Source organism: Primulina eburnea, chromosome 14 (genome assembly GCF_022965805.1).
Source record: "Primulina eburnea isolate SZY01 chromosome 14, ASM2296580v1, whole genome shotgun sequence".
NCBI classification, from domain to species: Eukaryota; Viridiplantae; Streptophyta; class Magnoliopsida; order Lamiales; family Gesneriaceae; genus Primulina; species Primulina eburnea.
In genome coordinates, this window is record NC_133114.1 from 26453546 (window position 1) to 26508768 (window position 55223).

Sequence of the window (55223 nt, forward strand, 5' to 3'; positions counted from 1 at the left end):
ACAAAACAATCAATTAACAGGTATGTCATATTTTAGCATAAAAATTAAAGATGGAGTGTATTTAACAAAAAATGAGAGTGTAATTAACACTCTACAGAAAAAGATATAATTTAGTAAATTCACATTTCGTATACAACTAGAGTGTGTTATCTACTTTTCAAAATTTTAAAATCACTTATATTTTTAAATTTTTAAGTGATCATATCATTCATATACTAACAATATACATGATTTTTCGAAAAAAATCTTCAAAAATATAACTTCTAAAGTTTTTTATTTTAATAAATCTTTAATTTTATAAAATCAATTATTAACACCACCTAGTCATTATTTAAAGTTATGCTGCAGTAGATTATCCTCAAATAAAGTATCTGAGTTGATAAATGATCAGCCGTTCGATTACCAGTATCAACATTTTCTTGGGCGATAATGTCACACATGGTATGCCTATTGCGATTTACCTGGATAACATGATTTGTAAACTACTGTGTTAGTTCAGATGTCACCCAGTATGCTTCGAAAGATAGCATTTGCGGGTTCTATCGTTATAAAAAAATAAACAAATAAATTTAGTTGGTAGATAAATTTATGTAGTTTGTATTACCAACGTATATGAACACTGAAGTAAAGCATCAATTTTGGGCATACTATGATAAAGTTAAAATTGAATTCATATTGTTTGGTGCGAAGGATAAGACGTTAACTGACTATACATCTTTGTTTCATCCAACATTTGTCTCAAGATCCAAAAATATTAGAGTTGTTGATATGGATACTTTTAATTGTGCTGATGTGTTGTTTAAGATAAACTCTTAAGGAAAACGGAAAAATAGAAGCAATATTCTGCTTAAAGAAAACTAGAAGCAATATTCATATTCTTAGAGAAAATCAGAACACACCTTTAAATAGAAACATCAGTAGACTGAATTAAGAATGAAGAAATATAGAACCAGTAGCAATAGTCGGAAAGATAGTCTTTTACGATAATCTGTCAGACTACTCTAGTGACATCTGTTTTGGTTTGTATTATATATCAGATGATATCTCTATTTATTGTAGTCATTATGTACAATAGTACATGAAACGTCTAATATATATATATATATATATATATATATATATATATATATATATATATATATATATATATATATATATATATATATATATTGCACCATTTAAATAATTCAACCAACTATTTTACCCCAAATCCAAAACGCAGAGCAAAACGTAAAATCGTCAAACAAAAACCTAAAAAGAGTATTTTTCAAAAACAGAATAAACTCTTAAATTCTCTCAAAAAACACTTGAAAGCATGAAAGTCGTAAAATCTTAAAGTACTTGTAAAATCATAATAATGCAGAAAAACTAACAATGATCCTCTGGTTATGTGTACCATCAGCCCAGCCAGTTCAACCATCAAGCCCTCTAATATCATCATAAACACTTTCATCTGCATCATTCATATCTAATGAGTTTAATGACTCAGCAAACCCTAACCATGATATCAAATAATATGTATATATCGAAATGCAACAGTGAAAATTACTTTTAATAAAATAGCTTTTCATGAACATGCATAACTTTTAAATCTTTTTTTCAATCATATAGTTTTCCTTTCATCATATACATATATGATTTCCTTTATTGAATTCAGATCATTAATTGTGACATTACTATCAGTTGTTGGTCGATTGATCAATCTTACGTACTATCATGATACCAGGGGACGGGAACATCAGCGATACTCTAACTTGTCAATTGAACCTTGCTTGACCTTACATGTCACATATCCTTTCATATTTGTGTTCGTATTAGTCACAATCAAATCACCTCCTCCAAAACCTTTTATCATATCCATCACTTATAAAAGTTCATGCATAGATAATATTTTTTTTTAAACCAAACATGCAATACATCTTTTAACTTTATCATTTTTAATCATAAAATCCCATAACCTTTCAAAATAAGCATTTTAACATTTATTATAGTATTCAGGGAACTGCCAGGACGTCTAACATTTTTCAGGTGTAAAATGACCGTTTTACCTCTGAAACCCTAACTCTTCCAATTTATCCTTGTACCTTAAAAGGACGACCCGAATTCATCCAAACTTACCATAACAGCTTAAAATACACCCTTAAACATTTCTTAGATGTAAACTTAAATTCCTTGACTAAATTCGTCATTCGTTTTAAAACTTGAACCGATGTCTCGATTTTAACCCGAATCAACTCGAAACTTAACCAAACTTTAACTATAGCTTATTAACACCTAAATAACCCCTTTTCATCCCAAATCAAGCCATTCAAGACCCATAGAAACCACATAGAACCTGATGGAAATTTCTGCACTCAAAACCTTAAACCCTAGCCCAACAAGCCATAAATTCCTTCGATCCTAAGCCCTAAACTAGTGGACCAGACCCTGACCAACCCTTCTAGGACCTAGACATAATCCCTTAACAAGCTGCTGGACCAGACCTAGCGAACCATTCATGCACAGCCCTTGACCCATACCCTACAAGCCTTGCGCGACCAAGCTTAGCGCCTTCAGCCTTTGTCTTTGCACTAGCCTTCCCTCAACCTATCTAGGATCACGACTAGCCCTCTAGGCTCTAAGGACCTTTGGACATGACCCAAACTTGGCTCACAGCCTGCCACTTCCAAGAACCAAAATCGAAACCCTAGTCCCCCTTAGAACCCAATTTTGTTCAACCCTCTTCTTTTTTTTCCAGCCCTTAGCCATACCTCTATGGACTCTTAAACCTACTGTAAAATGTCCCTTCTAGTAGCCCTACCTTGGCACTTCCTTTGTGGATCAATACCATGAATTTAAAAGCATGAAAACTCAAGTTTTAACATATATACGCCACAAAACCAAAATAAATAAGAGGTGATCAAATTTTTCATGCAACCATGTATAATCACACATAAAATGGTATGAACGATGAGAAAATAAATATTAGGGCGTGTCTTTGCGTGTTTCACGCACGAAAAATAATTCTAGACGCAAAGAACTTTGGCGGAGAGATAAGGGAGCCTTGTTGCATTTTCTTCCTCAAAGTTCATGTAAAAAGCCTTGAAAATAACTGTGTATACGTGTGTGTGTGTACGTGTTCTGATGGAGGAGAAACCCTAGAATTCTATATGTAGGAGGCGTGAGTTTTAGTGTAGGTTTAGGGTTTGGAAGCATCAAGTTTGATATAAATAATCGTGTGGGAGTTTAAGCCCAATAACCTTAGTACAATAGGCTTATTAGACTCATTATAATGTAGGTAAAATATTTTATTTAGGAAATTTTTCGAAAATATTACCCGAGTTCTCAAAAAGTCCTTATTTTCGTTGAAAATCGATTACCGGTTTAAAAAACGACTTGAAACGTAAAAACACCTCAAAAAACATCATTTTTGAAAATTTCATATAAAAATATCATATATTAAATAATTAAAATAATCATCTAATAAAAATATTTTTTCTTTACGGTCTTCGTTCCTCGATCGCATCTTGAATAACCCTTAAAAACACAGTTTTATGCATTCTAATATAAATCATATTTTAAACATGTAAATGTGTCTACCACATTTAATTCATGCAAGTAAAATAATTTTATTAGACATTTTTCATTTCTTCTAGATTTGAATGGAGTTGGATTACATTATCGCTTTTTTGAAAATTACAATACATTATATTTAAAGTCGTTAAATAAACCGTAAAACTCATTTATTGCTCACTATTATTTTGAGTAAAAAAATAACAAGTCTATTCTTGGATTCAGGTACTCATAGCGGGAAAAAAAGTCATTCTCATTCGAACATTGAAGATGATTTATAAAAAAAAAGCCTCATAATGCATTCACGTACAGTAACAATCTGTGAAATTTCAAAATCACTCACACCTTTTAGGTTATCATATTGAAAGTCTACAAAAACCAGCACACACTTTAAAGTTCTATCAGAGTCGGATATTCGTGTCACAAACTTGACCCATGAGACGGTCTCACTGAAGTTATTATATATATATATATAATCTTTAGCTCTAAGTAGGGGTGTCAAAATTAGACACGACCCATCAACCTGACACGATTCAACCCGAAAAAAATCAGGTTTGAGTTTGGGGTTTTCGAGTTCGGATCAGATCGGGTTGGACCCGATAGCTGACCCGAAAACAATGATCGGGTTGGGTTGGGTTTCGGGTCAACCCGAGTTAACCCGAAAAGGCGAAAATTTTAATTTTTTTAAAAAAAATAATTAATAAATAGTGCCTTCATTTTTATGTATTGTATGTCTGAAAAAATATATTTATTGTATATTTATATCATAAATTTTCATAATTTAATATTTATTTTGAACATTTGGTATTTTTAAAATAATTGGTTATTTGATTTAGTAAATTTATTTTATTTTTTTACAATTTGACTTTCAAATTTAAATCATATATATGGGGGAGATTTTTTTATTACGTGTTTAAATTAAAATATTATTATTTTTTAATTTTCTTAAAAAAATTCAAAATCGGGTTGATCAGGTTGATTATGTTGATTCAAATTCAGGTTCGGGTTGAGAATTTTCAAATTGACTTGGGTTGGTCCGGGTTGAGCAAATTTTGAATAATATTATTGTTCAACCCAATCTAATCCACCCAACTCACCCAAATTGACACCTTGTAAGAAGGATTACTCGGAGCGCTTGAGATTCCAAGCACGATCATTACTAAAAGGAAAAGTGCACGGTAATAGGTTAGCAGCTGTGTAGTTTTCTTTTTCTTTCTTTTTTGTTTTAATGCTAACCTAAATAAGAACTTCGAATTTGAAAAATGATATTTTATGTTTGATATAGATTTCAATATATTTAGTAAATTCTTACTCAAACTGCAGTTGGAATTCAGAGACTCATTGGTTTTGAATATAATAGAATTGTTAGAAAATATAGAACAAACTTATTCATATTTGAATTTTCAGCTACCTTAAATCTGATGAATCGATGACTAAGAATATGGTCAAATTAAAAGGGACCGGTGAATACATTTATTAGCCTGTAAATGTTCTTCCTTGGATAATTTTACATACAAAGAGTGACTGCCCCTAATATATCCATCCCACGGTATATATGTAAAAGACAAACCAATAGTCACAAGAAACTGCACAAAAGTTATCCGGATAATTTTGTGATACAGATTTCCGAGTTGAACTTACTCGTTTCACGCATTGCATATTTGTACAATTTTTTAAATTAATTTGATTTATACTCAAGTAAAAGTAATATCATAATTATAAAAATTAGCGTCGAGTCATATTTATTTTGAAATTATTACATATTACAATTTGATTTTATTATATTTACATGAGATATACCATAATTGTGAAAACTTCGAAATAATGAATTAAAAGAAGAAGAAAAAAATCAATTAAATGTTTTAGCTGTGGAGTCTGAACCTACGCCTTCTATTAAACAGATGTCAGTCATATTCACTGACCTAGAAACATATATATATATATATATATATATATATATATATATATATGGGTAATATTGTCACGCCCCGAAACTCGGGATTGACACCGGCGTCGCTCATCAATCACAAAATCGAAAAACGACAAGCCTCGTAGCACAGTATAAACCGAAACCAGTTTATTTCATAAATTCGCCAAAAACAACCACTGTCTTTACAACTGAATAAATTGAATAAATTGCGGAAACGTTTACAAATAAAATAAACCAACTAAAATCCTTAAATCTTGCAGCATAAATCGAATATAATAATTTCACCAGCCCCAAAACTGGTCCGACTCCTCTTCTTCGACCTGTTCCTCTGATTTATCTTCAGTTTTATCTGGGGAGGTGTAAGGGGGGTGAGTATTTTGGGAAATACTCAGCAAGTGGGGGTCGTTCGAGTACACAACAACATGCATATAACAATTCGAAAATATACACACACACACCATGCATACTTTGACTCATATCACATTCGTATACTTGACTTGACACTGAGATTCCTCTACTTTCAATGGTTTACTGACGTCAGTCCCTAATTTTTATTCCTCTAAGGGGGCGAGGCCGAATCGGTTATATCCCCACCGTATGAGGGTCATATCATAGTTGGGATTCCCTCCCATATCCAGTCGGATCCTCACAGTGTCAACATAAACTCATGCAGAAATCATAACCAGAAGGGGTAGAACAGAATTGTACTCGACCGAAATTTAATAAAAACCGAAAATACATGCACCGAAATACATGCACCAAAAATGCAACGATTTAAAACAAGCCCACTTACCTTAAGCTTCTTGAAGAAAAACGTAAAACTCCGGTGGCTGGAATGCGGCAGCGCTTCGCCGTGCTCGAAAAATCCTAAGAAACTAGGTGTGTTTCTCGAAAATTGAGAGAGAGTTATGGTGTGAATTTTCGAGATCCATGCCCTCCTATTTATAGGAGTTGGCTGCTATCCTGATCGTGTACCAAATCGCGTTGATTCTGAATCAAATCTTCATCTAAAATCGTGATCAAATCTACCTTTATTCTTTATCCTAAATTTCGAAATTTATAATTATATCCAAGCTAATTTTCGAAATTAAGCCTTGTCCAGTATGTGAAATTTCAACTTTTGTGTCTAATTCCCAATATTCGGTAGATTTTTGACTTCCTAAAATAATAAAAATTATATTTCTAAAATCCCAGAAATTTGCTTACTTAAATCCAAAATTTAGTGGTATTTTTCTACAACTCAAATTTTGATTATTCTCCTAAAATCCCGGTAGTTAAACTTTTAAATTTTTCCCAAGGCTGCATTTTATCGTGTAGACTTTTCCTTCTATCTACTATTTTCGAAAATCACTTAATATTCTCCCCTATTATTTTCGAAAATCCCTTGACAAATCCTCAAGATTTTTTTTTTTTGTTCCAAGATTAAGTCATCTTCTTGTTTAAATCTTTATCCGGTAAAATTCTATCTATCTCAAATTCTGAAACAAATACACACGATATCATTCTTGAATTCCAAAAATCACAAATCCTGAAAATCTCGAAAATCTTGATACAAAATATTATCATGATAAAAAAAAATCGGGATTTTACATCCCTCCCTCCTTATGGGAAGTTTCGTCCTCGAAACTTGGGTTGGCTTGGTCTGAGAAAAGATACGGGTATTGGTTCCTCATATTTTCTTCTAGCTCCCACGTGGCTTCTCTTTCAGTGTGGTTAGACCATTGCACCTTGACGTATGGAATGACTCGTCGCCTTAGTACTTGGTCCTTGGAATCCACGATTCTAATGGGAACCTCTTCGTACTTCAGCTCTTCTCCCAAGTTACTTTCGACTATGAGTGGTTCTACTTCCAACACGTGGCTTGGATCTGAGATGTATTTCCGTAGCTGGGATACGTGAAAAACATTATGAATTCTAGACATGTTTGGCGGCAGCGCCAATCTGTATGCCAGTGTGCCCACTTTTTCCAGAATCTCAAAGGGTCCCACATAGCGGGGGTTCAGCTTCCCAGCTTTACTGAATCGGACAACTCCTTTAATAGGCGAGACCTTTACGTAGGCCTTATCGCCAACGTTGAACTCCACTGGTCTTCTTTTTAGGTCGGCCCAGCTCTTCTGTCTGTCTTGAGCTGCCTTGAGTTTCTCTCGGACCACTGTAACCTTGTCTACTGTCATCTGTACGAGATCGGGTCCTACTACTGTCTTTTCTCCCACTTCATCCCAATATAAGGGTGACTGACATTTTCTTCCACACAGAGCTTCATATGGAGCCATCCCAATACTGCTGTGATAGCTGTTATTATAAGCAAACTCGATCAATGGTAGATGATTGCTCCAATTGCTACTGAATTCTAGGCCACATGTTCGCAGCATGTCTTCTAGGGTTTGAATTGTTCTCTCGGTTTGGCCATCGGTTTGAGTGTGATAGGCCGTGTTAAGAGTAACTTTCGTTCCCATGGCCCCTTGGAAGCTCTTCCAAAAATGTGAGACAAACCTTGGGTCTCTATCAGATAGGATGCTCACTGGTACTCCATGCAGTCGTACAATATTGTCCATATACAGTGTAGCTAACTTGTCCAGATTGTAGTTCATACGGACGGGTAGGAAGTGTGCAGATTTTGTAAGTCTATCTATAATTACCCATATTCCGTCCTGACCTTGCCTTGACTTTGGTAATCCTACCACAAAGTCCATGGAGATGTGCTCCCATTTCCACTCGGGTATCTCCAAAGGTTGCAATAATCCTCCAGGTCGCTGGTGTTCTGCTTTGACCTGCTGGCATACTTGACATCTGGAGACGAATTCCGCTACATCTCTTTTCATGCCATTCCACCAGAAACTATTCTTGAGGTCCCTGTACATTTTCGTACTGCCTGGGTGGACTGAGAATTTTGACTTGTGCGCCTCGGCCATTATTTCTTGGCGGAGGTTGTCACTGTCAGGCACACACAGTCGTCCCTTCATCCACAAGACTCCCTTGTCGTCAATCTGATGATCCTGAGACTTCCCTTCTCTGACTTGCTCCTTAGTTTAGTCAGTACCGGGTCTCGATCCTGGTTTAACTTAACGGTCTCCTGTAGGCATGGCTGGGCAGAGAGGGACGCTAGAGTTATCTTGCCTAGGCCCTTTCGACTTAGCGCATCAGCCACCTTGTTTGCTTTACCCGGATGGTAACTTATGGTCAAGTCATAGTCTTTCAAGAGCTCGATCCATCGTCTTTGCCTCATATTAAGTTCATTTTGGGTGAACAAGTACTTGAGGCTTTGGTGATCCGTGAAAATTTCACACTTGGCGCCATAGAGGTAGTGTCTCCAAATTTTTTTAAGGCGAAGACAATTACTGCTAACTCAAGATCATGCGTAGGGTAGTTCTTTTCGTGCGATTTCAACTGCCTTGACGCACACGCAATCACTCTTCCCTCTTGCATGAGTACGCATCCCAGACCTTCCTTAGATGTGTCACTGTAGATGGTGAATCCCTTATCTTCAGTAGGTAAGATTAGCACTGGCGTGGATGCGAGCTTTTCTTTTAACGTCTGAAAACTTTTCTCGCAACCTTCGTCCCAGACGAACTTGGTATTCTTCTGAGTGAATTTAGTCAGTGGTATGTCGATTGAGGAAAACCTTCGACAAACTTTCTGTAATAACCTGCCAGTCCAAGAAAGCTCCTGATGTCTATGGCGTTCTGTAGCCGAAACTCACTACTATTGAACTGGAATAAAATTTCCTCTCCATTGACCTATGAAAAGTGAAATATTATTTCTTTGGTCTTCTTTACTTGGTAAGAAAATGAAGATCTCCTCAGTGAACAACGCTAAAAAAATTGTCAAGTAATGGCTTGAACCCCTTTTTCCGAAGGCTGTTTTGGGAAAATCTTCAGCCCTGATCTTCAATTGGTAGTAGTCTTTTCTCAGGCCGAGTTTGGAAAAGTTGTAACTTCTTTAAGTTGATCGAAAAAAATCGTCTATCATTGGAAGAAGATATTTATTCTCGATTGTGATCTTATTGAGTTCTCTATAATCTATACACGATCTCATACTTATATCTTCCTTATTCACAAACAGTACTGGAGTTCCTTATAGAGACGTACTCGGTTGGAATTGCTTCTTTTCTAGCAATTCTTCAAGTTGTTCTTTTGGCTCTTGGAGTTCAGTTGGCATCATTCGGTATGGTGCTATTGAAATTGGTGCAGCACTGAGAACCACATTGATTTGAAATCAACCTCGTGGTCTGAGAATATCTTGAGAATTCTTCCAGAAAAACGTTCTGGAATTCTCGCATCATTAGGGTATCTTCCAGCTTGAGCTCAATTTCTTCCTGCACTTCGTTCACCATTTCTAGGTAACTTCTTTGCCTGATTTTTTATGGCTTTCCAAGTCTCAGAAGCAGAAAAATGTATTTCTGTCCCTTGGCATTGCCATGATACCTGATTTTTTTTCTTGGTTCACGGTTTGGATTTTGAAATTCTTACTCCGGCAATCTGCTATTGCACTGCTCTTAGATTACTAAACCATCCATACGATGACATTGAAATCTACCAAAGTACTTGGAATCAAGTCGGCACGGAATATATGCGAATAAATGATGATTTTATTTTATCTTGAAATTATCACAATTATTATCTCAAAACTTAAAACCCATATAAAATCTTAGAACTTAACTCAATATCAATCTATACCCTATTGATTTAAATCCCAAAAATTATAACTCAATCGTCAGAAAATAAAATCGTATCCAACCTTGAAATTAATCATCAATTAATTCCTTTGTTAAATCTTACTTGCACTAAACCTTACTTTCCTCAAAACCACGAGCTTAGAGAGCTCTAACACAAACTACTTTTATTGAATGTCTTTCTCCTTGAATCTTTCTTAGTACCGAAAAAATTTCAAAACTTATTATGTTGTACCTTCCTCAATATCCAGCAATAATCTCATAACTTTTTTATTCATATAAGATCGTAATCTACGAGTTATCCCAAAATAATATAAATTACTTAAACCTTAAGATATTGTTTCCCAATTCAATTAAACAAGATAACCTAAAATTATACATATTTAAAGTTAACGCTTAACATTCTTAAAAACCCAAATTAACGTTTACACATTTAATTATTGCCCAAAATCAACTTCCATCTTGGAATATCCAAAACTTATTATAACTCTTATCCCAGATTTTCACATACTAGTTTTTTTTTCTTCCCATAAATAATTTATTATCCCAAATCAAATATTTCACCTTACATCAGAAACTTAAATCAACTTATCTCAGATAAATACAATCTCAACAATATCGGTCTATACTAATTGTTTCCTTAGTAAAATTCCATAAAAATCCGATAAGCACTACGAGAAACGCGTTGAACGAGATTTTTCGAGATATTTTTCAAAAATGGAAAGTCTAGAGATTAACATATGATTGAAAGATTACGTCGAGAGGGTTCCAGAACAGTTGACAGAACCGAATTCGGAGTTTCCTACGAAAAAAATCGAAGAAAACATGCTGGCGGGTTGACTCGTTGGCTCGGCCGAGTTGACTCGCCGGGTTGACTCGCCGGAGTACGGTCGGAGTAAAGGCACATGTCGGCGACAGGGTAAGGGTCACGGAACCGGTGATGGCACGGCCAGAATCGGTCGGGAAGTTACCTAATTTCGCCGGAGAAATCGCGCAACTCGCTAACTAAACTCGAATTTGGGTGTTTACGATCGGTTGATCAGATTCCGAAATTGATTGAAGCTAAACATTACCCATGGATTGCGTATCGTTTGGGTAAAATTAATTTAAAATCGGAGTAAGATTGATAGGGTAATTTGATGAAATTATTTTCGGAATTTTAGGGTTTATGCCCAAATTCTTAGATCTGAAATTACGGCTTCCCCCGAATAAAATATCTGAAATTGATTGCGGGCTATTGTTCGTTTCGTCGAGACGATTCCAGAAAAGGTCGCCGATCGAAAAACAACTACGGGACACGGCCGGAATCGGCGAAAAACGCGGCGGCGCGCTAAGGCTCTGTTTGGCCGAAAATTTCCGAAAAATTTTCGAATTTTTTTTTGAAACTCGATTTTTCCCACTCGGATTATGAACCTGGCGGCTCTGATACCACTAAAATGTCACGCCCCGAAACTCGGGATTGACACCGGCGTCGCTCATCAATCACAAAATCGAAAAAACGACAAGCCTCGTAGCACAGTATAAACCGAAACCAGTTTATTTCATAAATTCGCCAAAAACAACCACTGTCTTTACAACTGAATAAATTGAATAAATTGCGGAAGCGTTTACAAATAAAATAAACCAACTAAAATCCTTAAATCTTGCAGCATAAATCGAATATAATAATTTCACCAGCCCCAAAACTGGTCCGACTCCTCTTCTTCGACCTGTTCCTCTGATTTATCTTCAGTTTTATCTGGGGAGGTGTAAGGGGGGTGAGTATTTTGGGAAATACTCAGCAAGTGGGGGCCGTTCGAGTACACAACAACATGCATATAACAATTCGAAAATATACACACACACCATGCATACTTTGACTCATATCACATTCGTATACTTGACTTGACACTGAGATTCCTCTACTTTCAATGATTTACTGACGTCAGTCCCTAATTTTTATTCCTCTAAGGGGGCGAGGCCGAATCGGTTATATCCCCACCGTATGAGGGTCATGTCATAGTTGGGATTCCCTCCCATATCCAGTCGGATCCTCACAGTGTCAACATAAACTCATGCATAAATCATAACCAGAAGGGGTAGAACAGAATTGTACTCGACCGAAATTTAATAAAAACCGAAAATACATGCACCAAAATACATGCACCAAAAATGCAACGATTTAAAACAAGCCCACTTACCTTAAGCTTCTTGAAGAAAAACGTAAAACTCCGGTGGCTGGAATGCGGCAGCGCTTCGCCGTGCTCGAAAAATCCTAAGAAACTAGGTGTGTTTCTCGAAAATTGAGAGAGAGTTATGGTGTGAATTTTCGAGATCCATGCCCTCCTATTTATAGGGGTTGGCTGCTATCCTGATCGTGTACCAAATCGCGTTGATTCTGAATCAAATCTTCATCTAAAATCGTGATCAAATCTACCTTTATTCTTTATCCTAAATTTCGAAATTTATAATTATATCCAAGCTAATTTTCGAAATTAAGCCTTGCCCAGTCTGTGAAATTTCGACTTTTGTGTCTAATTCCCAATATTCGGTAGATTTTTGACTTCCTAAAATAATAAAAATTATATTTCTAAAATCCCACAAATTTGCTTACTTAAATCCAAAATTTAGTGGTATTTTTCTACAACTCAAATTTTGATTATTCTCCTAAAATCCCGGTAGTTAAACTTTTAAATTTTTCCCAAGGCTGCATTTTATCGTGTAGACTTTTCCCTCTATCTACTATTTTCGAAAATCACTTAATATTCTCCCCTATTATTTTCGAAAATCCCTTGACAAATCCTCAAGATTTTTTTTTTTTTGTTCCAAGATTAAGTCATCTTTTTGTTTAAATCTTTATCCGGTAAAATTCTATCTATCTCAAATTCTGAAACAAATACACACGATATCATTCTTGAATTCCAAAAATCACAAATCCTGAAAATCTCAAAAATCTTGATACAAAATATTATCATGATAAAAAAAAATCGGGATTTTACAAATATTGGTTTTCTCTGAAAATGACCTAAAGCAGAACTCGAGGAATAGCCAAACCCCATATGCCAAATTGAGGGAGGCTTTAACTCCATTAATCCAGTTACATGATTATGATATCACTAGCAATTTTAGTAATATTTTAAATTCCAAAAATATCTAGCATTGATATTTTTGTTCGTGAAAAGAGAATTAGCAAAAACTTGTGTGAGACGATCTCACGGATCGTATTTTGTGAGACAGATCTCTTATTCGGGTCATCCATGAAAAAGTATTACTTTTTATGCTAATAGTATTACTTTTTATTGTAAATATGGGTAGAGTTGATATAATTCATTTTAATAAATTCACGTAATAATAATAATATACTAAAATTCTAAAGACTTTGACAAAATACATATAATTTATAATTAAACAAGATTATTTCAATAAATTAGTCATGAAAGGAAAAATAAAATAAAACCTTGTTAAATAATTAGTATAAATAATGGCTTGATATTTTACCTTTCCCATATAATCCTTCGCCCGCACCCACCATGATAAATTCAAACCAATTTTCTTTCCCTTTCACCACATTCTTCCGCCCATGCTAGCTCCTTGAACATCTCGTCAACTCTGATCGATCGGCGGTTATGGCATCGTACAGTACTACCGATCCCGAATCAGCGCACGGAGGAGGATTAATCATCCACCGGAGCTCGTCATTTCAAAGGATGTTGCGGACATGGATGGGTTGCTTGGGTTCCTTCATGCTGAGTATTACAGGAGGCCTGATCTTGGCTTGGTGGGAGTCCAACTACCATTCCGGCAACCACCAGCTGTGGATGGTGCCGTTGGGTTTGATTCTTTTCATCACGCCTCTCATGGTTTGGTCGGCAGTGATTATCACGGAGTTCTGCAACTCGAAGGAGCCCCAGTTAAGCGCCGGCAGAGGCCAACTTGTTAAGCCGGAAAACCCATTGAATCGGTGCCAACATAGTAGCTAGTAATGGATAATACATGTGACGGAATATGTTTACCCTTTTTCGGTGCTTTCTGTATGCATATATACATATATACATCGATTTGCAGATGAGTTTCTGCATGTTGTGATTTTGTTTAATCTGTGAATAAAATCAATTCATCTTTTAAGTGCAGTGTTATGTGCTTGTGATCAGTGCTCACAGGAAATGTTTTCATTGGGCAAGTTGACTATTGGATATTCTTTAATTTTCTAAACATATCTTAATTAATTTGTTCAAAAACAATATTTTATCTTATTTATATTTGGCAAAAATTTATGTGAGATGGTCTCACGGGTCGTATTTGTGAGACGGATCTCTTATTCGGGTCATCCATGAAAAAATATTATTTTTTATGCTAAGAGTATTACTTTTTATTGTGAATATAGGTATGGTTGACCAGTCTCACATATTAGGATCCGTAAGACGGTCTCACATAAGACTTATTCTTTATATTTTAAAGGAATTGTTTATTTATAATTTCTAGATTTCACATGAATTATGCATTTGGTTGCGGTTGGTGGAGAGATTTCGTTTAGATACCACATAAATTGGTTTGAAATTAATGGATTAAATATCTCCATCCAAACACACATTTACAGTGTGATTTAAATTTGTGTGAAAACCAAGAAGGTCGAGGGGGAATATCAAAAGTGATCAAAATTATGCTATTCATAAAAGAGTTCAAATGAAAGGAGTCTAGCCTGTTACTTTATTTATATGAATATTGTCATCGTCCACTCAAACTCATCACATTATATTTGTGTTAAGTGATAAATAATCAATGTATATCCTTTTTAGCATAGGTTCGAATCGATCATCAGGAAAAGAATCCCTAACTTTACGAGCAATCTTTCATAAGTGGTGGTGAATGTCTGCTAATCATAATCATTCATCCATATATTATAATTAAATGAGTGACTAAGATTTATTCATTCTACAACCGTCCTCGATTGTTTTTCCACGTTGTAGGCTATTAGGATCCACTGAAGTAAACGTACTCTTATTATTATCAGACTACCCCACCTAGCTGCTAGCAGGCAGCTGTCGTCATTAACAAAAAAACACAACTTTAAGCTCTTACAATTAACACTAATCTTCATGGAACCGAATCGAAACAAAAAATTTAACTTATTTTCAGTGTCCATATTCGAGGTGGCGCTACATCGCACTGGATGAACGCGGACACCCTTGGATCTTTTGGCGCTACATCGCCCTAAATAACTATGACTAGATCCAAAGACCTCAATGTATTTATGCTATGTGGTCCATAACTTAATATGTGGACCTCATGACCCCAAATGTATTGAAACCGTTGGATCTTGCCGTATGCCAGATCGACTCTACCGATATCATGCATAGTGAAGATGAAATCTAAAAAAAATAAATAATAATACATGTTTTTTGTTCACTCGTACAAATACAGTCTGATGAAGAACGTTCAGAGAAAACAGTACCTGCTGAAAATTCTAATGCTACACCACACCTGTATATCTAGAGGAAAAAATTCTTCATGCTTCCATTCAGAACGAGTGGGAAAGTCAATGCCGTGAAGTGCAGGTACTCTCTCCAAATCTTCTTTCGAGAACAGAGGAAACAGCCAAAACACCTTTCTATTGCCAAAGACCTACATGGATGGGAAAAATATAGCAATATTACTGTGAAAAAGATATCGAGACATGTAAAATTTCCAACATTGGTGCTTTTCTATGTTTCTTGGATGTTCATTTGCACCAAATAACACATATCTAAAAGGTTTATGTGACGATTATCCAGAGCAGAATTTTTTAACCGGTAGCTAACCAATATAGCTGATTTATCTGAAAATCTCATGGTATGCTGAAGAGTACAAATAGGGAAACAAGTCTCGAACATTCCTCACCTTGCTTGAAGAGATGACACATGTTACTAGAATTTCAGAGTGCTTTTTGAGGGGCGATGTTCATATGACTGTGATTAGTAGTTTCGATGGTTGCAAATTAAAAGAAAAATGCCAATATTAAAAATGTAGAGCTAAATTTCATAGAAAAGTTAAGTGACAATATCAGTCCGACCTGTTCGATGTTTTTTCTCCATCCCAAATCATATTTCCACCGTACACCTTTTTGCTTCTCATGAACCTGAAACATCGGATAAAGAGCTGAGAGCAGTCAAATGCAAGTGAGAGCTTAATGCCAATTCAAGAAAAAGAGCAGATGAAACAAAAAATAACACACAAAAAAGTTCAATGACATGGAAGTGTGATTTTAAGTACTTACTGCCAAAATACAACCTAGCAGCTATACGGTGATTGATAGAAGAAGACAATATGAGAATCATACCACATAAAAACCACAAAAGACACATTTTTCCGAAAAGAAAGTGGCATTTCAACTTCAGTAGGCTTAATGGCCAAGCATGAACCCGTGAATCACGAAGAGTTTACTACGACCAGAAGAGGGGGGTGGCTTAACAAATTATGCTCAACTTCAGTAGGCCTATCTGCCAAGCATGAACCCATGAATTATGAAGCGTGGAGTATGACCAGAAGAGGGATGGTAACTTAATAAATTATTAGTGGCCAAATGCACAGGCGATGCATGTGAATTTTTTTAAAATAATTAAATATTTTGATTTAAGTCATCAGTGATATGTGCTTTTTACTCCGTGCACCGTTAATCTACTTTTTTGAAAAAGGTAAGATCAATTGAAACTCGGAAGTTATTTCTAAAATTATAATTCATTTCACTTTAAATTGGAAGTTATTTCCCACCCTATACGTTTTCTCATGTTCAAATGTTTAAATTATCTAGGGTTAAATACTTAAATTAGTAATTTACATTAGTCATACCAAGAGACTGGCCATCCCTCATAGTTCATACCCTTCACCACCCTCCCCTTTCCTCAAACTCAATCTAACCCTGATAATAATATTTTAAGTACCAAGTAATTGCAGAAGAATCCACGATAAATCTTTACCTCAACCGACGTTGTGTTGCTGAGCACCAACGATGCATGCATAATAACGAAACAAAGAAGACTGAGCGCAAAAGCAAGATTCAGAACTGCATCAAGGTACGCTCTGTAAGAAGTAAGAAAGGAATGAGAAAACAGACAGTTGGGGATACTAAGATGGTCTCAATGGAAAGAAAAGTTACCAAAGGCCAAGAAAGTGACAGCCAGTTTCCCAGGTGAGCTCGAATGATGTTTCACTCCTCGAAAGAAATTTATGAAATTGGGAAGCAGCACAAGAGTATTCAGCAATGTCTCCAGAAAAGTGTAAACCTATAAGCCGTTATAGGTCATCAATTTAGAATCGAACATTTTGTTAGAGGATTTGTTTCCAAGTCAATTATGCCAAGGCTTCATAAATGTTGCTTGATCCTCTCTCGAGGAAAATAAGTATATATGAGATCCCTCAATAAATGACACATTTAATTTCCAAAATTAAATTGGGCTATATTTTATTTGTGGACAACAAACTTTTCACAAAACAGAATATAGAGATGAGAGATCTCACCACAAAAAGAAGAAAGAATTTGTAGTTTTGAGCCCCAACACAGTTGACAACCCATAAGCAATGATGATCCATCTTAAGAACACATCGTTGGCCTGCAAAACCGACAGCACCATATTTAAAAGTCGAGATGATAAATAATTTTGTGTACCATCTAAGTGAGAATCCGAGTGGGTAGCATAATTTACCACAATCGGTTACTAGATTCAAAAGCATTGATACTGTGGTGATATTTAAAGTATGACGGTATAAGTTCGTGTCAGGTTAAGTTAATTGTGCTAAAACAATTTTATAAAGGGAAAATAAAATGCCAAATGTTTCATGCTCACTCGCACCTCCAAAATAACAACGAGAAAGGGGAATAGAGGGTAACTCAAAATTTACAAATATATGTCCATCAACAATGATCTTAATAATAGATCATAATTATTGAAATCACCAGACAAAATGAATCCAACAAAAAAACAAATTAGTGATCAACATGATAGAAGATAAAAAAAAAATTGGTCTAGAATGTAACCTACTAGTGAATCTTATTATGGTCCATTTTCTAATATTGGAAAAAAAAACCAGCTTACAAATAGAGCAATGATGGCAGCGTGGTGGCTTGCCATTTTGGCATCGATCACAGTAGCCTATTGGTTTTCTTTCCAACCCCTGCGAAGTATTCGTGGTTGCTGAGTTTGTGATCACCACCGAAATTGAAGATACTACAGAATTGTCGTCCTCAACATTCTGCTGAGGCAACAATTTCCAGTTAGCAGGAACTGAACCAGGATCCTTTAGGAGAACCATAAAATAGCTCCACGACAATAATACAAGCTGCAAAAGTGATCAGCACTTAGAAGAGATTATACAGGTAATCCATCTAAGTAACAATGGGATAAAATTTAATCTTTTTCAATATAGAAGAAGTATAAACATCTTTTTCAAATTATTCCAGTGCTTGCAAAGTCTACTGGCTTTGATAAATTATGATCATGTTTCCACTAAATAAATTTGCAACTTAACATGTTTTGATATCTTTAGAAAAATTTCAAAAGAATTTGCAACAGATGTATGAACACCTGCAAACATTCCATTAAATCACTATGGAACTCGGCGGTCACCGCAAAATCCCACGCGGCCATCCCTGCGACATATAACCACTACAACAACAAATTTTAACCTAAAGAAGGGCTCAACGATTAAGATAAGCACGACAAAGAACATAACCTAAATTTAAAACAAACTGTTGACAAATCTATGGCAACAAACAATTCGCAAATAAAGGGGTAATGAAGTTAAAGTACAATTACCAGAACATGAAATAGAGCGAGCAGCACAACAGATAACAAGGTCATAGCTCCGCCATCGAGGAGGTGCGGGCCAAGGGTAAGCACAACTACGGCGTCGTATGAGACTCCGATTATGCCAAATACTACAATAATCATACAGTATCCCAGAGACTTCAACGGGGAGCACATTCTGAAGAGGTTCAGATCCATTCTGATACCGAATATCCTCGACCCGATCGACGGAAGTACTAAACGGTGTGATCTCCGGATTGTAACCAGGCGTCGCAAGATTTGTGGAGCCAGATTTTGCACCTTTCCTCACTTCGCCGGAGCAAATGATGGGTCTCTGGGAATATATTTCCCGACAAGTTCAGCTTGTATATGATCCAAAAGTGAATGAGCTGATTTTTTCTGGGCTTTAAAGTTAACTAAGATGCTATTTCATGGGCCTAAAAGAAGACCATACAAATTTTTTATATTAGAATATTTTCTAAAAAAATTTACGTCTTTTCCTCTCAACGTTCCGTTAGTATGAATTCATTTTGCATCACTGGAACCTTCAAAGAATGCTTTGAAGACTGCAAAAGACGTTTTCTGGTTTACATGTTAGATATTGTTGTTGTGGAAAATACTTAAACATCAGAATCCATCACGATAAATCATTAAGAATTTGATTGGAAAACTTAAACGGAAGCGTACATGAAGACATATTTTTGAATTCTTTTGAACGTACCTTGATCTTCCAGATTTACGAGCATTGCTTGATAGAAACATTTAGTTTCGTCTTCTAAATTATTTTCTTAATGGAAGAGAATATGAAACGTGATAGAACGTGATCAGAAAACCATGACCCATATATATAGATAATATTTATCATTATTTTTTTATATTTCCGTTTTAACACATCATAAAAACAGAAATTACATTTATGTCTCCACATATTAAAGACCCACAACATACCCAAAATCTTACTTGATTACTTTATTTTGAACTTAACTTAATTGACAACCCACGACGCATAATTATATAAATAAAATTTCACATTTTAAAAAAAAATCTCCAAAAATATTTATGAAAATTGAGGTTGTGTTTGGATTGTTACATTTCAAATATATTTAAATTTATTTTTGTAGTTTTAGAAAAGTAATATTATAGACCTCATATTCACACCTATCATGTTTATATATTGTTTTATATTAATTATGATGTATTTCAATTTCATCAAATAATAGAGATATTTAAAACTCATTTTATTTCGTGTAATTAACGTACAAATAAGTAAGATGTTGATTTAAAATTTATTCATCTATTATTTTATTGTTAATAATAAAAATATAATAGAAATTTATGAATTTAAAATCCATTTCTCAAAATGTAATATGAGAGTAATTGTGAAAATATAAATTTTTTAAGATTTCAAATGTTTAAAACATTATTAAAAATCTCAATTTTGCTTCAAGTTTTTATTAAAAGTTGACGTAAAAAAGCGGAAATATATATATATATATATATATATATATATATATATATATATATATATATATATATATATATATATATATATATATATATATATATATCAATGTTGCATGTTGAGGAAGAAGCCAGTCTTCGAAGCACTTCCACCAAACACTTAGAAGCCCAATTGATAATCGGAGGGGAAGGAATTGGAGTTTGGAGGATTGATTCAATTCAATTGATCGAAACAAATATTTGATCGAGCATGAAGAAAAGTGGAAGCGGGAGCAATATGGTGGATAAGGGTCGGATCTTACCGGCGGACCCGAATCTACCACGGTTCCTCTGCCAGAACTGCCACCAAAACTTATGCTTCGTCGGAGTCGATGCTTACGCCGATAAATTCCTCGCCTCCGGTTTGGTTTCCCCCAAAACTACTCATTTCTTAATTTATTAGAATTTTAGGCACAGAATTCTGTTTACGTATCGGTGGTGTCAAATTATCTATAATAAAATATTGGAACCTATTTCTTTTGTAGGAAAAAAAAATTAAAACTTTGCTGATATAGTTCTCACCGCTAAATTTTGTGAGTTTGATTGAGAATGTGCTACTCTAAGTTATCGGGCATGTTTGCCTATGATACATGTGAAACAGTTTAGAGCATGCTATTGAGGTGATGCTAGCTTTCCCAATTCTTTATTTTTGCTCGAGGACCTCTTGTGGCTGCTTTGCCGTGTCCGCGATATTGGTTAGTTGTTGATTTGGTTGGGTCTGACTTCATAATTTCAACATGGGATTGATATAGTTTTACTGCCACTCAATATGGTTTGTGAACTGTTGAGCCTACAAACTTGTTTTCAGTGATTTAGTGAGGACCATGGTTCGCCGGAACGGTTGCGGTGCTTGGAACGGCAACGATCGTTCCAGTTCCAATGTTATATTGCGGAACGGTTGGATAAAAAAATTAATAAATTCAAAAAATTGGTAAAAAAATGTAAATATAAATTACATCATACTAAAAAATAAAATATATAAAGTTATTACAAATTAATAGATCAATACAAAACTATTTTACAATAATAGCACAATAAGAAAATACACACTAAAAATTATAACATACCAAAGCTAATACCATGAAGAGTGACGCGGAGGAGCGAGATCATTGTTATATTCTTCATCACTATCTCGTAAATTAAATTGATTTCGAACATTTGGATATTGATGTGATTGTCCATAGGGATATTGATTAGATTGAGATGACGAAATATCATTAGAATGGGATGATTGATTTTGTAATAGTGTTTCGTCACGACGATTATAGTATCCGAATCCACGATACGCAGTAGAACTATCAGCTGTACTTGAAGATCTATACTCGGGACCATGACGTCCAACACCACGCCATATAGATGATGAAGATTCATTGTATCTATCACCAATATACTGAGACGACCCATAATCAAATCCACGATGTCTAATTCCATGTGTACCAGATGTTGAAAAATCAAATGATTTATCAAAAGAATCGTGTGTGGAATTATAATTACCCTGATATCCATATCCACCTGATTGATATCCAGTCGGATCATACCCAACATGCTGAGAGTCCCAATTGTAACTCATCGATCCATAATTATCTGTCATTTGAATTTGTCGGTGTCCCCCCAATCCAAGACATCTTATATGTTCTTCGACACCCATGTATGGTTGAGTAGAATCAACTGAATGTTCTTTATCACTAGCACTAGAGAATTCTGATAAACTTTCCAAGAACGACGTTGTTCCTCAATTCCAGGACGGTAACCATGATCAGTATCTTGTGTTGCATAATAATTTTCATCTCCTTTTGCCCATGTCATACCTGCGATATGTTGGTCATCTTGATGACTTTGATCATTTGTTGTATCTTGTGATTTGTGATATTTTCCACGTCCTTATTGATTATTTCCGTCATCTGTATCATCACTATCACCACTCTTATCATTATCTTCACTATCATATCTCGATATAACTTCTTTTACTTTCAACTTTGATGATGCACTAGTATAATGTAACGGATGGAGAATATGGAGATAAAGACATCGGATGGCTAAAGTAACAATGTGTGCATGTGTGCGAACTTCCCACGGATTTTAGCGACGGTTTTACCAAAACCGTCGCTAGTAGCGACGGTTCAAAACAAATCCGTCGCAACTTGCGTTCCGTTCCACCCGTTCCGTTCCGCTTTCCCGTTATGCGGCCGATAAAACGCCACATAACGCCGCTACAATACAATAAACGATTTGGCCTGGAACTTTGGAACGGTGACCACCGTTCCCGTTCCGTTCCGCCCGTTATGCGGCCGTTCCGGCGAACCATGGTGAGGACTACAAGTATAATTTTTTAATGTTCTAGTTTGATTTATGAAAATATAAATGTTCTGTAATCTGTATTAGAAAAGTGTCTCTCTTTGTTCGTTTCATGCAACACCTTCAATTTGTAGGCCGACACATTGTTAAGCTCCGTAGCTTACCTAAAGAGATGGCATGAAAATATTGATAGTTGGTATCGAATCACCATGACTTAATTTTTAGAACAAAATAAGTGCTCAATTTAGTGTTGTCTCGATTAGCTCTGTGATTCTTTTGCATGTGTAATGTTTAGATTCATGTGCAGGGCAAGGTTCTTCAATTCATGGCACTGGTAGTATTATAGGTTCAACTAGGATGGATAATTCTTACATTGTGTTGCCAAAGCATAGGAATCAAACTCCTGGCGTCCCTCCTCGTCCTCGAGGTGGACCTGTGCTTCCTGATGCTAGCCAGTCTGGGAAAGCAATAGATGAGTCATTTGTTCTATTACCTCCACCAGCTGCTTCCCTGTATAAATGTGAACCTGGAACTGGTGGGAGTGGGACCAATTTTACATTACCACAGGGTGATCCCACTAACACTCCAATGCAACAAAATAATTCAGGTTTCCACTCCACTATAACAATCCTAAATCGTGCATTTGATATTGCCACGACACAAATACAGGTACGGAATATACTTATATGAATCATAACAATTTATCCCGCATTTTTCTCATCATGCGCATATTTTCTGCAGGTTGAGCAACCTTTATGTCTTGAATGCATGAGAATATTGTCTGATAAACTTGATAAGGAAGTTAAAGATGTGAATAGGGACATACTAGCATATGAAGCATGTCTTCAACGATTGGAAGGGGAAGGAAAAACCGTTCTTAGTGACGCTGAGTTTCTTAAGAAGAAAGTGAAGGTCTGTTTTCATGTTTGAATAACTTTTTGGTAACAAAAATAAATACCATATAATGCATCATTATGTTTGCTTTTTATTCTGGACGTAAATTTTAAAACGGTGTTCCCTATTTGTTTTAAGTTATGGGTAAAGTAGATTTGTAATTTATTATCATTTCTCTTTCACTATTTTATGTTTCCTTTACATTTTTCTATCGAGTTTTGGGTGGAGGGATGCAAATGTCGATTTGAACTCCACTCTTAATTCTGAGAAGATGTCCGGATGATTGGTTTGGTTGAGCAGAACTAATGCCAAATTCCTTTAACGATGACTTGAATTTTCTGATATAATGCACGTGTCTTATTTTAAAACATTATTTATTAGTTGATTAGCACCCTGAACGTTATAAGGAATTCAATGAGTGATTTTATCATGTCTGGATCTTATATAAGATAGAAGAAGAAGAAAGAAAACTTGAAGCAGCAATTGCAGAAACGGAAAAACAATGCAGGGAAGTGACCAGCGAACTAAAAGAACTGGAGTTGAAGTCTGGCCGTTTTAAGGAGCTGGAAGAGCGGTAATGCCGGAATGAACTTCAAATCATATTGGTTTTTGAATTATCCAGATTAAGTATTTTGAGCGCAAATGATGTTTTGGATTGAATCTTCTGGTTTTTGGATCCATTTCGTCACATCTGAATGAGTATAAAATATCCTGTTGGAATTTGTTTTTTTTTTTTACAGATACTGGCAAGAGTTCAATAACTTTCAGATTCAGTTGATCACACATCAGGTTTTGTTCGGTTCTCCTTCTTTTTATGAAATTTGTGCAAATATATACATACATATATCATCTATAAAAGCAATTCTCTGTGAACATTAAAATTAGTTGTAATTTTCTTATTTTTCAGTTGACTAGTTGACAATGAGGTGATGCCTTCCTCTTATTCCATTCTCTTGGATTCTTTTTCATATCTCTAAATTACCATCAAGAGGGCAACGAAAAAATATGGGTTGAGGTTTTGAATAGTTTTGGACTTCAAACAACACGACACATGTACGTCCTGGAGGACATTGGTGACTAATTTTAAATAATTATTATGATAATGCAGAAGAATAACTAGTGGTCTTGCTTCTATTTTATGGTATTTACTTATCTTGGAATATTTTAACACAAACCGGAATATTAACATAAAATTTATGGTCAACAGGAAGAGCGGGATGCTATTCTGGCGAAAATAGAAGTTTCTCAAGCTCATTTAGAGTTGTTAAATCGTAGCAACGTGCTAAATGATGCCTTTCCTATTTGGTATGATGGAGAGTTTCGAACCATCAATACCTTCAGGCTGGGAAGACTTCCCAAAGTTCAGGTCTGTAGGCTAGAATTAGATGGTGAAGAACTTATAGCAGTTACATTGTCACCAATCTCTAATAACCTGTCTCTGATTGCATTTTTTACTTCCTATGTAATGCTTAGGTTGAGTGGGATGAGATAAATGCTGCATGGGGACAAGCTTGCCTTCTTCTTCATACAATGGCTCAGTACTGGCCAGAGTTTCAGTATCCTTTACAAAAGAAAATGTATTTATAATGTTGCTGAACTTCCTGTTGGTGGTAATTTTTGCTTTTCATTTTGGAAAGTAACTTTCCAATATAGTTCCATCAACAGTTCATCAAATCCAGATTTAAAGCAAAATTGATTCTAAATGGAATAGAATCTACAAAATCAATGTTAGTTCCAAGTCGAAGGCCTTCAGTAGCAAGAATATGCATGACTTGGTTTGCCTGTTGGTGGTGGTTCTAGTTTATACTGACATGAACCTGGTAACTCCATGATGATCCTTTTGAATTGTTCTTAATTTCTTCATTCAGATACCGAATTAAGATTCTTCCTATGGGGAGTTATCCTCGCATAATGGATAGCAGTAACAATACTTATGAACTGTAAGTCTAAAATATGTTCTGAATTGTGATTGCCCTTTTTATGTTTACTATATTCATTCTACTGTTTGAATTTTTTTTGCCGTTGCATGGCCATCTATAACCATGCCAATCATCTTCTTTGGGATCACCTGCTTTGATGTTATCATATGTATTGAGAAACGCCACATGTTCTTTGCTCATATTTATCTTTACCTGTGCAGCCATCACCATGGTATCCTTCAATTATTCTTATAGTCTCTTCCATTAATATATTCTATTTTGCATATTAACTCATATCTAATGTCTGTGTGTCTCAGCTTTGGTCCTGTGAATGTATTCTGGAGCACTCGTTATGACAAAGCCATGACATTGTTCTTAGCCTGCCTAAAGGAGTTTGCAGAGTTTGCAAATTCAAAGGATAAAGAAAATAATATTCCTTCCGAGAAATGTTTTAAGCTTCCATATAAGTAAGTTGTTTAGATTTCTCCTGCAGTTGACCGACATCATTTTTCTTTATTTCTTTTGGTAGAGATAATATTCATTATTTGTTATTTAACTCATTTAATCATATATGCAATCTACCATTGAAATAATATTCACAAAACACGGAAAATGAGGAGCAATAAATTTCAATTTTGGAATATGGGCGCTATCATCTTAATTTATCATCTGTCCCTGTCAATCCACAAGCATCGAACTTGAAGTGACCAAATACCAGTTGTTTTTTTTTTGTTTTGATATATGCTGAAATGAATAGACAAATCACCACCCAAAATTTTGGCTGAGGAGTCTTAATGATCTTAAGCATTCAACATGTTTTTGCAGGATTGAAAATGATAAAGTGGAAAACTACTCCATTACGCAGAGCTTCAACAAACCAGAGAATTGGACCAAAGCTTTGAAATACACCCTTACCAATCTGGAATGGGCTCTCTACTGGTTTGTTGCCAAGACAGATTTCCAGCCTCTGACTGCTTCTACTTCTTCTCATTCTGAAGTATCAGGCGCTGGTTCGCTGTAAGGGTAAACTTCCTTCTGATTCTAAGGTACAATCTTGAAACTCTTCACGTCCATGATGCACGCTATTTGTAAATACTGGTAACACAACAAAAAGTAAAGAAAAAATCGGGAGTTTGGTTCTGGTTAAGTGAAATCAGTTTGTAATTTTGTTACAAACTTCTGGCAATCAATTAAATGCAAAGGGTAATACCCAGTGAAAAATACAATGAAGTAATGTTTAAATTTGGGTAAATCGTTTCGATAGAAAAAGATAAATAGGAATAGGCGCTAACAAATTCGTTGTGCTCGCTTGGCGCAGATTCATACACAAAGGGATGAATGTTTCTTGCCGCACCTGTGTGCTGCATTGCATTTTCCATGATGTGAAAAATTAACATGCATTTGAATTGGACGGGCATTCACGGATAATAAATACTCTGTCAACCGTATAAAATAATATGAATTAAATGGGATATTTTATACATCTTTTCAAGTGTTCTTCTATATCGACAAATATCATTCCATGTTATACATGAAACGTAGAAAATAAAATATGTGAATATTTTAATATGGGGTCGACACTTTTTATATCAGGCCAAATTGAAATTACTGCTACTGGCGTCATTCCCACAATCTTCTCCTTTGTCTTGGTGTAGTGAATTTGAAATCAAAATCATTAATCACAAACGACGAAGATTTAATCTTGTTTGCTGCACCTCAAAAAAACATTACTCTTTGTTTGAACTTATTATATTTACACTAAAATATTTAATCAAGTTTGTAATTGATGGATGATCATTCGAAGCTTAACACTCAAAGTCTCCATGAGCATTGGTCTCTTTTTTGAAATCAAACCAATCTATTAAGGCTTGAACTGATCTCTTTTTCGTTTAAGGCTAGTAGTAAAAGAATTAGCGGAATCGTAAAAATAGAAAAATCACCAAGGAGAGAAAATGTCATTTCCTCCCTCGATCTTCTGACTTAACTTACATGTGATTACGATACCACAATCGGGATGCCATGGAGGAAGAGAGGGAACGAGGGTTTTTTTCGTTTTTGTTGTTTCTAGACATGATCACGCTCTTTAGAATGTTCCATTTTCATTATCATTATGGCATATGTGATGGACGGCAGGCGAGCTTCCAGTTAGCTTTCCAAGATCGACGAGGTGCGACATCGAATCTTGTTACTTCGAAAGGAATCTTTGCCATGGAGGAAGAGAAGGGAATGGGGGCTTCTTTCGCTTTTGTTGTCTCTAGACATGATCAAACTCTTTATGATGTTCTATTTCCATTATCATTATCACATATGTGACAGGGGGTAGGCGAGCCTCCATTTGGCTTTCCAAGATCGATGGGGTGCAACATCGAACCCTATTACTTCGAATGGAATCTTAGCCCGCCTCAGCTTTCAACCAAGCAAGGACCACTACAGGAGGTCAAACCAAAGACCTATCGAAGTTGGGGCTAAGCCCCAGAATTCAATCCGAATCTTACTCAAATAGGGAAAGTGAAGGAAAAAAGATTCTTATACGGCCACGCTCTAAGTTAAGTTTCACATTTAAAATAAAAAAGAGAAATTGCTCTTGTGATTTGGAATGAACCCTTCCCGGTCGAGGAAAGGAATAGCGAAGTGAGGCGGATTATCACCAGACAGATCGAAGAGCTTTTCCTGAGATACCAAGTGCCAAAACCTGTCCTCGTACTAGAAGATTTCAAAAAGAACTAATATTGAAGTTTTATATTATACTTCTGAAGTTCCTTGTGTATTTCTTACAATACTTCTCATAAGATGTACCAAGTGTTTTATAAAATCATTCAACCAGATTATTCCGAATTGGGTAAAATGTCATTGCACCAAACAAATTATTATCTTTGCTTTTGAAGAATATACAGATACAATCAGTTGGTAATGATTGCTTCCAGCAAAAAAAAAAAAAAAAAAAAAAAAAAAAAAAAAAAAAAAAAAAAACAATGTTAGACGGCTTAATTCATCTTCTTTTTAGGTCATCCAATACCATTAGCATCCCAAATAAAACTGCAAGGAAAATACGAAGTAACACGATAAAATCCAGAGTTTAAAGATTTAATCATTTTGATAATTATACATGATTCAAGTTTTCAATAAAGGGAACTAACGTTTTGTTATACAACAGATAGAACTTTATCAGATGAATCCTAACACAGATAGATAGCTATCTTTCATTGAACATGAATTAAATATAGAACTAAACTCAAAACAAGCTTCATGGAGATGCATGTTTCTCTTCATCCGACAGTTGGCACTGCCCTGGAACCCCTGGAACTATATGAGAATCAACAAAGAACTCTTCCACTGAAATGAAGACATTAGACCAAGAGTGAGGGAAAACAGTGCCATAATTTCAGGTAAATGTTGAAGAAAAAACAGTAACATAAAAAATTCTAGTATAATTCAGTTTTGGTCGCAGATAAACAGTTTGGTCCGATATATAACTTGGTTCGGGCAAGTATTGGTCCCCCATGTTACATTTCTTTACCCTACAAGTCTTAAGGAAGCTAAGAATATCTAGCGAACCAGCATAACATGTTACCTGCTATATCATCTTGCTCTGCCGAATCGAGTAGAATATCTGAATCAGAAGCCAAAAAAGGTGAGCCAGGATAGTTTCCAAGAGCTCCTAGATCTGCCGCAAAAGAACAATAGACACCACGAGTTAACACATTTTAAGAAAATATGCAGTTCTCTACATATAAAGATTAAAATATCCCCAGTTGGCCTAGTTCCCCTTCATTAACACCACATAATAGTGTCTAGTCTTGCTCCAAATGTTACAAGATATCAATTTTTATGAAAAGGTATAAACATTATATTTGAATTACCTTCCAAGTTCGATAAATCTGCTGTCAGGTCTGAGAGGCTAAAATTCCACGGGATATGGTCCAAGGATCTGAGAAAATCTCTAGAATTCTCAGCTCTATTTTCTGGTGGAAGATGCAGTTCGACTGAACTAGCCACATCTGATGTAAATGCAGTGTCAAGGGCCGAAGTATCAACTTCCATGCCAGATATCTCTGATGCATTAAAGGGAAAATGGCTAGTGGATGACACTGAAGTTGGGCTCACAGGCATATCCGACATGGATGGAATACTGTTGCTTGGTGGCATAATGGGTGATACATCAGCCCCATATGTGTCCATTGCTGTGCTGCAGAGAAGTTAAACAGCATACAACAGGCTTTTAAATGAGGAGGCAGTTAAATGAATCTAAAGATAACCATTTTTTCATAGTTATTTTCATCGAATTGGTTTCAATGTTCTTGTTCAAAGGGAATTCTCACTCGTTTCCAGGATTCATGGGCACAGGAAGATAATCTCCTGGAGCGGGAATTCCATTGACAATGTGACAGCTAGTTGTAGGATAGCCCATCGGATCAATATGAGGTTTTCCTGTAGCAGCAAGTGAAGGCTGCTGCATGACAGGGTATCCCACAGGTAAGTTATTGGCTGCACTGTAAAACGTGACATTAAGTATCGATGATGATATAACATGGGAAAAAATGCACCTCTATACACAAATTAGAGAACGTTATTTCAATATTTCTATGACTTGTTTACATATCCCCCTTACCTCAATTCAAGGAAAAAAGGGAATGAAGGTACATTCTCAAGAAGTTTACCAGGAACTGGATGGATTCCGTTTTGCATGGGCGCCAATGGAACCTTAGGGGACACTGGATACTTCATCATATGATACTGGTGAGCAAGCAAGTTGTTGAATGAGATAATTTGCTGCTTCAGTTTCAGCCTTATGTAGTATGCCCGAAAAAAGTTGGGATTTTCTTCTTCCAGTTTCTGCCACACTGTGAATCGGAAACAGCATGAAAAATTAAGCATTCGTGTAGCATCAGTATCTGATCTACAGGAGGACCATTAACCAATTGTTATCCCAAAGATGTTGCTTAGACTCAGAATTCACACTTGCTTCGATCACTTGAAAAATACATACCTAAATTTGTGAATCTAGGATCTATCCTGGCACGGTTCAGTAGGGTCTTTACCACCACGTTTTTATTCATATACAATTGTAGGCATCGTTCAATCAAATTCTGAACCTACAAAAGGTTAAAAGATTGTGAGCTGTAGACAATTGCAAATTATAAAAACAGTCGATAAACCGAAAATACAAAGGATGACTCTCTTACAAGTTCGATGTCCTCACGGGAAACTTTCTTGTCATCATTGCTTGATACTGACACAGAAACTGAGTCTGGTACAGGAGCCTCTGCAACATTATTTGGTAATTCACTTTTGCAGCAATGGGAAACAAGATTAGTAGTAGTAGGCTTTCTGTCCTGAGAGTTTTGTGGATCCTCCGACAGGTTCTAAACATCAATCAAATTACAAAAAAAATCGACAAAATAAGAAGTTTTTGAAATTCGAAATGGTAAAAGATAAAAATAATCTAGCATGCTTATATTGATAGCTCAAACTTTGTTAACGCAAAACGTGGATTCATTTTATGATTAGTTATGTGATGCTTGGTGTGTGAGCTGAGCGTGTGTTGAACAAATATCAACCACGCCAAAGAATACCAATTACCATATAGATGATAAAATTCATGAGCATTTGCTAAGAACAACAAAAGGAAAATATCCCACCATAAAAATAGATGAGGGAATCAGCCTTTCCATTCCTCTTCTTCCATAATTAATTTTCATTTTGATAGATGTTAAAACAATGATGAATTAGTGTTCCTCTATTTTCTATTCATTTCTCCTTCAATCTTGAATTTGCAGCCAAATGATAAGCCGTCAAACACAGTCCATTAACCCAACAAACAGATAAATAAAGAAACAGGAAATATTGTATAAGAACATATATATAGGAGCTTTTAACATATAAGAATTCCACCTTTGTGCTCTTCATTTTAGCTAAGGGCAAGCCGATAGTGGTTCTCCATAAAGCTCTTGTATCTTACAGTCGTATGTAGCTCAATAAAGTTTAAAAGTATTAACTAAATCATGAATTGGAAGTACTCCACCTGGGAAAGAGAATTTGATGTTACTAGTTTTTCACCATCCATTGTCAGACGCCAAATGAAAAGGAATATGCTACAACTAATGAATATGCATCTTAACAATCGTCATTTTATCCAGTTTAAAGCAAGTGACAGACAGATATTTTAATTGGCTGATACCAGGAATGATCTCACGATACTGTCAGAAGCAGCAACAATTGAGCTTAAATGGAGCATTGTGTTACAAGAAGTTGACTTCATGTAACTTATAATAGCACGACTAATAAATCTCGTAACAATGTGTGACTTAGGCTGCAGGATGATGTCGACCGAAAGAAACAGATATAATCACTCAATGAGGGAATGATCAAATTTCTGGGACATAGAATCTCATTAAAATGTTTTAAACTTAACTCCCAGCATCACAACACGTAATTCACTGATTTAGTAAACCATAACTCTGATACTGCTACTTGTGTGTTTAGGATTCACAAAACTATCCTTCTCACTGCTACCCACTTCAGACTCTTTATATAATGCAAGCTAATCATCTTTAAGTCCTAGTTGGTTTTTCTTGCTCAAATGTGATAGCATTACCCTATAATCCTTAATTTCACGGGGCTCCAATGTCTATGTTTCTCAACAAATTCAATGAAGTCGATCATTTCTTCTTTAAAAATTACATGTCCCCTCCTAATGATGTTCTTTTCTACATAATCCCCTTCTTATATAGCTCTGAACACAACCGAATCCAAATGTATCATTATGATTAATTCACTGCAAAATTAACAATGCTTATTAATCCCATGTTACAATGAAATCAATCAAATTACTGTTACAAGAATCATTCTACTTTTTAATCCACGACAAAGCCAATATTAAGCGTCAAGATGCACTTCTATCAAAAGGAAAAATCCCATCACTCAAACAACAGTTTGCTTGTTACATATAAAACCGATTAATGTATAAAATAAATAAGTAAAACAACAATTTATGATTCATTAATCTTGTACTAATAGAACATCAAATCCTCAATCTCCAGCACGGATACTCATCATCATCATCTTGAAAATCTCCCACCATCTTCTAGTTTTAACTGAAACTTACAGATGCATCTAAATCTATCGGTTATTGTAACTTATTTAAAATATTCTAAAGTTTATGCATCAAGTATTACATGGATAACTTTTTGGTAACAAAAAAAAACAGATGAAGAATACCTTTCTCATATAGCTTTGCAAATGCTCAAAAAGTTCTAAATCTTTAAGGTTATGCCGACAAATTATCCACGTCCAGAAATTTCATCAAGATTGGCCGCACAACACTCGAGATTAATAGAAAGGAGGAATCTTGAAGATGGGTTAGAAGAAAGAGCTCAAGAACTCTTTCTTCTCGAGTTTAGCTTATAGCTAGCATCTTGAAGATCAATAGAACCCGTGCTGATTAATAACGATTAAAAAATGGCAGCACTAAGATAATCCTTGGGAGAAGAAACGGGATTTTTTCAAAAGTTGAGATTGTTGGTTGCAGAATCGCAGAGGATTCAAGAATGGTGCTGCTTATGAATCTTGTGAGGAGTCTTTTCCCTGGTTCAGTTGTTTTTCCCTTTTGTCAAAAGGGGATTGTGTTTGTATGTGAAAAGAAGAAAATGGAAGCAGACGACCCAACGGCAGCTGATGTTTTGTTTTCATCATCATCATTTTCAAATTGAAAACATATCTTCCATAAACACAAATTTAATGACTTCAAACTTTGAGTTAGATCAACTTAAATAAATTCTTGTTGATTTTGTGAGCTATATTTTATAGACGATAAAAATTTGTGCGAAACATATCACGAATCGTATTTTGTGAGAAATATATCTTATTTTGGTACTCAATGAAAAAATATTAATTTTTATATTAAGAGTAATACTTTTTAATTATAAATATCGATATGATTGATCTATCTAAATATTCGTGAGACTGTTTCACAAAAACCTACTCTTTATAGACTTATATAGTTTTACAAAATCATTTCTCATTTGGTATAGAAAATAACAAAAAAAGATGATTGCATATGAAAATTATTAATGAGCTCTTATAATTCATTTGGAATAAATAAACAATGAAAATCAGTAATTGGAAATTGGAAAAGCTTTTTTAGAGTAATTTGCAGAAGAGTTTTTGCGACACATTGAATCGTTGCATTGCGTTTGAACTAATATTGATGATAATATTTACATTTAAATTAAATTAAATCGAATTGAATCGAATTTGTGAATATATATTTTTAAAATATTTTATTTGTGATTCATTTTTGAATTTTAATTTTAAATATTTAATATGATAAGTTATATTTTTTTAAAAATATATGATTGTACGTCCTTCGTGTTATATGTGTCAACATACCCTCAAATTTTTGTTACAGATAATGTAGTCGCTTGGTTTGTAAATAATTAAGAAACCCCCGGTTTAAATAGGAGTTGACGCCGCCATGGTTTCGTCGGTAAAGGCCATCTGCACCACCTGTATTACGCTCCTGTGAGGAGCCCAATCAGAATCCTTTCGAGAAATTTTACAAGCCGCTGGGTAACGTCTCGATGACGGAGCCGGAAGAGACTCCTTCGCAGCCTCAACAATCGGACCAAGGTTTGAACGTTTCCAGCCTTTTTTTTCTTCCCGTAGAAGTATGTTTTCGTTAGGAGAGTCGATTTTAATAGCAAATCAGTGCAATATTTCGTTTTGGTTTTCTAGGGTTCAACGAAGAGTCGCGATTCCCCCGTCCCATTTGAAATTGGGGCAATTTAAAAAATACGGTCACGGAAAATATGGGTTTATTGAGCGTGGAGGACTGCATGCGTTGGTAGTTAGTAAAGCCTGCGGAAATTGAGTAACATATTGTTATTGCTTTGTTGATTATTGCTGAATGGGTAATGTACGCAAACACTTTTTGTTTGCCTACTTGATTCTTTGGCTGTCTATGCATGAATTTATGTTCTATGATTAGTTTTTGTGCCGGTCTAACTTGTATTCTATAGAGTTCCGTCTGGGCTTTTAAATATTATGTCACTGTTAAGTAATTAGCAATTCAGCTGATTTTTTTTATTCTTTTACTAACGTGGCAATTCTTTTCCCCCTTTAATTTCTTTCTTCATGTTTGCAAGTTTTGTGGTTTCCTTGATTTGGCTTTCTGAATTTGGGCTTGTGCATTCCATATCAGTTGTTGCTAAAACTCTTCCATGTACTTTTGTCTGGACTCTTGAGGTTTCTTATATTTATTCTTACGCATTAGTTATTTCATTATTGGGTTAAATTTGGAACTATTTCTGCAGTCTGCAATTTCTTTAGGAAGACATCAAAGGGCAAGAACATTAGGAAAAGAAATACTGTAGAAGAGGGAGAGGACGGAGATGAAGATTCTAATATTGAGAAGTCAGTGCTGTTCAATAAGAAGAAGCAAATCGTGGCTGATAACAAGCTACATTTCTCCAGTGGACCCGCAAAGCGATCTTTAACCTCAGAGGACGAGGTTGAAAGTACAAAAGCAACAGTTTTTGAATTTGAGTCCTCGAATGAAATACAGATTCATAATGATAGTAGAGCAACATCCACCTTGGAAACAGAGACCGAATTCTCGAGAGATGCTCGAGCAATCAGAGAGAGGGTTCTAAAGCAAGCTGCAGAGGCTTTGAAAGGGAATAACAAGGGTGATAGCGGTGAAAAGTTATATAAAGGCATACATGGGTACACAGATTATAAGGCTGGGTTCCGGAGGGAGCAAACTGTAGCCAGCGAGAAAGCTGGTGGATCTCATGGACCTCTGAGAGCTTCCGCACACATAAGAGTTTCAGCTAGGTTTGACTACCAACCAGACATTTGCAAAGATTACAAAGAGACTGGTTATTGTGGGTATGGAGATTCATGTAAGTTTATGCATGATCGGGGTGATTACAAGCCAGGTTGGCAACTTGAGAAGGAATGGGATGAAAAAGAGAAGGCAAGGGCCAAAAAAATGGCCATGGGACTGAAGGATGATGACGATGACGAGAGGGGTACAGAGATAAGTGATGAAGAAGATGAAAATGCTTTACCTTTTGCATGTTTCATTTGCAGAGAACCTTTTGTGGATCCTGTCGTGACAAAGTGCAAGCATTATTTCTGCGAGCATTGTGCATTGAAGGTACTGTTACTTCATTTGTGCTATTTTTACTAATTTCCAGAATTTTTTGGGTGGACTTGAAAATTAGGTATTGTTGTAGGGCAGCACCCATGCCACCAAGTCTCTGCTTCAGTCAGTTGGTGGATATTAAATGTAATATAATGTAAACTCAGTTTTTATAACCTGTGATTTTCATACTTCCTAAAGCCCAAATCAACGTGTGACATTTCTCATTAATGCAATGTATTGCTGATCTTGAGCCCTTTAGAAATTTCTATTCTATTCACCTAGTTCATTACTGATCTTGAACCTTTTAGAAATTTGTTTTCACCTAGTTCCACTTATAGTGCCATTTCTTCCCTTAACCCTCTGGTGTGTCCAGGTGGATGTGTGACTCGACAATGCTATCTGCTAGCATATTGAATATGATTTTTGCTAATTAAGATTTTTTTTCTTTGGTTCACAGCATCATGCAAGAAATAAGAAGTGCTTCGTTTGCAACCAGCCGACAAATGGCATATTCAACACAGCCTTTGAGATACGCAAAAAAATGGCAGCTGAGAAAAAATTATGATCTAATCGACTTCATAAAATCATATTTCATGAGAGAATGAATGCCTGTATTACTTATTGCTAATGCTCATGTTTTGATTATGTTCAGAAGAATCTCTTTTCTGTAATATGTGCTCAGTCTCTAACCCATTTAGTTAACTATCCTGTAAGAATGAATGCAGCAGTAGAAAGGGTTGGTGATGTGGATTCTGTGTTTTTGGAAGTACATCTATTGGGATGATATATAGAACCAGTTTAGTCAGAATGTATGTTAGAAACCAGGAGCTTATCATTTTTTTATGTTTTTTTCTATTGGTTGGATTAGTCTGTCATTTGTTTTTGTTGCTTTTATGGACGGGAGTTATTTTCATTGTCAGTCTAGTCATTGTGAACCTAGTGCTTGTTACTGCTGTACTGAAGCTGGGGATTTACTTAGAAGCCACAACAATCTGCCACCTCTTTCTAAACAGCTTGGGTATATCATCGTGATTCGTGACCTATGATGAAAGTTTCTCAGAATTTCTATTGTCGACAAATGTGCCGTCTTGCGCTGCAGTATGTGTGATATTTACAAGATAAAAAATGAATTTTCCAAATCACGGTCAGAGCCTACACATATGCAATCAACTGCAAAGACCCTCTGATGATCGTCATTATATGAGCACCGATAAAGTGATGTATAGTTATTGGATATATATTTTCATCACATCTAAAAAGAGGTCGTTGTATCGGTTGCTCACAAATAGGTGTGTAGGAGATCAAACCTCTCAATTTATTTTTCATTCATCTGGAAAGATAGATCCTAGATGTGGCATGCTGCCTTGTCTTTCGTGAATCAAGCTCAACAGCATCTAAGTACCCTACCCTTGGGGTTGCACTTGAATTGGTGATTTCATTTGGTAAAGGAGTAGGACTCCTTTTGAGTTGAAACTTATCATAATTATTCTTAAAATTGTATTACTCGTCATAAAATTCACTTCAATTTTGTACGTTTGAACAAGTCAAAAATTTAAAATCGATTAATTTAAAATATATAATATGTAATATATCGATTCTAAACATCAAAAAAATTCGGTATCTCCAAACGGGCCAAAATCCAAAAATCAGATATTAAATTATAAATTATGATGTGCTAGTTTTACCTTATTTTTCGATGTAACATGGTACGGATCCTTGCCGTCTTTATTGGTATTAATATAGATTATTTTAGTTGAAACTGTTCCAATATTGGAATATCCAAAAAAGTGGGTAACATCAACCCCCCTCCCTTATCCAAATTTCCAACACTTTGCCACGTCCAATAATTGTTCTCTAGCTAAAATTCCAATCCATCCTTAGCCAAATTTCTCGCACTTTTACCATGTCCAATTATTGTTCTCGAGTCCCCAGCCCAGGTGGTGGTACCGAATTCTGACGACTACAACTGGCTCGTTGTCGTTGAAGGGTGGGTGCCCAACCCTTCTTGTTCCTCGCATCATACTTGTTAGGTGGACGGGCACGATCCAAAATTTTTCCATCTAATTCTCCCGCACAGTAATGGTTGCAATAATTCTCCACGCTCTGTTTGTCCCAAAAATGGAATCAAATGTGATAATGTTGGAGAATATGTCGACCTATTTAAGGTAGAGCAATCCCATTTTTTTTGCGGTTAATAAATGACAAACTATTCAAAATTAACGACGAACCTGAAATTTGCATCGGTTGCCTGGTGAGACGAGATCATAAATCGAAAGATAATTATTGTAAAACTCGAACCAAACGCGATATGATTCAAGAATGATGAGAAGAGAAATATAAAATTATTGTACTTAGAATGGATTGAGGTTCCAAACTCATTGTATTATATATTCCATTGAATCTTTTAATTGCGACCTCTTAAAATTTTTAATTACTTGATGAATGATTAATGTTTTCAAAAGTGCAATTTAACCTTTCACAATTGAAAAAGGCGTTGCCTTTCGCCCACAATAATATATATTTTTCTACATAATTTATTTTTATAAATCTGAAAACTGTTGATATTCTTTATTCTGTTGAAAAATAATTTAAAATGTGTGTATTGAATATTTGAATGTTGAATATTTGAATGTTGAAAATAAGAGTTGTAAATATTGAAAATTAGTGTGTGATGATGTAGGTGACGATGATTTTTATTTTTGGATTATGTGTAAAGAAACTCTATAAATAGATCTCTAATTTGTGAAGAAAATCACAATTGAGTAGAGAGAAAAATATTATAAAGTGTGTAGTTTGGTAAATTTTGAGAGTTTGAGATTTTTACTTTTTACCATAAATTTTTACTTTTTCACAACACGTTATCAGCACGAAGCTCTAAAAGTCCTACATACTTTTCCAAGCTCCGAACAGAAGAAAAAGGTAACAAAAGTAATAATTTTTATTTTACTGTTATTTATTTATTGTGTATATATATTTAATATACAATATAATGTTATTATTAGAAACAATAAAAATAATTTTTCATAAACTTGTTATAAATCCTGGGAGGATGTTAAGACGACATCCCACACTCCCGGCAAGGGATACGACAAGTATAAAAGCCTATAAGATTTTTAAACAAAATAAATTATGACACTCATTATAATATTATGATATGATATACATAATTATTTAAACATGTCTAATATTATATACACCATATTATTACCATAAAATTATACAAATACATACCTTTATTTTTTTTGTACACCAACGGTCATAAATGGTAAAAAAACGGCTAGTTTTTGCCCTATAAATATGATCTCACAAAAACATTCAATCATTCCAACTTTCTATTCTTCTCTAAAAATTATTCATCATCAAATTTTTCGAAGAAAAAAGAAGATGGCTTTCTCAAGGTTATTTTTAATTATTTTGGTTATCATACTCACGAGTCTTGTATTAATCGGAGAATATCCTCCTCGTGTGTTTTCTTTATTTTTACAAATGCTTGTAGTTGTTGTTTATCCATTACTTTGTATTGCAATATTCATTAACTAATAAAATGTATCGTAATTTTTTTAGTACCACCATGTCAAATTTAACAAAGCTCAAATTTGTTGCGCTCGACATCACGGGAAAGAATTATATGTCATGGACTCTCGATGTAGAAATGCATCTTGAGTCATTGGGTCTAAGCGAGACTATTAAAGAAAATGGCATATGTACATCACAAGAAAAGGCAAGAGCCATTATATTTTTGCGTCGACATCTCGACGAGGGATTAAAATGTGAATATCTGACTGAAAAAAATCCCATGGCTTTGTGGAAAGGATTGAAAGAAAGATTTGAACATACAAGGGAAGTTATACTTCCGACCGCTCGTGATGAATGGAATATGTTAAGATTCCAAGATTTTAAGAAAGTCAATGATTATAATTCAGCGATGTATCGAATAATCTCGCAGCTAAAATTTACTGGACATGAGGTCACAGAATCTGAGATGCTTGAAAAAACATTTTCCACGTTTCATGCATCAAATATTACTCTACAGCAACAATATAGAGTACGTGGATTTGCGAGATATTCTGAGCTCATCGCCTGTCTTCTTGTGGCGGAAAAAAACAACGAGCTATTAATGAGAAATCATCAGTCCCGACCCACTGGATCAACAGCATTTCCAGAAGTAAATGCTGTAAGTAAAAATGAATTTAAACCTCGGAACCAAAATCAAATTCAAAGACAAGATTTTGGTCGAGGTCGAGGTCGAGATCATGGTCGTGGACATGGACGTGGAATTGGTCGTGGCCGTGGTTTTGAAAATAATAGAGATAGTTATTTTTATAACTCATCTCAAAAGAGCGTCTCAAACCATCCACAGAAAAGGCATCATGAGAATACAAGTGTTAATGAGAATCACTCAAAAAGATATGAAAGTTCTTGTTACAGATGTGGTACTCCAGGACATTGGTCCAAAGTTTGTCGAGCCCCTGAGCACCTTTGTAAACTTTATAAAGAATCATTAAAGGGGAAAGAAAAGGAGACCAACTTCACTGAATGCAGTGACCGTTTGAGTGATTCAACTCATTTTGATGCTGGTGATTTTATGAATGATTTCTCTGGAAATGATCAATATGTTGGTGGGATAGAAATGAACAATATTGATGCTGTAGATTTTCTCAACGATTTCTCTGAAAATGAACAATATAATGGTAGAATATAAATGTACAATAATTTATTTTTCATGTATTCATAGAATAATGTTTTATTGTATAATTATGATATGTGTTATATTTAAATATATATTGCCAGTAATTTATTTCATTGCATATTTTTTTGAAGTTCAAATATGGAAAATGCTATGAGCAAAGCTGAAGTTTGCATATCCGATAGTGGTACAACGCACACTATCTTCCGAAATAAAAGATATTTCTTGGAACTAAAACCAACAAAAACAACGGTGAATACAATATCAGGTCCTGTAGACTTGATTAAAGGATGTGGTAAAACACAATTTTTGTTATCTAATGGTACAAAATTTTTTATCAATGATGCTTTATATTCACCACAATCGAAAAGAAATTTGTTGAGTTTTAATGATATATATTCCCATGGGTATAATACCCAAACAATGAATGAAGGGAATGAGAAATATATGTGTCTTATCACATATAAATCAGGAAAGAAATATGTGATTGAAAAACTACCAATGCTCCCTACTGGATTGCATTATACACATATAAGTCCCATTGAATCAAACATGGTAGTTGATAATTCTTCAATATTAACCAATTGGCATGATCGATTGGGACATCCTGGTTCAACAATGATGCGAATAATTATAGAAAATACACATGGTCATCCACTGAAAGACCAGAAGATCTTTCAGAATAATAAGTTTCAATGTAAAGCATGTTCTCTTGGAAAACTTATTATAAGACCATCACCAGTCAAAATTCAAACTGAATCACCAATGTTTCTTGAACGTATTCAGGGTGATATTTGTGGACCAATCCATCCACCTTGTGGACCATTCAGATACTTTATGGTATTGATTGATGCCTCCAGCAGATGGTCACATGTATGTTTATTGTCAACTCGAAATGTTGCATTTGCAAGATTACTTGCTCAAATAATAAAATTGAGGAATCAATTTCCCGATCATACAATCAAGAAAATTAGACTTGATAATGCTGGTGAATTTACTTCCCAGACTTTCAATGATTATTGTATGTCTATGGGAATCATTGTTGAGCATCATGTTGCTCATGTACATACACAGAATGGATTGGCTGAATCATTGATTAAACGTCTGCAAATGATTGCTAGACCAATGATTATGAAAACAAAGCTCCCTATTTCTATTTGGGGACATGCAATTTTACATGCTGCTTCATTAATTCGCATCAGACCAAGTGCATATCATAAAAACTCCCCATTGCAGCTTGCATTTGGTAAAGAACCAGACATTTCTCATGTGAGAATTTTTGGATGTATGGTGTATGTGCCTATTGCACCACCACAACGAAAGAAAATGGGACATCAAAGAAAGGTTGGAATCATTAAGAAAACAACATCCGGATGCGTAATTATTGCTATATATGTTGATGATTTAAACATCATTGGAACGAATAAGGAAATTCAAAAAGTTGTGTCATACTTGAAGGAAGAATTTGAAATGAAGGATCTTGGAAAAACCAAGTATTGTCTGGGTTTACAAATTGAACAAAAAGAATGTGGAATGTTTGTTCACCAGACAAATTATACAGAAAAGATCCTTAAACGTTTTAATATGGATAAAGCAAATCCTTTAAGTACTCCAATGGTTGTTAGATCATTAAACATAGAAAAAGATCCATTCCGTCCATGTGAAGATGATGAAGATATTCTTGGTCCAGAAGTACCATATCTAAGTGCTATCGGTGCCCTTATGTACCTTACAAATTGTACAAGGCCTGATATATCTTTTGCCGTGAATCTGTTGGCAAGATTTAGCACATATCCAACAAAGAGACACTGGAACGGAATTAAACATATATTCCGTTATCTACGAGGAACGACAGACTTGGGACTTTTGTATTCAAAAGATGCTAATCCAAGTATAATTGGTTATACTGATGCTGGATACTTATCTGATCCACACAAGGCACGTTCCCAAACTGGATATGTATTTACTCATGGAGGCACTGCAATATCTTTGCATTCACAGAAACAAACGTTGGTAACAACTTCATCAAATCATGCCGAGATTATTGCACTACATGAAGCAAGTCGTGAATGTGTGTGGTTAAAATCAATGACCCAACATATCCAAATCTCATGCGGATTATCATTCGACGAGAAGCCTGTGATACTATATGAAGATAATGCTGCATGTGTTGCTCAAATGAAAGAAGGATACATAAAAAGCGACAGAACTAAACATATTCCTCCTAAGTTCTTCGCATTCACCAAGGAGCTTGAGAAGAATAAATGTATTGATGTTCGTCACATTCAATCAAGTGAAAACTCATCAGATCTCTTTACAAAGGCACTACCTACGTCAATATTCAGAAAGCACATATATAACATTGGGATGCGCAATCTACGAAATTTGTGAAGAGTTGTTCGTGTCAACATGAGGGGGATTTTACGTGACTGCACTCTTTTTCCCTTACTATGGTTTTTATCCCAATGGGTTTTTCCTAGTAAGGTTTTTAACGAGGCAGTACAAAAACACGTAATGAAGACATCATCGTATCATGATCATCATCACAAGGGGGAGTGTTGAAAAATAATTTAAAATGTGTGTATTGAATATTTGAATGTTGAATATTTGAATGTTCAAAATAAGAGTTGTAAATATTGAAAATTAGTGTGTGATGATGTAGGTGATGATGAATTTTATTTTTGGATTATGTGTAAAGAAACTCTATAAATAGATCTCTCATTTGTGAAGAATATCACAATTGAGTAGAGAGAAAAATATTATAAAGTGTGTAGTTTGGTAAATTTTGAGAGTTTGAGATTTTTACTTTTTACCATAAATTTTTACTTTTTCACAACATATTCTACATATGTCAAGAAGGACAAACAACTCTTTTTTTTTTCAAATTGGAAGATTTTTATTCATCCACACCTTTATATGTTGAGGTTGTGCTATGGGCTGATTCGCTCCAATTAATACTTTATTTGGATAGCAAAAAAACAGCCTGACACTTTAAATTATACCAGTTTTTCATCCGTGCGATGCACAGACAATTATTTTATCAAATTTATTATTAAAATTAGTATGTATGATAATTTGTTTATTTTATCTATAACGTGTCTTTTATCAAAGTGAAATGTTTATTGTTTTCATATACATATAGATCTTAATAATGAAACACTGAATAAAAGAGTCATTTTTATATTTCGGCTGAAAATTAATATCACTCTTGTATTAGACAATGAATGAAATAATGTGTTTATCAATTATATTGTATTCACATATAAATTTATGTACTACGTAGAAAACAATAACTGTAACAAAATAAAATGATAAACATCATACAAACTTTCAATGTGATTTTAATTTCAATAAATAATTTTAATTAAAATACAAATAAACTAAATGGATTATAGATCATACAATTAGAAAAAAATAAATTACAAATTTTGAAAAACTTCCTTAAATACAACATTTGTCGTTGAATTTTTCGGGTTGCTATCACTATCGCATATCAAAATTTTTAGACTCTAAGGATTCGTAACTCTGGATACAGCAACGTACAATTAACCATGACTAAAAACAGGGTTTAAAAAAAAGTCCTACATAAGACGATGATTGCCCCTGACTTTTGTTGATTATCATTGCATATGATACAATGAAAGAATACTGAACTGTCTTCATTGAAATTTAAAAGTAATCTTTAGATTAGAAGGCGTCAATGATATTCTTGGAATAAACACTTTATGACATGCATTACTTCTAGTAAGAATTTTTCCTTCCAAAACATGGTTTTCGAACCTTGTCACGATCAATCTAGTGTCATTGCATAATCTAAGAGAATGATCTATGTTGGAGATAAAATACTTTATTAATTAAAAGAAATGCCCCGTAATAAGTATTCCCTCTACCTAGTTGCGGCGCAAACGCAATCATTAATTTTTTTATTATCCAGTCCTTTTATCCAATCCTAACCATACATCAAACCATTTTATCCAAACGGGATGCGATTCATGTCTTTCTCCCGGACATAGTAAATGCCAAGGGATTCCGTCCACGTCGTTTTCTATGCGAAAATTCACGATAACCTTTACAATCAACGGAGTTTCAAATCACTACGTTTTTGCAATCTCTCGTCTTCTTCACGCTTATCTGTTCAAAAACCAATTAGATATCGACACGTCGAGTGAATCTTGTACCTTCTGTTCTGTGTAATATTTATTATTACATGTGTAGCCCTCATATACATAAATCCCAGTTCAAGTTCACAACCTTGTACTTACGTTTGGCTGGCAGATGGCTAGTTAATTGACTTAGTTCATGAGCTGCGAGCACCTACACGAACCATTACGTCTAGCTATAGCCAAGAATGGATCATCGGTTTTGTATATCGAATAGTTGAGAATTTGTTGATCAATAACACATTGGCCCTGAGGGAATTTGCTTTCCAGGCAAGACTTTGATAGAGATATGCTGCATCAGAATATCAGCCAAAATTTCATTGACGTGACTTGTTTTGACTATATATATAAACATATCCTACTTCTTAATTCACCTGATTGAATTAATAATACAAATGATAATGAAATATATCAGACAATTTATGACAAATTGCAGATAAAATATGATCATTAAATCAACATTAAGTATTCTACAAAATCCCTCCCCCATGCTCAATCTGATGGTAAATGTAATAAATATCATATCCCTTTATATTTTTTAAAATTTGGAATTCATGAAGTATGGATCTCCAAAATGGGGAGGAGGCGCAACTACCGATTATTTTGTGTTACACTTGAAGTATTGATCATCAACATATACATCAAACACAACCGTATAGTAAACGGCGCAACTACAAGTCAAAGCATGCAATTTGTTTGGTAGGAAGATCGGTTACGTTCTGTCCAATCCCAAATTTAAATTTAATTTTTATCTGATGAAATCTATATTTCAATTTCTTTATATAGTTGGTAAGTTTTGCCATATGCAGAAAATTTACCATACAGAGATCCCAACTCCAAGAACTCCTATTTTTCTACAATATTTGCCACTTATCGACACCCCACTAGTCCAAAATTAATGGATAAGTATGAACAAAAGCAACCCAAGATTCAAAATCCTAGGCTCAAATCCTCTGAAGGTTCTTCTTCTTCTTCTTCATGCACTTCTAATATATTTCCACTTTTCTTTTCTAAGTAATTCTCTATTTATACATGATATACTGATTGACATACGTACGTATATGTATATGTACACACAGAGGTGAGCAGTATTGAGTGGGAATTCATAGACATGACTGAGCAAGAAGAAGACATAATTTCAAGAATGCATCAGCTCGTGGGAGACCGGTAAGAACAGTCGAACTTCACCTATTTTCCCGACATGTATGAACTATGGTGGGAGATCATGAGCTGTTTTGTCTGAATAATTATTTCATAATCTTTTTTGAACTTGCAATGCAACTGTTTTCATCGGAAGCAAACATGAAAGAAAAACCAAGAAAATTTGTCCTTTTTATTAACACATGAATTTTTACAAGAAACAATAGTATAATCTTGATTCCACTATTTGTGGATTTCGTCCAGTGAATTTTGTTGATTGTTTTACCTTTCATTTATTTATTTTTTTGCCCCTTTTCTTTGTAATCTCGATTCCTACATGTGGAGAATTAAATTTGAACAACTTTGATAAATTTCAGGTGGGGTTTGATTGCCGGAAGAGTTCCTGGTCGGAAACCAGAAGAAATCGAAAGGTTTTGGCTGATGAGAAACAGCGAGAGTTTCAAGGACAAAAGGATACGACGAAAGATAGAAAAGATTTCTTGATTTATGTTTATATTTTTATTTTAGTCGATGTTATCCACTCTCCCCTATTATAGAAAGAGGTGGTGGTTGCAACTTTTGTGGGGCCTTGTTTATTTCTTCTTTCCGTCGTTTTATTTCATTCTACTTATGTGGACATTATTCTAATGATAAGATGGATGACTAAGATTTATCCATGCATATATAATATCCATTTTTTTTGAAAATTGTATGTGTGGCAAGATCTTACGTATTAAAATGAAGTGAAAGTAGTATCCACATAAGTAGGATCTCATATGCTGTCATTCTTCTTCTAAATAGTTGAAGAATCAACTAGCTAGGTTATTGATTATGATCATCTTCCCTACCCACAGTTCATTGAACTTATCATTTATTTATATATAAAAATTTGTCAGCAAATTGTTCTATCTAAATGGCTAAATGATTTCTCGTCCGAAAACTCGTATCAAACACAGACCCAACTACATCACCGAAGAGAAAATTTATTGTCTGCACTACTCTGAGACCGATCCGGTGAACTGGTTAAAAATCGATCCAACTAGTTCACCATTTTTTTAAATTTTTTTAAAAAAAATTTGTTTAGAATTTAGTTATTTTATTATTTTTTTAAAAAAAGTATTATTTTATTTTATATATTATTTTCAGTCATATATATGATTATTTGTATTTTGTTAAAAATATTATTTTAACATTTTTAGAATTAATTTGATTTATTCTTTTTTTAAAAAAATATAAATATAATTAGATTTGACTTTATCTTGTATTTTAAGAATTTTAAAATTTTACTATATTATTTTAAATAATATAAGTTTTCTATTGTGCATTGTCAACTTTATCCTTAGTTTGTAATACATGAGAAATTTAGTGAGGATATTTTCGTAAAATAAGTTATTATGATTAGGACAACTTTGTCAAACTATATTTATACTATATAATGATCAAGTTGTCAAGAAAGCCGAAACTCTAAAATTCTTTGTTTTTTTATTTTTTTTATAGATAAATTGAACAAACTTTTTCACAAAAAATATTGACTTGAAAAGATTGAAATAACCAAATATAGAGTGAGTCTCATGTAAGACCGTCTCACGAATCTTAATCTGTGAGACGGGTCAACCCTACCCATATTCACAATAAAAAGTAATACTCTTAGCATAAAAAATAATACTTTTCCATGGATAACCCAAATAAGAGATCCGTCTCACAAATACGACCCGTGAGACCGTCTCACACAAGTTTTTGCCTCAAATATAATGGTTTTATTTGCTTATAGATGAAGTGAAAATAATTTTTTCACAAAAAAGTTAATTTGTAGATTTTTTGTCCAATATTGAAATACCAAAATTCGTTTTTTTTTTTATTTGGTTGTAATATATAGTGAATTTTTTCCACACAAATTAAAAAATGTGTGTAAGGACATAAAGTTAAATATCCTTTATTTTACATTAACTGAGATTAATTAATTTAAAACGATGAATTTAAATAATGAATCCAAATAATTAAATCATGTTGGTTGGTGTTATGAAGAAGGTTTGACAGTTAATTACATTCAACAAAAATGAATGCGAAGCATGATCAAATATAGAAGACAGATGACCTTATAAATATTTCGTGAGTATTTATTCTATCTATATTTCTTTATAAAAAAAATCCAACTAATATTTTTCAAAGCCTAATTAAGTTTATTATTAAAATTTATCAATATTTTTCATCTTTGTAAAGGTCAGAAACTATAACAATTACATATTTGATGATCTTGCAATTGACGAAGATGTATTTTTATAAAAGATGAATATAAGCAAATCAGTTATAGCTTTATGTAATCTGAAATGACATATCTTTGAAGGTAAATTTTTAAAATTATTATGAATAAATATTTACAAAAATTATTCATTAGCATTACTCAATATTTCTCCTTATGATTGATAATAAGAAAGGTTAAAATTATTTGGTTTTTATTTGTTTGTAGATGAAGTGAACATATATTTTTCACAAATTATTAAATTGATCGAATATGATTTTTTTTATTTTGTAAATCTATAATCTTTTGAATGAGTTTATATATGCAAGAAGTTTCTCAAGGAAAAAATTAATATATAAAAATTTAATACTTCCAATAATATAGTATAAAATATAAAAAAATATATGTTGATCTTAATTTTGAATTTTTTTATTTAAATAATATATTGCATAAATCTATTATATCACTAAGAGGTGAAACATTTTTTGATAAATATAATATAAAATTAATTAAATCATATTTTTCAGTTGTCAAGATGGAATAACCAAAATTCATTGGTTTTATTTGCTTATAGATTAAGTTAAAAAATATTTTACAAAAAAGAAACATAATTTGTAGAAGATTGAAATAACAAAATTCTTTGATTGTATTTACTTGTAAATGAAAGGAAAAAAAATTTCCACAAAAAACTAAATTTGTGTGGAGACCTGCAAAGACATCAAATAGAGAAGAATATACATTTCTTCTCAAAATGGACAAAACGATTTAAATAATTTATAATTGAAGACATTAAAAATATAAGAAAAAATTTCAACAACGAAAACCTTGAATTCAAAAAGATATCAGTAGATTTCGAACGACAAAAAATTAAGAAGGATAAAATACGATCATCAATTGTCTCAATTGTAACAATATTGAAATATAAGTAATAGAAGACGATAACAACACAAGAATGAATATTGAGGATAATGATATTATTGCCGGGAAAGATTTTCATCATCAAAATTATTATATAAAAAAAGTCGTCTAACAAAAGAATCAAAAAATACATATATGAAAATGCAAATGATTGATTTCGACAGCACCATAAGATTTGCTAATGAATATGATGAGAATATTGTTTTTTTTCACAAAGAAGAAAAAAACTGATGACAAAAAAAAAAACGTGAAAGCAATAAAAATTGAAAATATAAAAGAAGAAAACATTTGACGCACTAATTTAATTTATGGTTTAGAATATATTATCTATATTGTATTTTTATTTTTCATAAATCAGTAGCACGTGGTAAAATAGGTGGTCAACGCTATGTATTATACTTTTTCCTTCTCTCGAATTTAATTTTAATAACTATTATGATATCAATTCTATATTATATTTTCTCCAAGGTCTAATTTATACAAAATTATAAGATTTATTACTGATATGTTTTTCAACAATTATTAATTTATTTAGATTGCGCTTGGATGAATTGATTTCAAATTCATGGATTAGAATTATAATTTTATTGTTAACAATGAAACAATAGATCAAATCTTGAATCTACACATATATTATATTGTAAAAATTATTGTACAAATTTTGTTGTACATGTAACATTACTCATTTTTCTATTGACTAAAATCACATGAAAATCATTAATATATAATTTTCTGTAAATTAATCTCTTTTGATCTCATTTCTTTAACAACAATAATTGATAATAAAAGTGTATTTTCACGTGCGTCACAAGTGTCTTTTCCTAGTATATAAAAATAAACCCAGCTCGGATTTATTAAACAACTTGCTTCGTCAAGATTACGTTAAAAGCTGTGTTCCAAAGATGAAAAAGTGAAACACACTTTTGAGTTTCCAATTCGAACACACCGACAGGCACCTTCCTGCGCGCCTTATCAAGAAAGCACACGTACGTTTGGTCGGTGATGCTGTTTTATAACAAAATAATTCTGCGACTTTTCCAGTTTACAGGGCCCTTTGGTAGAGAAGCCTCACGGTAGCTTCCTTGTGCCAGGCACATCTCGCGCTGGCTTTCGAGGTATAGTGGCTATGGAACACCTTTTTTGAGTTTCCAACTGGGGTTGTTCCGTTCTCTTTGAAGCAATGCGAGTTAAACTGCTCCTTGCCATGTGCATGTGGAGGACACAAGTGTTGCAAGTGTTGAAAATCTGAATCAAATTTAGAATATGAATAAAAATTAAGTCTCATCAATGTGGGAGTGCTTTTTAGTTCTCCACATTTTTGAGTTAGTTGTGATTCATTGTGGACGTGTCTTTTGACTTTCTATATTCTTAAGTTAATTGAACGTTTTGGTTCTTCATATTCTTGAGTTAATAGGAATCTTCCATGACTCTTGGTATGCATTTTGAGGCTTATAAATAGTGTGTTAATTTCTTCATTTCAAACACATGAAACTCTTATCTCTTTCAAGCATTCTCTTGCATTTCATATTGTTTGTTTTTCATTTGGCATCCGTTAAATTTTCGTGATAAACTGAAGATAAGTTTTCAGTTCGCCATAGTAATACCTCGTGCTAACTCACAGCTGGTTGTTCCGTTATATCCTGGGAAAAAGACATCCAAGATAATCTTTGAAGCACACAGGAGAGGACAAATCTGTTTTAAGGACATTGTACTTCGTACAGGCCTCAGTTTGGTTTACTTTAAATTTTATTCTACTGTGTTTTCCTCACCATTTAGTTAATTCTTTTTACGAAAGTTAATGCACTTTATCGTTCGATACATCTTGCAACAAAAGTGTATAACTAAATCAATACGCGAGTTTGAGTATGCAAGCGCTTGGTTTAAAGAAGCATTTTATTAAGCAACGCTTTTTATCTTTTAATTTTTTTCAAATGGATCATTGTAGTTAAGTTGAAGCAGATGTCTTAGAAGCCACAGATTCTGGCCTTTTGATTTTAGCTATATAGTAACATGCATTATAGATATGATCCATCTAAACTTTGGTAAGTGGCGGAGCCAAGAACCTGGCTCTATTCGGGCTAGAATTTCAAATTCTAAAATCTTTTAATATTTTAAATTGATCTACCCGAACTAATATCGTATTAATCCAAAATTATATAAAATTTACATATAATTTTTTTAAAAAAAAAAATTATACCACCAGGACTGTTGATCTGCCCCTGACCGTGGTTGCCAATTTTTAGGGCAATTCTCCATAATTGATGTCTGTTACGTCTTTATTATCTTTGGATATTAGATTGAAGGTTTGGATTCGTTTTTTGACAAATTATGAATTTTGCAGGAAAGACTTGAGTTTGGCAAGTTTAAATGACTGCAATGCTAAAATCACCACGACCAATTCCGAAAAAGAACTTAAGAAAAATAATATATCGGTGTTACCTCATAAGAACTTTAATGATGAAGACATGGATCACAGGGAAAGTGACAATTCTAGGCCAAAAGCTAACTCTTTCCAGAAAATAAGCTTTGACATTAAAAGTTCAAGCAATCATCTTGTGGCTACTACAAAAAAGTCCTCTCAATGTCTTCCAGAAGAAAGCAATGCTGAAATATTTAACAAGATACATGACCTTTTGGTTTCTGCCCAAAAACTTGGAAAAAAGAGTTAATCTTGGAGTTTCAGGTAGCAAAAAAAGATGATCTTTACGAGGGTTTATTATTTGATTCTGCAGTAGAGACACAGAGAACCAGCTTGAATGATTTAACTACTTATTGCCGAGAGAGTGACAATTGTTGTAAGAATCTTGATTCAAATTTTAGAGTTTGTTGTCACAGACGAAAGAACATACCTTTTACTCTTTCAGATTTACATGATTCAGGAGGTGATTCGAACTTGAATATCTCTTAAAGAAATTTCCTGTTCTGTTTCACATTTTATATTATTCGGTGTCGTTTCTTGATTCTTTGTATTATAGGAAGTTAATGCAAATGAATCCTGTCATATTGAAACTATGGAAATGAATGAGAATGTTTCGGGAGCTAGCAAATGGTGTTGTGACTGTCTTGTGCGATCAAAATGGGACCACTGTCACTCAGAATTAGCTTGGATTTTTTCATGCTAATATAAATTTATGTGTAGAAGTACAAAATTTTCGGGATTAAGAATTTGTGTAACTAATGTAATGTCCTGAATCCTTATTTGAATGAATTATTGATTAATTAAAGAATTGTCAATGAAATATTATTAAGCAATTAATTAATTGAGAATCAATTGTATTTAAAATGGATCTACTAATCTACTTCAGATTTTACTATCCCGAGAAATCCAACAAGACAAATAAGATTATGATACGTGACAAAATAGATTGGGTTCACATTTTCTTAACTAGCCCGGATACAACCTATAAATATAAGCTAATTTCATTTGTTTCCATATTGTTTCCCTTTAGCTTCTCTATCTCAAGTTATAATCATATACCTTAGATTTTTTGGACAGTTTTTAGGACAATTTAGTGTCGGAAAGTTTCAGAGCTAGTTTCAGCTCGAGGAGAGGTGGTGAACCGAGGCACACAGATCGAGACGCCATCAGCGAGCTGACGACTAACGCGTGTTTAATCCTAAAGCCTTAAATAATGATTTAAATATAATTAAGAAGAACTTTGAAGCATGTTTAGTAATTTTGTATATGACATGACATTGATTTCAATATGTTGGTATTGTCTAGGTTCAGATTAATAGACTTTCTGTTAGATTGTTTTAGTAAGGTACGTGATATACTGACTGAGATATTCAAGCTAATTAGTATACACACTTATATGTTGTATATTTATCTGTTGTATGATACATGTTTTATTGTTTTGACATATTATGCCTGACATATCACTTTGGGCCACTATTCAGTAGACGGTTGGGTATCGAAAGTTACATTGTCCGACGGGACCCGCGATCTCTTATAACCTTGGACATTGTAGGTCCACGTCTTCATGATAAGTGCGGGAGCCAAAACATGTCTAGGGCATATCAGATACTACACATTCAGAAACCTCAAGACTTAGCATGAGATTATTGATTTGATGCTCAATATCCGAGCATATTGCATAAAGTTACATTGTCCGGCGGGACCCGCGAGCTCTTATAACCCTGGACATTGTAGGTCCATGTCTTCATGATAAGTGCGGGAGCCAAAATATGTCTTAGACATATCAAAGACTACACATTCAGACACCTCAAGACTTAGCAAAAAAATATTGATTTGATGCTTAATATCCGAGCATATTGCATTTCACATACATTATAACAGTTTGTATACGTATACATTTTGGTATTAGACGATTGTCGCTCACGTCTTTGTTTTTATATTATACACCCTATTCCACGGGACATATTTTAGGTTGGATGGTTTGGACGGTCAGGGCAGTGGATAGAGCAATTGGGTTTTCGGTGATAATCCAGTAATATTTTATTTAATTTCTCGTATTCTCTTGCATGATTATGATTTTGATTTAGTTGTATTAATGATTAAAAATGACATTATTGCTCTATTTTTGTTTGGGTTGTAAGATAATTAATTTATTTAGTTTTTATTGTTTAATTGATGTTATAAAGTTTAATTATATGCTTATTAGTCTGTTTAATTAGTAGTGGCTCGAGTAAATGTGCTACATACAAAACGCCTTCACTTCTTTATCGAAAAAGACACGAACTGGTAATTTATCTATAACTTTTTCGTATGGCAACAGTGGTTTATCAGGATTCAATTTTTTGTTCATGTCACCGTTCCTGTTGATTCCTAAAATCATATCTGTAAACGATATAGTTTTCTTGCCTTGGCAGTGTGCTCAGATGTGGAGCAAGGTAGACACACTTGCATTTTACGAAGATATTATTCAAAGAATAAGGGAAGGTACGTTATCGTTATTAGGTTTTTACTCATGACTTTTTATATATTTTTTAGCATTGTATTCTGTATGTTATTTTCTTATTTTTCTAGGCTTTTAGCTAGAAAGGGCTCTGCATGCTGGTTTCATTAGCTCTACAAATTCTTAAAACATGGTTTAAGTTTTATGTTTCTCACTTATGTTTTGCGGATTATTTGAGGTGACGTGTTAGCTGAAAGTGTTGGCTTTCTATCTTTAAACTCCATCATGATATGTTTCCAATTTGCTAACATGGTCTGTGGAAAATTATATCTAGCAATTTAGCAAAAAAACAAATAATTATTTAGGTGGTTGGTTTAGCTCGTCAGTGCATCGAATCTATAAGGAGTAATTATCCTTCATTGCTGAATCATGAAATCCAACTCCTTGACAAGACACTGATGTTCCTGGAAAATATTCTTCATTTCAAGTGAGTTTCTTTATTGAAAATATACTGTTATTTTTTTCTCCTGCAAAAAAGATTTGCAACATACGGCCTTTTTTAATGAGGTCTGAAAAGAACTATACAATGTTTTATTGCCCGTTTCCCAGGTTGCCATGCAAAATTCAATCATTCGAGGCCTCTTTACTTTCGTTTTTACATGGTATATTGTTATATGACGACAGGACTTGGAGTATACATGTCTCAAGAATAACTGGAGACTGCCACAATACATCGTAGAACCAGCAGAATGTTTGACATTTTCACTTTTCTCGCTGAATTTGCTGGTTTTACGGCTGTTTAGTAAGCTGAATTTTGGAAAAAAAAAATTCCTTGTGGATCTTCGCTTAATACTTGGCTTTTTGAAGGTAAATTATTCATCTCGAAAGTGGTGGTGAAAAGCAAAGATTTCGAGATATCTCCAAAGGGTCGTTTGGAGCTTAACCCTTCAGATGCAAGGGAGTCCGCGGCTGCACAAGTTATCGCCAAAATACAGGACCAAGCTGCTGAATAGTTTGGATTTCACGGAGTCTATCTTGTTTGAAGGTGCATATAGTGATATAGAGTGTCTACAAAAATCTTCGTATATGCTGAGAGAAAGAGGAAGATGTATTTTTGGTAAAAATGGTCAATGTGAGGTTAACTTGTGACTTTTTTTTGGTGAAATACAAAAGCAGACCAATGAACATGCACTACAAGAAAAATGATTTTCCGCAGCACATCATCAACAGCGTGCATTAAACGCACGCTGCGAATACTATTTTTCGCGGCGTGCACCCATATGTGCGCCGTTAATAGTGTTGCACTTGATACTATTAACGGCGTGTATTAAAAAAACGCTGCAGATATTACTATGGACGGCGTGCATTAAAAGCACGCTGTGGATAGTAACTTGATACTATTAACAGCGTGCATTAAAAGCGCGCTGCGGATATTATTATCGACGGCGTCCATTAAAGCACGCTACGGATAATAATATCCGCAGCCTGCATTTATGTGTGCTGTTAATTAAGATCATGAGTATTTTTTAATTGTTAATTCAGATTATGAGTA

The 55223-nt window shown here is 34.2% G+C and overlaps 5 protein-coding genes across 10 annotated transcripts; 3 read left to right on the forward strand and 2 right to left on the reverse strand.

Annotated features, from left to right (window-relative positions):
- Positions 1 to 15081: 15081 nt before the first annotated feature.
- Positions 15082 to 19295, reverse strand: LOC140812747 (probable protein S-acyltransferase 12). The gene is made up of 7 exons (XM_073171106.1): positions 18923 to 19295; positions 18203 to 18446; positions 17628 to 17719; positions 17266 to 17392; positions 17087 to 17172; positions 16183 to 16248; positions 15082 to 15755 (listed from the first exon to the last, which is right to left on the reverse strand). The coding sequence occupies exons 1-7, from the start codon at positions 19109 to 19111 to the stop codon at positions 15570 to 15572; spliced, it is 990 nt and encodes a 329-aa protein (XP_073027207.1). The 5' UTR covers positions 19112 to 19295; the 3' UTR covers positions 15082 to 15569.
- Positions 19296 to 20483: 1188 nt separating this feature from the next.
- On the forward strand, positions 20484 to 27011 carry LOC140813357 (beclin-1-like protein). 3 transcript variants are annotated; one of them, XM_073171873.1, is made up of 11 exons: positions 20484 to 20775; positions 23016 to 23377; positions 23450 to 23620; positions 24052 to 24176; positions 24343 to 24391; positions 24810 to 24968; positions 25076 to 25158; positions 25471 to 25542; positions 25839 to 25988; positions 26347 to 26567; positions 26840 to 27011. In XM_073171873.1, exons 1-10 carry the CDS (start codon positions 20625 to 20627, stop codon positions 26540 to 26542), a joined length of 1518 nt encoding a protein of 505 aa, XP_073027974.1. In that variant the 5' UTR covers positions 20484 to 20624; the 3' UTR covers positions 26543 to 26567; positions 26840 to 27011. The 3 variants fall into 3 exon arrangements, 2 of the variants coding, with proteins under 2 accessions (XP_073027974.1, XP_073027973.1); XM_073171872.1 differs by lacking the exon at positions 26840 to 27011 and having other exon boundaries at positions 26347 to 26773; XR_012113898.1 differs by lacking the exons at positions 25471 to 25542; positions 26347 to 26567; positions 26840 to 27011 and having other exon boundaries at positions 25076 to 25422; positions 25839 to 25967.
- A 1578-nt stretch (positions 27012 to 28589) lies between these two features.
- LOC140813359 (uncharacterized) lies at positions 28590 to 33214 on the reverse strand. Of its 4 annotated transcripts, XM_073171874.1 has the most exons (9): positions 32740 to 33214; positions 31414 to 31543; positions 30705 to 30884; positions 30509 to 30614; positions 30131 to 30362; positions 29841 to 30011; positions 29382 to 29707; positions 29093 to 29185; positions 28590 to 28854 (listed from the first exon to the last, which is right to left on the reverse strand). In XM_073171874.1, the coding sequence occupies exons 2-9, from the start codon at positions 31426 to 31428 to the stop codon at positions 28766 to 28768; spliced, it is 1212 nt and encodes a 403-aa protein (XP_073027975.1). In that variant the 5' UTR covers positions 31429 to 31543; positions 32740 to 33214; the 3' UTR covers positions 28590 to 28765. The 4 variants fall into 4 exon arrangements, with proteins under 4 accessions (XP_073027975.1, XP_073027976.1, XP_073027979.1 ...); XM_073171875.1 differs by lacking the exon at positions 31414 to 31543; XM_073171878.1 differs by lacking the exon at positions 32740 to 33214 and having other exon boundaries at positions 30705 to 30784; positions 31414 to 31545.
- A 716-nt stretch (positions 33215 to 33930) lies between these two features.
- On the forward strand, positions 33931 to 36516 carry LOC140812326 (zinc finger CCCH domain-containing protein 1-like). The gene is made up of 3 exons (XM_073170567.1): positions 33931 to 34149; positions 34833 to 35680; positions 36126 to 36516. The coding sequence occupies exons 1-3, from the start codon at positions 34101 to 34103 to the stop codon at positions 36231 to 36233; spliced, it is 1005 nt and encodes a 334-aa protein (XP_073026668.1). The 5' UTR covers positions 33931 to 34100; the 3' UTR covers positions 36234 to 36516.
- Positions 36517 to 45307: 8791 nt separating this feature from the next.
- On the forward strand, positions 45308 to 46563 carry LOC140812198 (MYB-like transcription factor ETC3). The gene is made up of 3 exons (XM_073170420.1): positions 45308 to 45474; positions 45595 to 45682; positions 46033 to 46563. Exons 1-3 carry the CDS (start codon positions 45414 to 45416, stop codon positions 46157 to 46159), a joined length of 276 nt encoding a protein of 91 aa, XP_073026521.1. The 5' UTR covers positions 45308 to 45413; the 3' UTR covers positions 46160 to 46563.
- Positions 46564 to 55223: the final 8660 nt, after the last annotated feature.

Coding starts and splice junctions, on each gene's coding strand:
- LOC140812747 (XM_073171106.1), bottom strand. CDS start 19,111: ATGGATCTGAACCTCTTCAGAATGTGCTCCCCGTTGAAGTCTCTGGGA. Junction 17,720..18,202: donor CTGCCATCATTGCTCTATTT/GTAAGCTGGTTT, acceptor TCGGTTTTGCAG/GCCAACGATGTGTTCTTAAG. Junction 16,249..17,086: donor GCAACACAACGTCGGTTGAG/GTAAAGATTTAT, acceptor CCGATGTTTCAG/GTTCATGAGAAGCAAAAAGG.
- LOC140813357 (XM_073171873.1), top strand. CDS start 20,625: ATGAAGAAAAGTGGAAGCGGGAGCAATATGGTGGATAAGGGTCGGATC. Junction 24,969..25,075: donor GAAGACTTCCCAAAGTTCAG/GTCTGTAGGCTA, acceptor TGTAATGCTTAG/GTTGAGTGGGATGAGATAAA. Junction 25,159..25,470: donor CAGTACTGGCCAGAGTTTCA/GTATCCTTTACA, acceptor TTCTTCATTCAG/ATACCGAATTAAGATTCTTC.
- LOC140813359 (XM_073171874.1), bottom strand. Junction 30,012..30,130: donor CCTTTTTTCCTTGAATTGAG/GTAAGGGGGATA, acceptor CACGTTTTACAG/TGCAGCCAATAACTTACCTG. Junction 28,855..29,092: donor AGAGCAAGATGATATAGCAG/GTAACATGTTAT, acceptor TCTTCATTTCAG/TGGAAGAGTTCTTTGTTGAT.
- LOC140812326 (XM_073170567.1), top strand. CDS start 34,101: ATGACGGAGCCGGAAGAGACTCCTTCGCAGCCTCAACAATCGGACCAA. Junction 34,150..34,832: donor GCCTCAACAATCGGACCAAG/GTTTGAACGTTT, acceptor CTATTTCTGCAG/TCTGCAATTTCTTTAGGAAG. Junction 35,681..36,125: donor GCGAGCATTGTGCATTGAAG/GTACTGTTACTT, acceptor TTTGGTTCACAG/CATCATGCAAGAAATAAGAA.
- LOC140812198 (XM_073170420.1), top strand. CDS start 45,414: ATGGATAAGTATGAACAAAAGCAACCCAAGATTCAAAATCCTAGGCTC. Junction 45,475..45,594: donor TAGGCTCAAATCCTCTGAAG/GTTCTTCTTCTT, acceptor ATGTACACACAG/AGGTGAGCAGTATTGAGTGG. Junction 45,683..46,032: donor CATCAGCTCGTGGGAGACCG/GTAAGAACAGTC, acceptor GATAAATTTCAG/GTGGGGTTTGATTGCCGGAA.